Consider the following 72,089-nt stretch of genomic DNA (forward strand, 5'->3'; position numbering starts at 1 on the left):
ACCTGCTGTTGCCTTGCATAGCAAGTGTGACATAAGCCTTAATTTGCATTTATGCACATAAATGCAAAAAAACATTTGATAAGTATTTTAATGTGAATCTAGATTTATTTTCAGCATCACTATACTAATTGCCAATCAGGACCGCCCCCCCCCCCCCCCATAGAACCTAAGGCATTCTTTGTGCAAGTTCATGTCCATCCTAATGTAAAGGTAATAGGACTTCCATGTCGAAACCTTTATTGAAGACTCCTCCTTTGTGCACCGATTTTATTTGGATACATTTCCTTGGTTTTATTTTATTGCCTGGAAATAGTGTCAGTTTAAGGGTAGAGCAAACTGACAACCCCTTTTCCGTTTTAAAGAATGGCAGGGACCTGGATTGCTGCACATTTGGGGCCCCTCTTTATATTTTCTCAAGGCTAATGTGGTTCAAACTAAACCCTGCATTGATCTAGGTGTACTAGGCAATCAGAAGAGATTATCCCATTCCTGAATCCTCATTGCTCCTCTCCATAGTCATAGTTCTGAGTCATATTGATGACTTGGGACAACAGACAACTGTGTTTGCCCTACAAAATCTGACATGTGTGATGAATAACAAAAAAACAAACAAGGGTCACTAATAAATGCGTGTATACGTGTGTGTGTGTGTAATCTGCAATTACAGTTATCATTTATGTGTTCTCCAGTGCATTCATTCTTTATTTTAATGAAAGACGTCTCGCTTTAAAGGGTTGATCATAAATAGAAAATGAATTGCCTTGTATTGATAGAACACTAATTGACGATCCTGTATACAGAAACAATTCTATTGTAATGTGTTTTATATGTCATTGTGTTATTGCCATTTCTTCCTTTCTTCCAATAGCTGCGTCTGTAGCGCCACCTAGTGCCCCCCAGCGTACGTGCAGGCTGATGACTTCTCCAGTGATTGGCTTGTGGCGAGCACACAAAACACGTACACACATTGCGCTCTCTTGAGCAGAGTCATCCTATTCAATGCACACAGTCAGAACATCCAGCTATAGGGATAAGAAGGGCTCCTTCTTGCCTACGAGCTAAAGGAATGCAAGCTTTTCTAGAGATGCAGATACAACCAGAATGCCTGTAGGGCGGACAGAAGGCTAAATAAACTTTTCAGTGCTCACAGCTAGATTGACTTTAAAAAAATAATGTCTGCTTTGAGAAGGAAATATGGGGAAGAGTACCATGTTGTCACCACCACTGTAGGAGGTGGATTTTTCCCTTCTGTTAAAAGGAAACGACAGAGGTTTGTAGACAAGAATGGACGGTGCAATGTTCAGCATGGGAACCTTGGAGGGGAGACCAGCAGATACTTGTCTGACCTGTTCACCACGTTGGTGGACCTGAAATGGAGATGGAACCTGCTGATATTTGTTCTCACCTATACAGTGGCTTGGCTGGTTATGGCATCAATGTGGTGGATTATTGCCTATATCAGAGGTGACTTAAATAGGGCTCATGATGACAACTACACTCCTTGTGTGGCCAATGTCTACAACTTCCCATCTGCCTTTCTGTTCTTCATAGAGACAGAAGCTACTATTGGGTATGGCTTCAGGTATATCACTGAGAAATGCCCTGAAGGTATCATACTCTTTTTGTTCCAGTCTCTGCTGGGATCTATTGTGGATGCTTTTCTCATAGGTTGCATGTTTATAAAGATGTCCCAACCCAAGAAGAGAGCAGAGACTTTGATGTTTAGCCAGAATGCTGTCATCTCCCAACGTGATGGAAAATTGTGCTTGATGTTCAGAGTGGGCAACTTGAGGAACAGTCATATGGTTTCTGCACAGATAAGGTGCAAGCTCATTAAGGTAAGAAATTACCCCATCAATATAATACCTGCTGGGCAACTCTCTAAATACCTGATAATACCAAAATACCTTCCCAAGCTTCTAAAGCAAGCAACCATTATCAGCTAAATGGCTGGTTATTCTAGTAGGGAGTTCTGTGTGATTGTTTTGTGTTTTGAGGTGCAATAGTAATGTATCAATGTCTGAAAGTATTTTGTTGAAAAGGTTATTAGATACATAAAACAAACTCAGAACCAGTGGAGCTGAAAGTGCACATTAGGTAAACTTTAAAGGCCTATTCACACTGGCAGTGAGGTTGAGGTGTGTTTAACACTTCTTTGACTCAGGACACGCTGCCGCATAGGGAGATGCTACATTTAGCGTCTTCCTGCAGCAGCGCCTGTAGGGAATTACTAGTGGCTGCAGTGTGCAGAGACCGGTTCTTTTTGAACATTTCCTGCCATGCTAGACCTCAAGTGACTGTTAAAGTGCCAGCCCTAGGGAGCCACACAAAATCAGCAATCAAGTGGCAGGTGTGAACCTGCCCCGACACTCCTTGGGTGAATTAAAATGCAAGGTCCTTGCTTGCACCAAACACGTAACTTAGAAGGCTAAGATTTGTTGATAAGTGGCAGATTTTCAGCGTATCTAGGTTAAATTCTCTTGAATAAAGATCCTAATCTTTGTGTTAAAGCTTTGTAAATTTACCCTGATGCCTGCTGTATGGATGGCTGTTAATGTTTTTTTTTTAATGCACTGAGATTTTTTTAAACACTTGAAAGGTACGTTATAGTGCCTCAAAAATGCAGCATGCAGTACTTTTTCCTTCTTTTATTTTGCTGCCTTGTGGTTTTCCATAACAGAAGATTCCCACACCATATACATGTTAATAGTTAACTGGTCCTATATTAGTTAAAGGTATTGGAGAAGGGGTTGACGAATTTGTGTTTGAAGACTTTGATAGGAAAAAAGGCCAGTGTTCCTGTACAGTCAGCATTTTGTTTCTGATCCATGGCATTTTGATATGTGTTAATAACTTAGCATATTTGTGCCTAATAAACAAAATAATTACAATTAAAGTCTTAGTATTACATGACTCCTACAAATGACATTTGAAAAGCTGTATGAAGCACAAACATTGGCCAGTTTTCTGGCCACATTTACATTTCTGCCTTGTTTGGTTAAGTCAAGCTATGTTGTTTTTCACACTTGATGTGAAGTGTGTGGTGCATTTCACTTGTCATCTTCACATTTACACCTTCCTGCTGCAGTGAATTACATTAAGGCACATGATCAAAGCAAGCATTGGCATGCGTTGCATTAAGAAGTCTATTATTGGGGAAGGCAGTGCACCAAAAATGTCCTAAAAATTATACATGCATCATTTTTTCCAACACGGCGCACTACAATAGGGTAATGCATACTATGTGTTATGGTTCGCTGCAGCGCATGTGCCTTGGAGCCATGGTGCCTTGGGGTGCCATTCCAAATGAGTGACTATGAAGCAAGCTTTAACGCATATTTCCCATTGTAGTAACTCCTGTATTACTCTGTGTTACTTTAAGACACCCCAGCAGAGAGATCTGTTTGGACCCCTACCCTAAGCTATATACACATGCTAGATTTTTGTCACATGAGATGAATATCATGATCATCTTGGGTGAAAATCTAGCATGTGTACTGTGGCCCCCCAAAGCTGTCTGGTCCTGGCAGATGAATGAATGACAGAATGGAGTCAACTGATGTACTCACCCATAGAGGCGGGTGCAGCGAGATGCCACTCATTATTCCTCCTCCCTCCCCTCTCCATTGAACAGATGTGCACAGTGTGCATAGCACTGTTTTCCTGTCACTGGAAACCATCAGCAACAGAAGGCTAACATTTGTCTGACGCCTGTACAAGGAATTAAAATGCCTTTTTTATTGTGATAAACCTAGCTTTTCTAATTTGTCATGTCAGTCTGTATTAAACAAGATGTTTGCTGAGCAGACCTAAAGAGGTGCCGGGGGTGGGGGGCAGGAGCTGATCCCTATCCAACACTACTCTCTATCAACTCCTCCCAGCAGCAGAGAAGCAAATAGATGCTTGTTGACATTATTATACAGGTTCCAGGGTCAAAAATGGTGACTTTCTTCCACTAATGGACTAGGGTTAATGGCTAACATTAGTGCATTGCTCATTTAGAAATGTTAAAATGAATAAACATGAATATGTATCATATATTAATAAATATTGATGACATAATATTAAATATTCACATTTCCATAATTTGTTCAAAATATATTTTAAAACAATTCATATAGGATGATTAGGAGAGCACACTCTTCTATTGATTTTCTGCCCCTAGGTCCAGTAGCAAAGCCTAATGTTAAACTGTCCTATAAAATAACTGCACTGCAAATGGGTTCATAAGGAGAAGTTTTCATCTTATTTTGCCCCTTTGTGTAGCAACTAAGCATGCCATAAATAAATAGGTCTGAATAGGAAAAAGAAGCTTATCTGCTAAGATGAAGGCAAAGTTTCTGTGGTTTGTAAATCCCGAAGCAAATCAGCCTGGTGTAATAAAATGGTTATGTAATTATTTAGTAAAAGTTAGTCACATTCAGCTGGACTTCTTCTTGTAATGAAGAGGACAATTTGCAGCTCTTCAAGCTGCTTTATAAATTCAGAACTGATGAAGCAGCTTTGAGAGCTGCAAAACAGATTAATGTGGGATCTTGCTACTTTTCTGTAGCTTTTTGCTATAGTGACTAACTGGTATGCTGTGAATAGACTTAAACTGCAGTAAATCATATTATACCCTCAGGGCTGAATAATGCAAAACAAGTAAACTATCCCTTCTTCAGTTGTAGCAAATTTGGACTAATATGTTTTCTGATAGCAGTGAGAAGTGAGCAGGTTTTATGTTAGAAAACCCAAGTCATACTTTGAAGGACAACTGCACGTTTACAATTATAAATAATACAATAATATACTATTTTATTTGTATCCCCCTACATGGTATGCAAAAGATCAGACCTCAGGTGTAGTGTGACCCCCTGTTACCTCGAATTGATTTTGGCTGGGTTTACAGTCAATTTTGTTCTCAAGGTCTGTGCTCTACTGGTCAGGATAAATGTCAGACAGATGTGAAAATACCATTAAATGTTATATGCTTATAAAAAAATACATAGATTTTAGATGCAACTAAAAAAGTTTACTGTGTTTGTCTTATAACACGGCCTGGGCTCCCAGAAAGGGAGTTGGTCAGGCTCTGATACCGCGCATATGTGCTATAGAATGACACAGAGGTGAATAGTCACTCCTTCATTGTCCATTCACTGCCTGGTGCAGAAAGGTAACCACATTTTTGCTTATCTGCAGTAGGAAAAAGTATGGTTATGTATCTTGTAGGGTTGCATAATTTTAATGACTGCTTGGTAGACAAAACAGATTACTTAAACCTATACCTTTATATTTAGCTGCTTGTCTGGAGTTAGTTACTAAAATTTAGAAAAAAAAAATGTTAACAAGCAATCACATAATCTGTACCATCATGTGTGGTGCTGTAGTAATGGCATGCATTACATGTATTGTGTTTATACTGTAGTAATGGCATATATACCTATCTAATGTACAGCGCTGCGTAATATGTTGGCGCTATATAAATCCTGTTTATTAATAATAATAATAATACAAAATACAAAAAAAGAACTTCTTTCTTTTATTTGTATTTTATCTCTAACACTGCATCGCTTTTAAATCTTTTATTTACTGTACATCTGTTTGTACACCCTCTTTTTTCTACCTCAATACACCCTCTTTTCACATCTCACCTCCTTAACCCTTCTGCAGTCCTTCATCACCACTCTGTAATGCCTTATTTCTATGCACTCATAGACTTCTATTCCATAATGCCCATTTTGTGCTATTCCTCTTGAAAACTTTCCATCTGTAACCCCTTATTGCCCGCTGTTACTTGAGTGGGCCCTGGTCCTTATCTTGACACCTGATGTTTGAATTTGGTGTGCCATCTAACCCCTCCGTGGCTCAGATCGACTCAGATGATCAGAGTTTTGGTCTGCTAACCTCTCTTATGCCTAGAAATAGATAGGCGGTGAATTTATCAATCACTATTTTTTACAAGTTTGTGTCTCACCTGTTCTCTTCTTCCTCCATTCCAGGGGTCAGTGCAAGAACCTGTTCAACAAATATGATTTAAAATTTTAACCAATATGCAGTTTATCAGGGAACTGGTATACAGCACAGTGATCCTGAAATCAAACCACAAAGAGTTGTCTTCCACATCCCAAAAAACAGGCAGCATAGCTGACCTTCAACTTGCTCACTGAATTGCCCCAAGGTGAGCATTTATTTTTTAATCTGTGAGCATCCATATGTTAACCATTAAAGTCACTGAATAATGCAGATGTTGCAAATGCATTATTAGATAACTATAAAAAGGTAAGAAATAAAGCAGCCAATATAAAAGGTTCCAGCTATAATTAAATTAAAAGATATAAATGTGAACAAAAGAATATGTTTACCCTTACTGATACTTACATTTTTTTGTGAGCCACCCCTTGGTTTAAGTTAAATATTCAAAAAGCAGAAAAAAAGAAGAAGAGGTTTGCGGCTCTTGAGTTTGTGGAAAACAATTTTTTTATATATTTATATACATGTAGTGGGACAAACATAAAAACAAGACCATACCCACTGCCTGTTTATAGATGCACAGGGTTGGGGTAATTTGGTAACTATACATATGTGTTCCTAATATTATAATATTGTTAGGGGAAACTGTGCTTAAGCATAATATTATCCGGCGGGTTTCGCCACAGGTTGGCTTCCTCAGGGATGTGATGTTTGACAAGCTTAACAGTCTGTATGTATACATTAGATATTGAAACATAAAATCAATACAAAAACAGTGTCAGTGGCATTAAAGCTCCAAAAAACATATATATAAAGATAGTCAATAAAGTATACATAAATGAATTTAAATCAATACTTCAATGCATTAATATTGACCTAGTAGCTTACAAATAATGTACATCAGTATACATCAAATAACCACATCCATATGTAACAATAGAAAAATTTAAATGTTACTTACGTATTGGTGTGAAAAGATCAAAGTAAAGGAGTGCGATAGAGAGAACTAGTGACATGTGAACAGAAGTTTGGTTGAAATTAGTTATAATTCTCCAAATACGGTAATTAAAAACCTCTACACTATATATACTTAAATACTCATATACACTCATACGTTGACATTAGGATTTATACCACATAGACATCTTCTTCATGCAACTAATAATGTAATAATCATCCTCTGCTATATGACACCTTACGATAATATATGTATATATATCTGTAATGTATCAATAAATTATGTTCTGTTCTATCATTATATTCTTTTGATGGCATATTGTACCCTGTTATTTTCCTGTATATGTATATTTACATATGTATCAGCGTTGGTATAATTTTCACCCTAAATGGTTCCTTCCTTGTCACTCATTTCATCCTACCCTGCCCTAAATGATCCCCCCTGATGTATACTCTGCCTTGCGGGGGACAGGAGGCTGCCCATTGACAGCCACATAGGCCTTTATGCAGTCTATTTGCATCAGCCTCTATCCCTCCCCCGCATATATACATGCATAAATCTTCTGTATTTAATACCTTATACTGACCGATAAACTCATCTTTATTTAGATACAGCTTTTACTTCAACCAAACTCCTGTTCACATGTTACTAGTTCTCTCTTTCGCACTCCTTTACTTTGATCTTTTCACACCAATACGTGAGTACCGTTTAAATTGTTATATTGTTACATATGGACGAACCCCCTAGTTATTTAATGTATACTGATGTACATTATTTGTAAGCTACTAGGTCAATATTGATGTATTGAAGTAATGATTTAATTTTGTTTATGTATACTTTATTGACTATCGTTATATATTTTTTTGCTGTTTTTTGTATTGTTTTTTTCAATATCTAATGTATACATACAGACCGTTAAGCTTGTCAAACATCACATCCCTGAGGAAGCCAACCTGTGGCGAAACACGTCGGATAATATTAAGCTTGTGCATCTGTAAACAGGCAGCAGGTATGGTTGTCTTATTTATATCTTGTTTATATGTTTGTCTACACTACATGTAAATAAATATATAAACAATTGTTTTCAACAAACTCAAGAACCGCAAACTTCTGCTTTTTGAATATTTAAAAGATATAAATAATACAATAAATGCAAATTATAATAGCCTCTGTCATATTTGATTTGAAAAAGCATATTGCATGTTACATTAGTTTCTCAGATTGAATGCAGTCTGGAATAAAGCATAGCATTATATTAAGACTATTATGATATTAAGAGCGGAGCTGTTCAAATCGCTCTTGATCAGATCAACTGCAGTAGAAAACATGTAAATCTGTCAGTCTTTTCTTGTGTGCGCTCAGCTATTTAGCTTTTTTTCTCACTACTGCAGAGACGGCATGTAGAGTCAGCCTGAGACACTTAAAGTAACCCCACACTGTTGAAGGTGATGGGATGTTCCTAATTACAGTTATAATATGGAATTTTACAGCAGCATTGTGGCGTGTGTCCTTACATCTTACCCCACTGAAGCACCACTATTATTTCAATCCAAAGTGAACCAATGATTGACCTTCTTTTTATATCTAAAAAGTTTTACACTTCTGCACTCTGTACTTACTGCCTCCTTGTTAAACCTGTCTATTTAATTTTGGTTGACCCAAGGGTTGACAAAAAAAAAAAATGGGCACATTAGCAAAAACTATTTCAATTCAATTCAAAATGCCAGTAGATGTAGGTCTGCTCTTTCTCTCTCGTTTCTCCACTCAGCAAGGAGAGAGGTAAAAGAATAGAAAAGATAGCAATGATGTGCAACAATATGGGGGTGACAGAATGGAGAAGGTAGGAACACAGAGGGAAGGGGTGAAGAAAGAGAGATATGGTGATATGATGTAAGGTAAGGGGGAGGAAAAGGGGAGCCTTCCTTCCATCCACTTTTATCCAGGTAACAGTATTCTGACTAAACTTTTGAGGTGATGGGATCATTTTTGAGTGGTTATTCCCATCTATGGAACTTTGTACTAGTGTCACATGGAGCTCTATGATGTCTGCTATATATTGGCCCTGATTTATCAAGCAAGCTTGCCGCGCATATTTACGTGAGCCAGAGTCGAGTGCTAGGACACTCGCCTTCACTTGCCAGCTGGATTCCAACTTTGATAAATGAGCAATGGGGTCGAGAATACGCCAATTAGGCGATTAGTTTTTAGCTGCGCGATTCAGAAGGATCTGTTAAGCTCTGTCAATGGTGAAGTCAGAGCAATTAATTAGCGCACACCTGCTCCCTTTTCTGTGCGCATCCACAGTCTATTAGAGGTCAGTTTGAATCTTTAATGCTTCATCTCTTTTTGGGTAAGTGCTAATTTTTTTGGTACATTGTACTCATTTTCAAAATTTCTTAATTTATTGTAATATTTATTGCACATGTTGTTTTGATACTTTTTTGTTTGGTTGCAACACTGCAAACTATTTATGATCAAGCTGTATACATACGAATTAGCACTTTAAAATATGCCATCACACAATAATATGACTGTAAAAAACATGACCAATCATTTTGGATCTGATTAAAATTCATTCTAGTTTGGCTTTAGAGAAATCAAATATTTGCAAAAAGGATTGTTGCCAAAGATGGTATAATACATGTATCAAGGAACATTCACTTGATTTCACTTGTGTGTATGTCAAAATAAATTTAAATGTAGAGAAATACATATTCATTTTCATTATTACTATTTTACCTGGACTAGTTAGGGGGGGATAATTCTAGTAAGTATGCTTGGATGGTATGCATTGATGTAACTTTTTGTAATCTTCATTATTGTTAGCTTTGCCTGGTTTCTTAATTATGGTTTCTGTTCTATAGCAATACTTCAGCAATGTTTTGTCATTTTTTCCACAAATTTTCAGTACAAATATATGCATGGTTTCCACTACATACTGCTACTTGAACCCCTGGTTGCCTTTGTTCCATTCTCAAAGTCACATTGTCACATATTGGTATTTGAATGTCTAATGCACTCTAAAGAATACAAAGGCGAAAGGATATGGGACTTTAACGGCAGTAGATATTATAAAAAATTATCATAAATCTTTTATTTCCTTGCCTCTTCCCCTACACCAAGTTTCCAATAGATATTTTAACATACATGGGCTAGATACATTGTACACATTACATATGTTGAGATCATCCGACGCGTTTCGCAGACTATGTCCACTTCCCCAGGGATGAAGTTGGTTCAGCTAGTAGATGTACCAGCACTACAATATGATACAAAAAACAATAAATACAATTTCATTGTATACATCATTTCTTCAACATCAATTTGTTCTATACATACCAAAGGTTGTTACAGTTACCAGTATGCTTATTGCCTTAGTACGAAGGCAGGCAGAGGGCAGGACTAAAAACATAACATACAGAGATGGCGGTATCCCATATATATTCTCCACAGTAACATTCAGTGCTTCTCCAATTATTATTGGCAATGTTTATTTCATTGTGGAGTGTTCATAAACAGTTATCTTCAAAAAACTAGATTCAATCACTGTGTATAAAGTACCAATAAGTACATAAGTGAGATGTCCAAAGTTATCTATATACATGTATGTATCTTTACACATATATTCTCATAAAAACATATGTTTATCCATATATCAATACACTGGATCCATATCCACACCACTTCTAGTCTATATGACTAAATCATCCTATATATATCTTGTCCCAAAATCTAAGGAACAAACCCGTATTTCAGTATATATTGTTTCCATATTTACTATCTTATTTATCATTAATATCCAAGACGATAACTAGTCCTGTCCTAAGGTCCCCCAAGCATTAGAATTCCCCAAAGGTATCAAAAACTAGTGGTGCTGTGCCAAAAATTCATTAGTGTTATAACATAATATTACTACCAAGAATAAAGGCCCTGATTCATCAATGAAATCCATGCTTCCTGCGAGCCGGTTTCCCGCGGTACGGAGTCGAGTGCACTCGTACACTCGCCTCCTCACTGCCAGCCGGATTCCTGCCTTGATAATAATGAGCAATAGGGGTCGCGAATCTGCCAATTAAGGCGATCAGGCATCGGAAGCTTTTATATAGGCGCCTATGTAGAGGAGTTGAACTCGGTTAACTCTTGCCTAACAGAAAAAAAAAAAGTGATTTAAAAATATGCTGTTTTCTTAGCGCACATAAATGTTTAAAACATTTAAACAGCACAAACATTTTTTTTTAGGGCTAAGGGTAATTAATATGTGTGCCATTAGAAAGAATGATTTTTTAGGGGAACAGTGACTTTTAATGCAAGCTCGCCAGTGTAAAGCTGCCGAAGGATGCGCGGCTACGGCCGCAAGCTTTTTCAGTTGCTGAATTGCGCGACGGCGTACGATTTCGGATCGCGAATACGAATGCGCGAGTGAGCGTCCGATTCTGCTTGATGAATTAGGGCCATTGTCTTTGCATAACAGAGGAAAAAGATGCACAGTATTATCGGTGAATCAACTGTGCATGCCCAGGAAAGCCTTTTGGTTGAAGCTGCATTTTAACGGTCATAATAAAAGAAATGGGTGTCGTTTTCATGGGTTGAAATAAACTTTAATGCAAATTGTACATATCTATTTGATACCTATTGGTGTGTTAAATATACCATTAAAATTGTTTAGGTATATCTGTTCAAAAATATACCTGTCGATCAAGTCAGAAATTTTGAACTGATCCTCAGCATCTTACAGTCTGACAGCATGGTGGGTCCTAGGCGTGCTCGAGGTCTCTTTCACTTTGGGTATTTAATACATCCATGCTCCCGTCAGCTTCTAACATTTTCAGATCTCCAGGGGAAATATGAATTCCCCATGTGATATTGGGGATAACATTAATTCCTGATCTCCCCCTTAAATATAAAATTGCTTTTAAAATGTTTTTGTTTGAAATATAACAGACAAGGGTCATAAATTTCCCTTTATCAGATATTTCTTGATCTGACAACCAGCATCCTTCTAGACCCTCTAGTTTACAACACCAATTGTAAAAGTTGGAGTTTTGTGTCTCCAGGTGTCATAAAACTCAGAAAATGCTAAAAGAGTGGCCCCTGAATGAACTCTGACCTGTATTCTGAAACCCATTTATTAATCTTTATATTTCCAATATACGATTCTGTATAAGGTAGTAGTTGGCTGATTTGTAGCTGGATCATTATGGTGAGCATTTTGAGACCAATACCTAGGCCTCAGGAAACCCTGGAAACCATATTTGGCCTGTTCTGGTGAACAATAAGTCCCAGACATGCCTAGTTTGGTCTCTGTGAACTGTTTATTTTGTGGTGATTAATATTCTGGGAGTTGGCATTTCATAAAACCTGTGCTTATGAAATTAATAATAATGGCACTGACACATTAAGCACTGCAGGGAGCCCACTGACTCTGACTAATAACTTGGACTTTACACAGCAACCTGGACCAAGACAAACCAACTGTACTTAAACATTATTTCACAGTTTTTCCCTTTTATTTTACACTGTTACTATAGTTATGTTATTGTGTTGTGATTAGTGTTTTTTTTTCCTGTATTTGTTTATGCACTGTTTTGTATGTTTTTACAACTCCCGGGGGAACGTCAGCGCCTTCACCGGGCAACGGATCGAGGAAGAGGATGCGGCCAGAGAATGGCAGGACACTGGAGGACGCCAATGGGACCAGGTGAGTGTTTTTTTTTTATTTCACTTTTTTAACTACCCCGAGTGTTACTAGGTGTTACCGCTTTCAGCTTGTTTTCTTTACCCTCCGAGTCAAACTCAGAGTTACCCCTGGTGAGGTTAAAGAAGCGGAATCTTAGCTGCGTTTGTCAAAGGTAACAGTGCGTGCTTCTGTCTAAGCATGTGGTGGCAGTCTACCTTTGATGGTGTGTTTCGCAGGGGGTAACAGAGTGGGTAACCCTGCTCCATGATGGCCCTTCTCAGCCTGCTGGTGTGTGAAATGTTGCTGAGTGTGCTGGAAAGTCTATGCGCAGAGGGGTGGGCTGAGAGGGCATTCGTCACACCCCATTTTAGCTTTTACGGTTATCTTCAAAAAAGACCAACTTAATTTTTTTTGAATATTACCTGCTTTGTACGGTTTTGTGCAGATGGCCCTGCCCAAAAAGATCTTATGTCCATAATGTATCTGATGTAAATGCGGATTCAGCGATGCCCTGATTCCTATATGAGGAAATGGGAACGGGCCCTGGGTAGAGAGCTGCCCCTGGAGATCTGGAGGCTTATATGAAACAGTGCTCGGAAGAGTTTTTTTTTACACTCTAAATAAAATGCACATAAGATATTGATGCATTGGTGCCTTACACCCAAACAGACTCCATACTATTTTTCACACCACCACAAATGTTGAAGATGCCAGGCGGAGATTGGTACATTGTACCACATATTTTGGACATGCCCAATCTTAGTACCTTATAGAAAAATGGTCAATGACTCGCTCGAGGGACTTCTCGAGATTCTTTTAACCCTGGATGTGGTTACACTCTCACTGGGCCTGCCCATACATAATTTCTCTAAAATTGGTAAAAAGTTGGCCTTTTATTTTTTGACAGTGCCTAGATGCCTCATTTCAAGACACTGGAAAGTGACGTCCCCCCGCACGCCTTTCTGCTCTATATGCCCAAATTAAGGATGTTCAGCTTATGAAACATCTCACGGCCTTGTTAAATGACCACATTGATAAATTTACAACAATATAGGCACCATGGGACTCTTACCTACTATCCGTCACCATATTATTTCGACAATTTGCTGGCTCCTTCCCTTAGGGAGGACCTATCATCTGACTGATACATACCTGTACCACACAGGCAATGCAATACCGAGCTTCTGCTCCCTTGTTCCCCATATCCACCCTAATCCCCTATTGTCTTTTCTCTCATCACTCTATGTTTACATTTAGTAATTCATTGTAAGCTGTAGCCCTAATTTTCACTATGGTATCTCGTGAAAAGACTTGGTAACGCTACGACTAGATGTCATTTTTTTTTTCTTCCCTCTGTTTCCTATACTTCATTTTGTTATTGTTGTCATATTTGTTGGTATTATTTGTATGTAAAAATCAATAAAAACACAATTTAATAAGAAAAAAAATACAACTGCCCTGTGCACACTTACTGTGTCCCAAAGTGTCTCATTAGCCCCCCCCCCCAGTTTTTATGCCAAGGTGTTCGATTAGTGTCTACATTGTGGAGTCAGAATAGTGGGAGGGTTTGAGTAGTTTAGCAAGAGACACCTGTGAAGGGCTGACACCTCTTAGTGAATAGAGATAGTCCATGTAACCATTAGTAATTACTGGACACCAATGTGCTCTCATGGGATAGCAAAGAAATGAAGAAGGGGAAGACACAGATTCCAGAAGAAGCTCACATTAGGATCATAGTGATATTTGTGCACCCTAGGCTGTAGATAGATGTAAATTTTGACCTCAGTTTATCAGTAGCAATTGTTAAAAACAAAAAACTGCACTGGAAGTGTCATGTAGAATGTTGACCTATTTTGGGATTTGTTGTATGTTTGTCTTATCATACCTTGGTTATTACTTCCCCAATATTCTGACTCCAATTGTTGAAATAGTAGTTGATCCACTCCTGAGACCCTATATGCCTGGCCTGAACGAAACAGAGACAACCAGTGCTGACAATCTTCCTCAGATAGCTTGAAACTCACCAAACACCTTGAATCCATACATCTTTATTGTGCATGTACAGATGAACAAGAATTCACAAACGTTCAGGTATTTGCAGGACAAAAGGAATATTCTTTTCCTAGCCTCAGCACATGGGACTAGTAACAATATGGGGAATCACACAATGAAGAAGAAGGAAGTGACATCAACAAGAAGGGATGACGCATAGAGAAAATAGGTGCAATAAAATCATAGACCACAAGATGGCAGTAGAACAATGCACTAAACATAAAGTATAACTATAACAAAACACATTGCATAGAAAATATAACTGCTGAAGGCAGCACACTCCCTGACTGGTATTGTAAGATACCACTATATACCAATAACAACATGACAAAAGTTATGGAAAAGCAAATAAATGGTAGTGCAATTTGCTATAAATGTCTTATAACCAGAAAAACAAAGAAAACAAACATATAATGCAAACAGTAAACCTTACAGTACTAGTACAGTCTTTTCTTCAAGTGCAGATGAATAAAGGGTCAATTCTTAAAGGGCAAGAGTAATACGAGTTCAGTGTTGGACCTAATGAAAGTCTTAACAAGACCTTGTCTTGCAACCTTCTCCTCTACTTTGGGCACCTTGCCATCATCACTAGAAATGCTCTTTTTGATGAGTCCCATGGGCCAGTCAATTCTTTCAGCTTGCTGGTCTTTCATGAGGACGAGGTCTTCACAACAAATGCTTTAGAGGTAGTTTCTTAATTTAAGATTCAGTAAAAATTTAGGACCTGTTAACCAAGAGGATTTTGCAAAGACACTTGTGGACACTGGTCTGGTGGCATGATCTGCAGAATTCCTTTTGGTTGGAACATAATGCCATTGTTCGGGCTTGGAGGATTTCCTAATTCTTTCTACTCTATTGCTGACATAGACATAGAAGCGTTTTGTCTGATAATATATGTAGCCCAGAACTACATTGCTGTCCGTGTAGAACTTAATGTCATCTATTTGAATGTCCAGTTCACAAAGTAGAAAGTCTACACATTCCACAGCTAAGACAGCCCAGCACAGTTCCAGTCTAGGAATGACTCGATTACCTTCAGGTAGGCAACAGCGGCTATAGCCCCAGTGGAAGCATCAAAAAATGTGTTTTTTTTTATAAAGGCAATATGTTCATTATGTTGATGAATTCTCTGTCCTCAACCAATAAAGCTATTTTATTGTCTTCACATGTGGTGCAAAACACTGTGCTGCCTAAGTTATCATCCTGGAGGATAGGAGTGACTTGGGTACTTGGATATTGTCAGTAGTCTTCTCCTTTACTTCATGATCATCAGGGCATGGTCTGAAATGAGTTGTACGTACATTTTTCAGCACATAAGTTTTGAATTAGTTGACCTCAGATGGTTTACGCATCTTGTCCAGACACACATCACCCACTATTACCCAACCTAGATCAACTTTTTGTGCAAATGGGGCATTATCAAAACCGATGCACTGCTAACGTGTCTTATGTACACTGAGAATGTCTCTTCCCAGCAACACTAAGATCTCTAAGATAGGAGGAATCTTATCAACCAGGTGCCTTAAGTGGGGATGGGTTTATAGGCGCCTACAGTACTACAGTTATATAGAAAATAATAATCAAAAATTTGAAAAGTTACACCAAACACACACATTTAATAAAATACTTTAACGTAAAAGCCTCCTCCTTTACTTTGTAATAAAAAAAAATTATTACCTAGCTGTGTACTGGTGTACAAATGTAAAGGATAATATCGATAAATGATTATGGAATGTGCAACTGAAAAAAAAAAAAACAGCCTAATTCCTATGACTGCGCACGCCCCACTTACAGGCGAAGCTTGATCAGCTGTGCGCATAGAGATGAGCAAATATAAGCCTGTTGGGGGGGATATTGTTGGCTGTGTTATCCTAATCGACGTTGCTACATTTCATACTTTGCCTACCATTTAGCACAATAGTTGCTTGTGCTTTTTAAACTTTGAAAGTTTTAATGTTCATTTTGCGATTAGGAAGTTAATGTTCATGCTATGTTATTGCGCCATGTTCTTTAACCACCTGTTAACCACCGTTAAGCCCGAGCATGCTCGGGGTAAAAACTTTTGCAATTTTCGTTAACCCCGAGTTTTTCTCACCAGGTGGTTAAATGTAAACAAATGTTATATTGCAATCCGATTGTCATACATTGTATGGCAATCGGATTACAACTGAAAGGAAATACTCACCCAGTGTCCGCAGCTCCTCTAGCAGAAATAAAAGATTTGCTATTGCTGCAGGCATCTGCAGTGCGATGTCAAGCACAATGCAGAAATCCTGCATTGTGCTGTGCATCTCTCCGGAGATGCCAGCAGCTTCCAGCGTCCATTGTCTCTGTCCGTCTCACCACACATGAAATAAAAATAAAAGTACATTTTTAATTTTATATTTAGATTACATTGTTGTCTATTATTTCATTATTGTTTTAAATTATTATTTATATTTATGTATTATCTTATAATTTATGATTTTAATATAATAAATAAATATAATTATCATACCCGGGAGTTAATCCTAAGAATTACAAGCCCACAATATAAACAAAAATTTCTATGCAAAAAAAAATAGGATAGGATTTTATTAAAAGTACATTTTTTTTTTTACATGATTGTGTGTTTCAAACATTTTTTTTATTCATGATATCTACTAGACCCTTGTTCGGACATATTTCTGTAACTTACAGGTCTAAAATGTAAAAAAAAAATTTCATGCAAAACAGTGTAACGCTTTTGGTACAGAAATCTAGACATCAGTGTAACGCCCAGGAGGTTAATTGCAATATTATGTCTTTAATACCACCTTTAAATGTTTGTTCTGAATAACAACTTTCTAATCCAGTTTTCCCCCTTGATAGGTTCAAATTTCATATTGGTTTGGTAAGTATTTTTTGAAGGCAACATTTCTTGGCCCATTTGTGAACTATTTTGGCTTTATATGGAAATGTGTCATGTCAATTTAGTGGTGTCTGTGTAGTTTCTATATTTTACTGTCACGTTTTTGAAACTTATTTTATAATAAAATATTTTTGGAATAAACTTGTTTGAAAAATGTTGTGGTTGTTTTTTGTCCATTTTTGGGGGGTTTTATGTGATCTCCTTTACTATCTTCCAGGATCTTTTAACTTTGTCCTCTGGATAGATGAGACCACCATTCAGATTTTTGGAAAGGCACATTATTCACATTATTCAATAAACACAGTGTGTTTATTATTTCTCGCTATTCGTTGTTTTTCCAGTGTCCCAAAAATACATAAATGAACATGTGCTGCATTTTCAGACATTTTTGTCCTATATTGTTGGAAGGTATGTCTGGCACTTTGTGCTTCACTCAAACTGACACAGGATAAAGGAAGTTTAGATCTAGGTGACCAATTCTTGTTTTCCAATGATCTAGCTATGATTTTGCTTAGTGAGGTGGAATAATGAAGATTCTCAGTAACAGTATACACATACATATCTATACTTATGTCTCTGTCTGTATATACACACATTATTACCACTTCACAATTGCCAACAAACTATGTCAATTTGCACCAGAAAGGTCATCTGTTAGCTATATTTTTTAAGGTCTAGGAGGTGTTTGAAAAATACCTAATATTTGCTTTATGTTTTTCTTTAGACAATGCTTCTGCAGCGGTACAATCAGCAGCCATCCATTTATGCCAAGGGCCGGATTGTGGAGAGGCTGGCAGACAGGCTCTGGACCCCTGCAGGTACTCGCCCAACTGTAAGCCAGATCTATCACATTTGGAGTGACCTAAAGCAGTGGAGACCAAGTTTCCTTAGCGAAGTGGGGGACCACATCCTGTCTGGTAAGTATTGCATTTTGGGTGGGTTTTTTAAAGCTTTTTGGATTCAGGATGGTAGTATTGTCTGTCCGTTTATTACTTCCTCGATTTTAGGACCTTTATTAATTTAGGGGGTTTGTGTGTTTCTTTTTTTTTTTACAGCCAACTCTCCATCACCCCAAAGGCTGTTGATCATACAGCGGCCATCCAGGCGTTTGGCCGTGCTAAAGGAGGAGTCCGCTGCTGAGGGCTAGCCACCCCGGAGAGGTCGTCTGCCACTGAGGGCTTGCTCGACGTGGAGGGGTCGTCCGCCGCGAAGGAGGGGCCCGTCGCAGAAGAGGAGCCCGCCGCAGAGGGTGAACCTCAGTCCAAAGATGAGGGAGAGGAGACAGCTGAGGATGAGGACATTGCCTGTAAGCTAACTTTACAATCACCTTTTGGTGAAAATGTTAAAGAAAACACATTCTCGCACTACTTTCACCATTTTCAGTTACAAATACAAAGATCAAGCATGATTTCATGTAGCTTGTAGTCATTATTCAGGCGTCAAATGAAGGTTCTTTCTAGGTTGTTGGCTAGCATGAATAAAAATAGACATGATTTGTTCAGTTGTAGCTTACTGGCAAATATTTAAGCCCAATTTTTGGACATAGCAAAAAAGTGTGTGTTAGCATTATTCAGTTATCCTTGACTAAACGTCCAAAAACCTAATTTTTTCCGGCCCACCCACTTTTACTTATGGTGTTTATTTTAAATCTACAGCTATTGGAGCGGCCTTGCCACCATCTCCTCCAGAGGACAGAAGGTCTTTATCTGAATGTAAGTATTTCAACCTTTTTGATATTGCGAACATTCCTTTAGGACCATGAATACAAACTAGGAGATAGTTTGGTAGGCCAAATAAGTATCATTATGAGTGTATGACTAGCGTCATGTCTAGGCAGCTTTTACCAGAAGCCAAAGGTTAAATGTCACTTATCCAAGTTTGTCCCTTGTGAAAACCAACAACCTTCATTGACGCCAAACTGCATCACTTTAGTTCCATTGCCATAATTAGCTTGGCCCCAGCAATCAGCTTTCTTTCTTGTTTTGCTCGGTGTAAACAGCAAAACAGTCATAACTTGATGAGTTATAACTTTCATTCTTTAGCACTGTGCAGTTTAGGAACTAGCTGTTTATTATTCTATTACATTCGCTCAGTACTTACACCTATAATTTTTTTTGTCCCTTTTCCCAAACACAGCCAGTTCAAGATCGATGAAGGTAGCCAGCCCTGAGGAGGTTCCATCCCCACCCCAGTGACATCGCAGATATGGCCCTACCTATATAATTCAAAAAATTATTTTGCCAACCCCATGATAATTCAAATATCAAGGAAGAAGAAAACATACAGGTTTTTTGGCAAAAAGGAGTTAATTATATTTTTTCAAAATTCAGTGAATACAGTGATAACAACAATCAATTCATAAGTCACAATGGTGAGAGTGTGCAATCAAATAGCAGTCCTAGGTAAGGCAGCCCTAGGTGTTACAGTGACCAACCATGGTTCTCCTTTAGAGAAGAAAAAAAATATATTTTTTACACAATGGTTGTTTGAACAGTAAATATCTATGATGCTCTTATTCTACACCAACCTGTTTGGAAGCTTGGCAGAGTTTCCACCATTCTGCATTCCTCTCTGGTCACCTCTGCGGGCAGAAGTGGGTGGGCAGGGACAGGAGGTGGGTGGGCAGGAGCTGGAGTTGGTCGGGTTTGAGCCGGGGAGCAGGATGGAGCCAGTGTCCAGTAAAGAGCTGGGGAGCCTGCAGAAGCTGGTGGCCAAGAAGGAGCCGGGGGGCCTGCAGGAGCCGGTGGCCATGAAGGAGCCAGGTAGCCTGCAGGAGCCAGTGGCAAAGAAGGAGCCGGGGGGCCTGCAGGACCGTGTGGCCATGATGGATCCAAGGGGCCTGGAGAAGCGAGTGGCCATGATGGGGCCGGGGAGCTGCAGGAGCAGGTGGCCATGATGGAGCCAGGGGGACCGCAGGAGCGGGTGTCCATAATGGTGCCAGGGGCCCTGCAGGAGCATGGTGGCCATGATGGAGCCGAGAGCCTGCAGAAGCGGGTGACCATGATGGAGCCGGGGGTCCTGCAGGAGTGGGTGGCCATGATGGAGCCGGGGGGCCTGCAGGAGCTGGAGCTCTTGGGATTCGCCAACATAGCATGTGAAGTACTGCCTGATTTACTTGAGATTGTTGGCCCAGGGGTTCACTTAACATATTATAGAGATGGTCAACTAGGAACATGTAGGCACTCAAAGTGGTCGATTGTTGTTGGACTGATTCAATCAGATAATGCATGTCTGCCAGATGTTGTTGTGGAACTAGGGGCAGACATCCTTGACTAAGCTACTCTATCCTAATGGCCAACCAGCCTCTGAGTGAGGCTTAGAAGCTGGTTGGCCACACTGGGTTCACCAAATCCATCTGCATCCACTGGGTGCTAAAAAGAGAAGAAAACAAAAAAATACAGATTGAAATAACATAATTTGGGGGTTCACTATGACATTATGCAGACATCATCCTGACTTTGAAACACCGACAAATGTTACACAAAACGTTATACAATCTATACACATTTCTTCAGAATCCAAAACATTCAACATGGATTGCTTACAGAAACCTCAGGCATTTCCTCTTCTAGTGGGAAATGGCCACAAAAAAAAAAAAAACAAATGGAACACATTGGGAAATGTTCATTCCCCCAACCCATCCCAAATTGGACCAGTTCTTGTCTACCTCCACAGTGGATGCAGCCCGTGCAAATTCTCTAGAACCACAAACCCGCCGACACTGATGTTCTACAAAGGCACATGATATATGATATCAAAATGAATGAATGTGTAGACAAATCTTCACATATCTAAAGTCCCCAATATTTAGCTAAGGCAAACCAAAATTTTACAATCAGGCAGAAATTGGAGTCTATTTTAAATATTTACCCCAATAAGCAGGCAGACATTCCCAAAGTATGACAGCAACAGAAACACCTTAACCACCTGGCCGTTAAGCCGGAGCATGTTCAGGGTAAAAACTTTTGCAATTTTTGTTAACCCCGAGTTTTTCTCACCAGGTGGTTAAATGTAAACAAATGTTATATTGCAATCCGATTGTCATACATTGTATGACAATTGTGTGTTTCAAACTTTTTTTTATATTCATGATATCTACTAGACCCTTGTTCGGACATATTTCTGTAACTTACAGGTCTAAAATGTAAAAAAAAAAATTTCATGAAAAACAGTGTAACGCTTTTGGTACAGAAATCTAGACATCAGTGTAATGCTCAGGAGGTTAAAATAAAATAAAAACAAAAAACAAACAGAGAGAAGGTTATTATTTAGCTTAGGGAAGGCTGAACACACACACAAACCAAATTACCTGGATTCCCCTCCAGGCCTCTCTGCAGTGACTCAACAACCTCCTCCTGTAAATGTGGATCTGTTAAATAAACCACAAATAAAATCGGGTGAGCTTGACTATAAAAGATCATTTGTATTGATCAGTTGCCCACAAAAATAACCAAAAAACATAACACTTCCAGACAAACAAATGTGTGGAATTAACCATTTGGGGGAGCTGAAATATTACACATATGACTGTGGTTTTAAACATTAGAGACAGCTGCATGATGTCAAACAAGATATACCATAAGGGTTCATCTTACCAGGAGGAAGACCAGTGTTATCTTCTACATGCAAAGTAACATCCTAGTCATCCTCATCACTCTGAGCAGAGAGGGCAGGAGGGGACTGCTGCATCTCAGGGCATACTATTGACAAAAATTAGAAATACATACATTGTTGATGCAAGTAAAAAGAATGCAAAAAGACACTAAACAGGTCATCTTACAAAAATGAAACAAAACTAAGACCAAAACTAAGTAAAAAGACAATACATTGTTGGCCTAAATTCAAATTATTAAACTGTTGCAATCCCCAAAAAAATAGCCAACAAAAAATAAACATTGGTAATTAGGAAATTAGTCCACCCCTAGCATTGTTTCTGGCCCAATGAATGGCAACGCTTATCTTTCATACTCCGTGGGACGCTGCACAAGGTGTTGAGGATGTGTCCCACTCCTTACAGACTCTTTGCCCAGGACCCTTTTGACATGTCTGAAGATGTCACTCACACGCTTTGGACACTGGTTAATGGTCCATTGTGTACTGCCCACTGCATTACCCCTCCTGGCAATTTCTTCCCAGAGTCCCTGCCTTACAGCATGGAGTTGCAGAAAATGTTCTATGTAGGACTCATGAGGGCTGCATTTTGCTCAGGGGGTGCCAGTTTGAGGGCCCATGGGGCCTAGATGTTGATGCACCTGCTTCTCTAGGAAACCTAGCTTGCCTGAAGGAGCTGCCTGCTGGTCTATGGACTGAAGAATGCTCTGGGGTGGCTAGTGTTGTTGTGGCTACAACTGCAACTATTTGGGTTGCTGCACAAGAGGAGCAGCAACAACCTGAGGCGCAGCCTTCAACTTCGCTACGGGTCCTGGAGCCACCGGTTTTGGAGGAGCAACCTGGATGACATGCAGGACCAGGATATCAAAAGGCAATTCCACTTGTCCCATCATGTCATCCAGAACCTGTACAGTCTGCTTGAAGATAAAATTCCTCCCAAAACAGAGTGGCTCCTGGCCACTCTGTATATATTAGGCTGGAGCTCGTTCCAAACAACCTTGGCCTTAATTTGTGGACTGAGCCAGCCTACAGTTTCCTGGGTGTTTATGAAGGTCAAAAATGCCTTTGTGGAGCTTGTCCCACTTCATATTAATTTCCATCACACAGCTCAGGAGTGGAGGAATGTAAAGGTGGATTTTTTCAGGTGAGCGGGATTCCCAATGTTTTGGGGGCCATTGATTGTACCCATGTGGCAATTCGGGCCCCTAAACGACAGGAAAACTCATTTTGCAACCGGAAGCAGTATTATTCGCGAATGTACAAGTAGCCTAGGATGCCAACAGCTTCCATGGTTTATGACAGCTGTGCGTCACCCCCAGACAGAAGGAGAGCATAATTACAACAAGGCTGTGCATAAAATCCGCAGGGTTGTGGAGCACACAATCAAGCTGCTAAAAGCACGGTTTCTGTGCTTGGAGCGGCCTGGTGGTGAACTTCTCTACACACCCTGGAAAGCTGGCGGAGTCATCACGGCATGCTGCCTCCTGCACAACCCGTGCGTAAACCATGGGGATACCTGGGATATTCCAGAGGAACTAGCTCTTGAACCACAGCAGAGAGTCAGGGTTGAACTGATTGCAAACATCTTTGCGCGTTAGTATTTACATATGTTTACAATGTATGCATTACATATTTCAGCACATCATGTTTGGCTTACAAACAAACCTGGGAGTTTAAGTCATAGCAAGCACACTTTAATCCTTTGGGAAATGAAAGAGCAGACATATTTGTGTAAGAGATAGGCCTTTATGTGAAACTTTACAAAAACACATTGACAAACTGGGGCAGAGTGCAATTTAGTGCAGACTTGGGCAAGCATTGCTTATGCAGCCAGAAAAGCATCATAAATACAATCCAACACCATCTAGTTGCCAACAAAACATGATTTAACATGCTGTTTAACACATCCTAATATTGTAATCTATTTTTTAAAAGGACGATAACATCCCTCTGCTGGGAATCTCTGCCAAGCCTCTGGAATGTCACATCATAAACTACTGTACATTCATGGATGATCTTGCTTCCAGTTAAAGGAGGTATCCATCTTTATGTGCTTCTACTACCAAGCTGATGTGAGGAAGTAAATATATAGTGGGTCAAGGTCTAAAATGGCATTTAAACCTTTATAAACACCCTGGAAAGCTGTCAAAGCAATAAAATCTGCAAGTAAATTTCTGGAAGTTTTCTATACTATTACTATTAGAATTATGTAAACACCTAAATAATACATACAATCTTGTATTTAAGAGTGCTTGACCCTGCTTGTGAGTTTGTCTATCAATGTGGTTTGATGTTGTGCTTTGCAACCTGGACCTCCTTCCATCACCATCAGGTGTGTTAGAATGAGTATGCAACTGAGCTGGACAGCTAATTGACAACCTGTTTGACCAGGAAGTGAAAGTGTGCTTGTATGCAATAGGGCTAAGATCAGGCAGCACAGCACAATGAGAACAAAACTATAACAATACTACAAATGAACAGAGGAGTTGTGTAGAACAGTGGCAGTAGCAACGTGAGTGAAGTATATTAAAGTAAAACCACAGCTTATTACCACACATCAGACAATGAAAAAAAGAGCAAATAAATAAAAACCAGTTAAGAAACTAACAGGTAAAACTAGTTATAAAAGGAATATGTACATAATACATTCAAATAACAATATATGACAATGTGACTTTCAGAATTAGACAAAGGCAACGAGGGGGGTTAAATAGCAGTTTGTAGTATAAACCATGCATAAAACTTACTAAAAGTCACATCAACTCATACTGGACAAGCTGGGGTCATTTCTTATCCAGGCTTGCTCACTGATGAACCTGCAAAAATATGAAAATGGGGGAAATTTTTATTCCTCCATTTTCATATTTTTGCAGGTTCATCAGTGAGCAAGCCTGGATAAGAAATGACCCAGCTTCAGCTTCAGTGAGCCCAACCTGCCAACTTCATGGTCTCCTTTGTATTTTGAGTCCTGTGCCACCCATTTATCTTGCAGGCCATATAGTAACTTTGACACCAAAGGGTTACCGCAATGAGCAGTTTCCAGATAAGGGTCTGCCTTAGCTAGGTCTAGTTCTGTCAGCAAGTCGCTCAGTTCTTGGAGCTTATGATGGAGGAATGAAGTCTTTTGAATAAGGCACTTTCTATGGCTTCTGAGCTACCATAGGTTTGCTCTAGTCTCGCCCATGCGGCAACAAGACCTGCCTCTGGGAAGTCCACATGTACTGCTCTCAGTCTCTGTATACGACCTGTAGACTCTGGCCCTAGCCACTTAAGAAGTAAATTAAGTTCCTCCTTGCAGTCAGGTGGATATCTGTGATTGCAGCCCTGAAGGTGGATCTCCAGGCCCTGTAGTTCTCAGGATAGTCATCGAACCTTGAGAGGGTACTATTAATAGGTTCACGACCTATCATATATCTGGCGAAGTCAGATCTTATCTCTCACTCTTTGATGCTGGAGTAACTTGTGGGCTCCCTTGGGCGTGTAAGCTCCCTGGCGCATAACGGTGAGGTATACAAGGATAAAGTGATGTAGCAAAGGCGTTGAGCTGTGGTTTTGTCTCTAAGGCATTCAGCAGGATCATCCTGTTCTGCTGGAATAAAACAAACTGGATCATTGCTTTCTCCCATTGCATGTTCGAGGACTATTAGCCTTGCTAGGGCTGTTGCTTCTTCCCTTTCCATTTGAAGCATTTTTATTAGAGTTTCCATCTCTACCTCTTGTATTTTTCTTTGTGTTCTTATCACTGCCTCCTTCTTAGCAAAGGAGTTTCCCACTTTGATTGTCCCTGCATTTGCTCGGGCCTCTATTAGTTTGTCACTCAATGTTGATCTCCCAGAGTGAGAAGTTCTGGAAAATCATGATGTGAGCATAGTTGATGTAGATCTGTGAGATCTGTTCTCTTGCAGATGGGCAATGCAGAGTTCTGCTTTATCCTTTAGCATCTTGTACAAAGAGATCCCTTTGCTGGTTTAGGGTTTCAATCCTAGTTAATTCTGTTAGGAAGTTCTTTATATTGGTGTCTCTTAAAAAGACAGTATACTTTACAGACAGCCGCTGGTAACGCGCACAGACGGCAGATAGGCAAACTATACAGTCTCTCAATTCTGCTGCTCGATCATTAAATTGTGAAAAAAATGACATGCAGTGTGTAGTTCTGTCCCATAGATTTGATAAATTGCTGGAGAACTCATCTGTGGTGGTTTCATAGTTTTCTAACTTCTGTGTTGGTTTTACTGGGCGCTTAGGTCTTATATTCTGCTCTGCAATATCAGTAGTATCTGCTTGATGGACATCTATATGTTCAGAAGCATAATGTATTTGCTCTGATTCAGTAACAGAGGAATGCACAGAGCCTGGTTTAGACATTTGTACGTTCTGCTAGAAACGGGTACTGTCTCTTAAGAAGGTGAACAGCAGCTTAGCAGGCATGGTGCCACACTTCAATGAGGATATAACACAGTCCAAACAGTTCTAAACACTCTAAGATGAAACGCTGAAAGCTTGTATGACCATGTACTCTCTCTAAGATGGCTGATGGCACAAAGCTTGATTGCAGATAATACATAAAAGCACACATGAGGCTGCTGGAATTATATTCTTTTTGACTATTCTGACTCCAGTTGTTGAAATGGTTATATGATACTGAAAATAATAGGTGAGAGACTTACTTGCTTATGTTATGAGGAAGTTTGACTCAAAGATTCATTGTATATTGGAAAAAATGGAAACAGGACTAATCAACCAGTGATATATTAGGGGGTTGCTGGAAAGGATGAAGGTAAGTAAATTAATACAAAATAAAATAAATTTATCATAATATAATTAAGGATCATTTCCAGTATACAATAAATGCCACATCCCATACATCAAACTGGAAAAATACAAAAGGTGAGGTCACAGACCCAGGATTTTAAAGGCATTTAAATATACATAGACACGTTGCATAAAAACAGTATTTTTTATTTTTACAACATCAATACTAAAAATATCATAAAATCATTTTACAAATATAGGTATTAAAACACATAGATATGATCAGGCTGAGAGATTTCTACGCGTTTCTGAAACAGTCTGCTTCTTCAGGAAAATATCAGCCTATAATTACAAACTGTCAAAGATTCATGCAGAATCAGGGGATCTGTAACCCCTTCAGTGTCACCCACCTTGCAGTCCCCTGCTGCCAGCACCTTCTCTGCTTCTGGATCCAACTCTCGACACACTTCCTGGTCCAGGTCATGTGATTCCCAGTCAGCTGCTCCCTTGCCTCAGAGGATTAGGGTATTCTGCAGATGCACTCCCTCTGCTAGCAAGCATGTGAACAACACCTGAGGCTATCCCAGCACCAGCACTCCCCCTGCATGACCTACACTCATCACATGACAATCCCCTTTTAAGGAGGTGACCTGAGAACAGGAAGTTGCCTGGACAAGGAGTTTTTTGCAGTTCTACTCCCAGGTTTCTACTGCTTCAGTTCCTGCGTGTTATTCCTGTATTATCTGTGTACTGACCTTTGGCTTGTTTCCTTACTACTTTTGATTGCTGCCTGCCCCGACCTTTGGCTTGTTTTACTACGCTTTTGGATTTCCCTCTGGCACTGCATTTTGGTTCCTGGTAGTGAGCAGTCACCTGCCTTGGCGGGTATGGGGGGTGACACAGTGGGTCCACCACTTGGCGCTGTGGAGCCGTGACAGTTTGTCCAGTTCATGGACCCTGCTGACAATCAGCTTCCTGACTTCATGCAAGATTTGCTGCAACGGATGCGGCAGCAAAAGACATTGCAAGTAAGGCTAGTGGACTTTCTTCAAAGGTATGAAGAATGCCCTAACACACTCCAGTCAGGCATTACCCATCTCCTACTTTAGTGCAACTCCAGCTTCTGTTCCTATGACTCCAGATCCAACTACAGTCCAAGGCCTCCATGCCACCCGACACCGTGCTCCGGATCCCCACTCCTCCTCGCTACTATGATGACCCCAAGCTCTGTCGGGGATCCAGTTCAAGCTGCAACCCTGGAACTTTCCCACAGAACGAACCAAGGTGGTCTATTTCGTTTCCCCACTGACAGAGGAGGCCCTGGCATGGGCATCGACTCTTAAGGAGAAGGGGGATCCTGTTCTTAATGACTTCAACATCTTCCTGCAGAACTTTCATATGGTATTCGATGAACCTAGTCGATCCTTAGCAGCATCTGAAATCCTGCACCTACGTCAGGCCTCCCCCTCTGTTGGCCAGTATGCAGTCAAATTTAGATCACTGGCAACAGAGTTAAACTAGAATAATGAAGCTTTTGTGGCAGTGTTCTGGCAGGGCCTTGCAAGCCATATCAAGGATGAACTTGCCGGTCGAGACCTCCCACCTACACTCCATGACCTGGTATCCCTCTGCATTCAGGTGGATATTCATTTCCTGGAACGAGCGTGGGAGACTCCGAAAGCCCGGTGTCCTATTTAATTGGCTCATAATTTCCAGAATCATCCCCCCCTGTGATAGAACCCATGCAAATAGATCAAGGTCGACTGTCTCCAGAAGAACATGCTCGCCGCAGGGATCAGAATCTTTGCATGTATTGCGCCAGAGAGGGCCACTACAAATTTAGTTGTCCACAAATGGCCCCAAACCCCAGTGCCTAGGAAGATTGGGAGAGGGTCCCCTAAGCAAATATATTTCCTCTCCACCTACCAGGACTATGTTTCCCATACAAATGTCATGCAAGGGTCACAGTTTCTGTTCCCAGGCCTTTCTGGACTCCAGCGCTGCTTTAAAAACCAACAACTGGTGTCACAGTATGGGATTCCGGTGCTCCTCCTATCCAACCCTTTATTGGTATTTGTGGTGAATGGAACAGTCTTGCCTAGCACTATTCAGCATGTCACCGTGCCACTTAATATGAAGCTCAGGGCTTTAGACAGTGAAACCATCTCCTTTCTTGTCATCCTCAGAGCAATTCATCCTGTCCTGCTCGGGTTGCCCTGGCTCAGCAATCATGCTCCGGTTATTGAATGGAGTTCTCGAGGCATTCTTTCTTGGAGTGCCACCTGCTTCCAGTAGTGTCTTCTCAGGCTGCTCCCCATCCAGCAAATCAGCTCTGTTGCTGCTTGCCCACTGACTGGTTTACCGAAACCATACTGGGGATTTGCAGACGTTTCTAGCAAGAAACAGGTGGAGACGCTACCACTGCACCGTCCTTATGATTGCGCCATTGATTTAGTCCCTGGCTTATCTCCTCGGGGCAAAGTGTACCCTCTTTCAATCCCTGCAACGGTTGCCATGTCTGAATATATTCACGAGAATTTGGAGAGGGGCTTTATTAGCAAATCGTCATCCCCAGCAGGTGCAGGTTTCTTCTTCGTGCAAAAGAAGGATGGTTCCCTACGTCCCTGCATCAATTATAGAGGTTTAAATAAGATTACCATCAAGAATAAGTATCCACTGTTCCTTTCATTTCTGAAAACTTTGACCGACTTCAAGGGGCATAGGTGTTCACAAAGTTGGACCTGCCTGGTGCCTACAATCTGATGAGAAGGCGATGAATGGAAAACTGCCTTCAACACTCGGGATGGCCATTACGAATATCTGGTAATGCCATTTGGGCTCTGTAATGCACCAATAGTTTTTCTGGACTTTGTCAGCGATATTTTCCGTGACCTTCTCTTTATCTGTGTGGTTGTTTATCTGGACGACATCCTGGTCTACTCCAAGGATCTCCCTACTCACCATGACCATTTCAAGACTGGCTTGCATCGGCTTTGGGAGAATAGACTTTATGCCAAGTTGGAGAAAAGCCAGTTTGAGCTCTCTGAGATCCCATTTTTAGGCTACATCGTCTCAGCAGAGGCTTTACGTATGGATCCCGATAAACTTTCGGCGGTGCTTGAGTGGCAACAACCACTAGGGCTAAAACCAATTCAGAGATTTCTTGGCTTCACAAATTATTATCGTCAATTTATTAAGCATTATTCTACAATAATTGCCCCAATTACTTCAATGACCAAGAAGGGGAGCTATTGTAAAGTCTGGTCCCTGAAAGCACTCCAGGCCTTTCAATCACTGAAGAAAGCCTTTGCATAAGCTCCTGCTTTGGTCCACCCAGACACCTCTCAGCCCTTCTTTTTGGAAGAAGAGGCTTCCTCTATCGGAGTTGGCGCAATCTTATCACAGAAGAATGATTCAGGCAAGCTGAGATCACGCGGTTTCTTCTCGAAGAAGTTCTCTACCGCAGAAAAGAACTACTCCATTGGAGACCACGAGTTACTCGCAGTTAAGCTTGCCGTAGGGGAATGGTGTCACTTGCTAGAAGGAGCTCAGCACCCAGTGACCATCCTCACTGATCACAAGAATCTGCAGTATTTATAGTCTGCTCAACGCTTGAACCCCGCCAAGCCCGATGGGCAATCTTCTTCTCCAGATTTGATTTCATGCTCACCTATCACCCAGACTCAAAAAATGTTAAAGCAGATGCCTTGGCCCGTTTCTTTGAAAAGGAGGACCCAGAACCAGAACCAACTTTCTTCATTGACCCTGCACGAATCATGCCCCTGGCCCCAGTTCGGCAGGACCAGATCCCTCCAGGGAAGTAATTTATTAAAAATGTCCTGCACCCCCTGATGCTTCAATTGGGACATGCCTCCAGGGTTGCTGGTCATCATGGTCAAAACAAAACCTTGGAGCTAATCAGTCACAAATACTGGTGGCCAAATCTGAGACAGGAGGTGAATGAGTTTGTGGCTGCTTGCACTGAGTGTGCCCGGCACAAAGTGCCTCGCAGATCCCCAAGCCACTCCCAATTCCTCAGCAACTGTGGACCCACATTTCTATGGACTTCATAATGGATCTTCCATCCTCTAATGGGTTTAACACAATTTGGGTAGTAGTGTATAGGTTCGCAAAAATGGCCCATTTTATTGCTCTACCTTTGCCCCTTGGCAAAGATATTTCTTAAAGAAGTCATTTGTCTGAAGGGATTGCCATTGCACAGTGTGTCAGATCGGGGAGTTCAATTCACTTCCCGCTTCTGGAGAGCCCCCTGTCGACTATTGGAGATCAAATTGGACTTTTCGTCTTCCTACCATCCTCAGTCTAATGGACAGAGCAAATAAATCAGTCCCTAGAGCAGTATCTCCGCATATACGTCAGCTCCCAGCAAGATAACTGGCCTGACCTTCTATCTTGGGCTGAACTGGCCCACAACAACCGCTCCAATGAATCCACGAGCAAGAGACCCTTCTTCATAATCTCTGGTCGCCATCCCAGGCTCCCTTCTCCAGTCCCATCTTCTTCTGACGTACCTGCTGCAGCTGCTACGGCTGACAGCATTTAGAAAGTTTGGAGACTTTACAACACTTTGAAGAGGAACCGTGCAACAAGCCTGTTCCGCCCGCACCCATAATTTAGAATCAACATCCGCACCCCAATTGATTGCTCTTACCAGATGTGCGGCCACATAGTAGAGATTAAGATTAGGAACACCCAGGCCCCCCACGAGCTTGCTCCCGAAGAGGAGTTGTCTATTTAGGCTCTTATTACCCCAGATGAATTTAAACATTTTTGCATGTGATTGTTTAAAAAAGATTTGGGGTAGCGTTATGGGCAAAGCCTGAAACAAATATAACAACCTAGGGAGTGGGTTCAATTTTACTACCTTTTACTACCTGTATTCTTTCAAACCAGGAAAAGGAGCGAGGAATCCATTGCTCCAGCTCTTTGGTCATGGTCTTAAAGAAAGGTGTGCAGTTGAGACGGAAGATGGAGCTAAGATCCTTGAGAATTTTAACTCCCAAATATTTAATGGAGGAGTTCTCCCACTTAAACTGGAAATTCTCTAGTAGTATGGGGGGGGGGGGGGGGAGAGACATCCAGGGGTGCACACTTTTAATGGTTTACTTTGAAGCTTGATAAGCCACCATATACCGTATTTTTCGCCCTATAAGACGCTCTGGAATATAAGACGCACCCAATTTTAAAAATCTAGAAAAAAAGATTCTGAAAGATTATTCCCCTTCTGATCACTCATGTGCCATTCATACCGGTATTCCCCTTCTGATCACTCATGTGCCATTCAAATTCCCTTTCTGATCACCCTATGCCTTTCAAATTCCCTTTCTGATCACTCTGTGTCATTCAAAATTCCTTTCTGATCACTCTGTCATTCAAACTCCCCTTCTGATCATTCTGTGCTTTTTTTCCACTGTACGGCAGTTAGGACAGGGAACAGCAGGTGGCGCTGTGCCGGCTTCTTTCGCTCTGCTTTACAGACAGGAGAAGACACGTGCTGCTGCCAGAGAGAAGGGGAGACAGACGCTGCTGCAGCCAGAGACACACGCAGGATCGGGTATCGGGTGAGTATATTATTTTAGTTATTTTATCACACCTTTGTCGTATAGGACGCACTAACTCCCCCCCCCCCCCAGTTTTGGGGAAGAAAAAGTGCGTCTTATACTGCAAAAAATACGGTACATGTAATTCTTTGAGTAAATTTGGGAGGGTCACCATCAGGTTAGTTATCAGAAAAGGAAGATCGTCCGCAAAGGCAGCCACTTTGTGCTCCTTTTCTGAGAACAATAACCCCCTAACAAAGGGACTAGAGAGGAAACCATTGATCCTTACTGAGGCCGATGGAGTGCTATACACAGCCTGAATCCACCGCATCATCTTTTCCCCCAGACCTATAAGATGAAGCGTATGAGACATAAATTTCCAGTCTACCCTGTCAAAAGCCTTTTCTGCGTCAGTTGACAACAGAAAGTCCAGGCTTTTTATTTCTGGGCTAAATAAATCCAATTTAGTACTTTCGTAGTGTTGTCCCTAGCCTCCCGAGTTGGTACAAACCCTACATGGTCAGGGTGGGCGATTTTAGTCATACGGTTTGGAGTCTGACCGCAAGTATCTTTTTAAATAACTTCAGATCCTGGTTTAAGAGGGAAATGGGTCTATAACTTGCGTAAACAGCTGGGTCTTTTCCTTCTTTAGGGATAATGGAAATGTGGGCTAATAAGGATTCTCTCGAAAATTTAAACGCTTCTAGGAAATGAGGGGATAATTGATCTTTAAAAGTCTTGTAGTAGATGAGGGAATACCCATCTGGGGCCAGTGATTTACCCAAGGAATTGTTTTAATCGCCCTGAAAAATTCCTCTTCTGTGATAGGGGATTCCAGGCTATCTATGTCCTTCTGAGAGAGTTGGGGGAGCCCCGATCGGGCTAAATACCCCAAAATTTTATCAGATCTAGTTTTCTCACATCTAGGGCTTTGCATGTTAGGGTGAAGGTTGTACAATGAATGATAATTTTCTTGGAAGCTTTCTGCAATATCTCGGACCAAGTATTCCTTCTGCCCTTGCTTGTTCAGTATATGTGGTACATGTGAACGCAACCTTTGCAATCTCAGAGCGTTGGAAAGTGTTTGACTACATTTGTTACCAAATTCGTAAAATACCCTTCTACATTTAGATAGCTTAGCCTTTGCTTTACCCAAACATAGGGCCTCCAATTTGTCCCTAAGTATAAGTAATTCCTTCCCAATTTGGGCATCTAGTGTCCTTTTGTGGATATTTTCTAAGTCTTGGATCCTCAGGATTAGGTCCTGCGTCTCTTTAGTAGCTGCCTTTTCAAGCCGTGCTTGACGTAAATCCCCCTAATAACAGCTTTATGAGTATCCCATACTATCATGGGACTTACATCTGGTGTTTTATTAATGGAGGAGTAATTCTTTATCTCCTTCAGGATATCGGCTTTAAAAGCCTCATCTTTTAGTAGGGACTTGTTAAGCTTTCAGCTTCACACCTTAGGGCAGGGGTAAGTAAGAGAGACGTCCAAGAACACTGGGGCATGGTCAGCAAAAGTGGTGGTTCCTATTGACCACCACTTTTGCATTTCCTAATCTGTGTGAGGTCAGAATGACGTATCCAGAAATTATCAATGCAGGAGTACGGCTGGTGAGGCCTGGAGAAAAAAGTGTAGTCCTTTTCCATTGGATGAAGGACTCTCCATATGTCCACTAGTTGGTATGTTTGCAGGCACTTCCTAATATGTCCCTCTCCTGGGAGACCCCTCTTTGGGGTACTGGATGTATCCAGCTCTTTATCAGGTGCATAGTTTAGGTCTCCTCCAAGTATCTAGAGGCCCTCTCTAAAGTCCTCTAACTGGGAGAGCAAAGTAGAAATAAAGGCTGCTTGAGATATATTTGGGGCATAGCCAGTGGCCAGAGTGAGAAGTTGATTGTTTACAGTGCCTTAAAAGAAAAGGAATCAACCTCCCTTGTGATACTGGATTGCCTTTGGCCTCCAGGATAGGGAGGAGCGAATTAATATTCTTACTCCTTTGGATCGGGAGTTGGGAAAGCAGCAGTGGTAGCCTACAGGATATCTGCAATCTCAGAGTTTGGGAAGGGTTATCTCTTTTGAAATGCGTTTCTTGCATGAACGCAATCTGAGCCCAGCTGGTTCTTTGAAGGACAGATAAGAGGTTTGTACACTTTTCGGGTACATTTAAATCTTTTACATTAAGGGTGACAATCTTTATAGATTCCAATTCAGTGATCAGCAACATTGAACTTTAAAAAATTGAAACAGGTAAGCAATAGAAGTAAAAGCAGGATTCTATTCATAAAACAAAAATAGTGAGGACAAACTTCATCAGTTGTGGGGCGGAAGAGTGGGTCTTCAGGAAAAATTTAAAAAAAAAATCCACTCACCCAGCCTGTAACACTATCCAATAATGATGGGGGCAGATAGCCCTAGTAACCTTTGCTGGATGAGACGAGGACCCTAAAACGGAGATTGTGAGGGCACCAACACAGAGGTGGGACCCCCCAGCACCGCCGCAGAGTGTGTAATATAACAGGATTAAAACACAAAACCAAGCCGCTTTTACGTCTGAGAACAATAATAATAATAGTACTTTTGCACAATTGAAACAAACAAAAACTCACCATAAGAGGAAAAAAGGACGGAGCTGATATGTACATACATTACAAATCAACACCATTACATCAGACAATGTTCCTGAGACCAGCAGTATCCACTGAGGGCAACGTGGTCTAGGGAATCTTGCTTTTACATATCTGTAGAAAATACAAGCAATGCTCTTCGGAAAAGAGGCCACTAGGTATCAGTAACACTGCAAGGCTTTCAGACAGAGCATATAGTCACATTGCTATAGTAAACAAATCCAACATTTTATCCAGAAAGGCCACAATATGGCAGCAAACTATTAAACATCAGAACAGAACATACATTCTCATCTCTATAAAAGCTCCCAGCAAATGTAATCATTATGAAAGCCACTAAATGGCAGCCAACTTAAAAAAATTAAGGCAAAATATGTATAAGAAATAGTGCAAAAGATAACCGTGTAAAGTCAGGAACCACTGAGTAAATCCAAAGGAAAAATGTGAGGAAATAGAGGAACCAATCTCCCTTCCAGGAGAAATAGGTTATGATAGAAAATCCTGTATCAGGCCTCCGGTTGGTCAGCCAAGTCCTTCTCAGGATGTTTCCGATAGCGCTTTCTGCGCTGGGTTTTCCACTCTGAGCCTTCTGGGGCTTCCAAAAAGCCTGGGCCAGATGGCCAATCTGGCAGGGAAACTGGTAGCAGTGAGAAGGTAGACAGGAAGGATGGCAGGTCCACTATGCTGCAGAAGACTGCCGTAACCCCATCTTTCAATGCGGTGAGATGGAATGGAAAGCCTTCCTAGAAGGTGCGTATGCACAGTTTCCTCCACCATGTTTCTTTTTGTAATAGTACCCTGTCCATATCACCTCCTCTCACATTAGGAGACACACATTCCAGAGCCAAAAATGTCATCCTATTTTCATTAAAGTTTTGATATGTACCCATGTGGTGACTCAATAGTGTCATACTCCTTCCACTTCTTACATTATAGACATGCTCATAGATGCGTTTGTTGAATTGCCTCTTTGTTTTGCTGATATAGTATCGGCCACAATCACAAAACGCCAGATATACAATACACATAGTTTTGCATGTAACTCTTTTTTAATTTAGGTTTTACTTTAACTGGAACTGTCATAGAATCTGTTTGAGAATAAATCCAATCGCACTGTCCACAGTGTCCGCAGGCAAGAGTCCCAGTAGTCAATTTCCATTTAGATGATTCAATTCCTTCACTTAAATGGCTATGAACCAAGCTGTCTTTAAGTGATGTCGATTTCCTTGCTTGTAAAATTGGCCAGACTCTTTGACATGTGTCTAATTTCCTGATGTTGTGTAGAAAATTTTGTGATAATCCAAATTTTATCCTTTTTATGTGGGCATAATCATTTTCCTTTAAAAATTAAATCTGTGTGTTCCTGAGCTTTCGCATTAATATACGCTTTCTTCAAGGTGGTCTTACTGTATCGCCTAACTAACAATCTTTGTCCTAGATCCTCAGCTGCATTCTGAAAATTCTCATCTTTCGAACAATTTCGTTTCAATCTAAGATATTGGGAGTAGGGGATAGTTATTTTAAAAAATTTTGGGTGCGCACTGTTGGTCTTAAATATGGTATTTCCTGATGTTGGTTTTCTGTAGAGATTAGAGGTCACAGTATGTTACGAATTAATACCTAGTTTTAGGTCTAAAAATTGAATCGATACACTACTACATTGCATTGAATTTTTTAGGAAAAACTCATCCAGTACCTGTCGAGATTCCCGCCAAATCAACAAAATATCATTAATGTATCTGTGCCACACCAAAATGTGGCGCACATACTGAGGTAACGATTCGTCTGAAAAAATCTTGTTTTCCCATCCCCCAGGTACAGGTTAGCGTACAGGTTCGGGGCACAAGAGGTCCCCATCGCTACCCCCTGTACCTGGAGGTAGACCTTCTCGTCAAATAGAAACATATTGCGGGTGAGTAGGTAGTTGAGTAAAGATAACACAAATTCATTCTTCCGCTGTAAATTTCTGCTTGTCTCTGACAGAAATCTTCTCATAATGTTCAGGCCCAAATCATGCGGTATACTAGAATATAATGTTTCGACATCTATAGTTACCAAAATTGCGTCATCAGGTAAATTTATGCCATCAATTATCTTTAATACATCTAAGGTGTCCTTTAAATATGACAGTAATCCTAAGACAAAGGGTCTTAAATAGTCATCCACCAGGCAGCTAGCCTCGGATGGAATACTGCCCACTCCCTAGACAATCGGGCGGTCTGGGGGATGTACTAAATTCCTATGCACTTTAGGTAAAACATAAAAAGTTGACAACTTAGGATGTTTATTGTTCAGAGCATCACAAATGTTTTTATTAATCACATTATTATTCCTAGTAATCAGAGAATAATATTCATTATAAAACTTTTCTACCTGATGTTTGGAGATGATAGTATACCACTCTGTGTTATTTAGAATATCTAAACACATTGATTTATAATCCTCTTTATCTTGAATTACAACATTACCCCCTTTGTCCGATAACTTAATAATAATATTGTTGTTCATTTGCAAGGAACTAATTGATTTTTGATGTCTCCGTCAATCACGAGTCTAATTTTCTTACAGCCTCTGAAACCTGCTGGACAAAGGCATAGAGAAAGGGATTTTTTTCTCAAATCAGGATACCTTTCCAATTTAATTTCCACAATAAAGATGGATTGTGTCTGTAATGATTCATTCTGTGTGTCACTATGAATTTCCAATTCTTCAGGGATATCATCTGTATTGCCCTCCTCCCATAACTGCATCAGATCTTTGAGGGCCTCTAGTGTCCTCCTCTAGTGTCTGATCCCTGAATAACCTTTCTGCCACCTTATTTGACTGTCCCACCCCCCTCTGTCCTAGTTTAATTATCTCTCCACCATTCCCCTAAATCTTTCCCCTAGCACAGCAGACCCCATTTCATTTAGGTTAAACAGCTATTGAAGAAAAAACAAAAAAAGGAGTGAGGATTTTTCAATTATATGTTTCTAATTAATTAATGAATATAAATATATATGTATATATACGTATATATGTATGTATATATATATATATATATATATATTTATATGTGTGTGTATATATATATTTATACACATATATACATATATTTATATATATATATACACACACACACACATACACATACATACATGTTAATTTACATATATATCTATGGAAGCAAGCAACAACTTGCGTGTGTGCTTTGGACTGGTGGAAAAAATCTAATTCGCTGGCAAAAGCGAGGTTTTGCCCGCCATTGCCTGCTGGAATTTCTTACCAGGCGGATCCCCAGATCCGGCATTGGATGCATTTAGGTAGGCACCTGTGTAAAGAGCTGAAATCAGTTAACTCTTTCTAAACCTATAAATATTAGGTCATGCAAAAATATGCCTATTTCTCAGCTAATATAAATGTTTAAAACATTTGAACAGCAACGTTTTTATTTAGGTCTAAGTGAAAGATGTGTGCCATCAGATTTATTTTTTAGGGGAACAGTGACTTTTAATGCAAGCTCGCCAGTGTTAAACTGCTGGGGATGCGCATCTTAAGCAGCGAAATCATTTCGGTTAATAACTTCTGCACGAATACGCCAGCACCTGAAATTTGGTTAATAAATCGATCGAAGGCTTTTGTTTATGAATCGGGAATAGGAATGCGCGAGCGAGCTTCCGATTTTGCTTGATTAATCAGGCTGCCCATGTAGTTGTACCCGTTCAAAGGCATAATAAGTGCATGATCACATGACTACAGACAACTAGCAGACATGACAGATGTCCTTGTGGTTTTCTTAGAACAAGATTTTTTTGTCAAGGGAACAGATAAATGGACAAAGGGAGGAAAGGGAGAGTTTCAAGGCAAAAAGGGGGGAGCAGGCGTTAGTTTTACTGATAAAAAGTGTACAAAATTCCTCAGCTCCTGACATTTCCCTCTTTTTATCCTTCAATAAAGGATAACTACTTTGCCTCATACATTTGTTCCTGTACAAAGAAATAGATGACTTCAGGTTCTTGGGCATACATACCTTGAGAAAGCTGAGTGATTTTTCGTAGTACTGTTTTCCTACAGTGGGATATTTCAGAGGGGTTACAAGTCATACGGTAACATACGTCTCCCTGGGCAATATTTTAAAATATGTGTAAATATCATACATTTTTTCCAGGGAATCATAGGTTTTACAGTTGTTGCAAAAGTTATACAATGTATAAGTTATATGAAATAAACATTTTTCACTTTCAGTAACATCAGTGTCATTGTAGATATTGCTAAAGACTCTAAGCAGTATGTTGATTGGAGTGGAGACAGCAATCAAACAAGATGTTAACATATCTTGAGTAGTATGCATATCAGATAAGCAAAAACTAGAGCTATTATATATTTCTTTGGCAAGACGTTCCCATATGTTACCACGGAAGTCAGTTCAGTCACTATACTCAAATCCTCACCAGTGGATTAAGACGGTAAAGTCATTCTTTAGGCTATAACTTGATTGGAGACAATTGAAGGGCAGATCTTGATGATGATAGCGGCAAATTGTTCTGACTCAAACAAGGCAGAATATAACCATCAGGGCTCCAAAACTGCAGGCAAGCATCTGGGCTGGAACTTGTGGATCAAGAAACATCATCCTGGCTCTTGATCGGCGGTGCCTTTTTCACTCTAGAAGCGTGTATCCAGGTGGGTGCTCCACAGGTTATTATTAGTGATGGTTTGCATGGTGACCAGGGGTCCAAAGGGCAGATCCAAGGATTTGTGCTTTTGCAGAGCTTTAACCGACACTACGTCTCTGGGCTTGAATGAGTGCGTCCGTTCATCTGTAGGGAGAGGAAAAGAGAGAGAGATATCTCCGTAGTTGCTGTTCAATTTTTCAATTTACTTAGTTACATATTGATCAAGAATTTGTTGTAAGTCTCCCATTAGTAAGATAAGGGTTTTTTTGGCCCAAGGGGTGGGGAATGGGCATCCCATTAAAATTTCAAAGGGGGATAGCTTATAGACTGGATTGGGTGTCATTCTTATTTCTGCTAGCACGGCTGGTAGGTATTGGTCCTACTTGTGAAATGTCCCTCCAGTTGCTTTCCTAGGTTTGTTTTTCAATGTCCTAGTCATCCTATCTACTACTGGGGGTGATATGGGATGTGGAACTTCCATTCTATGTTCATTATTTTTGAAATCTCCTGCGTGACTTTAGAAGTAAATGGAGTGCCCTTGTCTGAGCTTATTCTCACTGGGCATCTAAACCTGGGGATGATGTCCTTGCATATAGGCCCTAATTCATCAATGAAATCCGCGCTCGCTGGTCGCGCTTGCAGCAAACCGGTTTCCCGCGGTCCGGAGTCGAGTGCGCTCGTACACTCGCCCCCTCACTGCCAGCCGGATTCCTGCCTTGATAATAATGAGCAATAGGGGTCGCGAATCTGCCAATTAAGGCGATTAGATTTCAGCAGCTAAGGAGGATCTGTTAAGCTGTCACTGGTGAGATCATAGCAATTTATTAGCGCACACCTGCTCTCTGTTCTGTGCGTATCTACAGTCCTTTACAGGTCAATTAGAATCTTTAATGCTTCATCTTCTTTTGGGTAAGTGCTACTTTTTTAGGTTAAGTGATTTAAAAATATGCTGTTTTCTTAGCGCACATAAATGTTTAAAACATTTAAACAGCGCAAACATTTTTTTTTAGGGCTAAGGGTAATATGTGTGCTATTAGAAAGAATGATTTTTTAGGGGAACAGTGACTTTTAATGCAAGCTCGCCAATGTAAAGCTGCCAGAGATGCGCAGCTCGGGCCGCAAGCTTTTTTAGTTGCTGAATTGCGCGACGGCGTACGATTTTGGATCGCGAATACGAATGCGCGAGCGAGCGTCCGATTCTGCTTGATGAATTAGGGCCAATGTCTCCATTTTCACTAGAATATGGTAGGAGTGTCACCTTTCTTACCTATAAACTCCTATAAACTGTTATTTTAACTTCCGGTCTCAGACAGTTCTTTTCTTTTAGCCTGGATGCTAAAAGTTCAGATGCTTGTTTTGACAGACTTAGGTCACATAATAAATAATTGAGCTCTTCTTGGGAGATCAGCTGGGTTGGAATATGGAATTTTATTGGCTGGAATATTCACCACAAATGTAGCAAAATACATTAGGGTCATTTAAACAACTTCTTCTTGAAGAACTTATATTTCTGTAAAAAAAAGAAAATGTATGGAAAAAAAGAAGGCAAATGGAGGGGGGGCGCATGCGTGCAGCGGACCTCTATGGACATGCAGTGATCCGGCTCCGCACATCTCGGGCACACTGACCGCCTTTCTGTGGGGATCCCATGAGCTACAGCATACTCACCTCTCCTTGCTCCTGACTAGCCCCAGACTCATTTGTGGCTATAGGTCCGACGGGCAAATCAGCTAAAAAAGTGATTCAAGCTCAAAGGTACCGTGGGCTGCAATCCAAGATGGCGCTCAAGACTCCTGGTACAGATGACTCAGCTTGAGATCCCTTTGATGATCCACCCTCATCTGACAGCAGCCTGCAGCAGTTTCCCTCAGACCTCTCCCCTGCAGATCCTGAACCAGGTGAGCGATGGCTTACTAAAATGAGGGAGATTATGAGAGATGAAATCTTTCTGGCAACTGCATTGCAGTATTAGAAGATCGGTTAGATGATGTAGCCACAGTTTTGGAGGGGCATGAAAAAGATTTGGATACTGTACAAATAGAATTGCAAAATCTGCAGGATCAGCTAGAAGATGCTGAGAACGGAGCCAGAAGAGATAATTTGAGGATCAGAGGTATTCCTGAAAGTGTTGTAGATCTTCAAAGTTTTGTTTCTGCATTATTGAGCAGTTAATTACCTGATGTGCCCTCTGATCGTCTCGAAATGGACAGGGTCCATAGGGCCCTATCTCGTAAACCTATAGATTGTCCTCTTCGGGACGTTGTTTTAAAATTCCACTACCACCGTACAAAGGAATTGATCCTGCAGGCATCTCTTGCAAAGGATTCTCTTGTTTTTCAAGATTTTTTTTACCAGATTTTTGCAGATCTCTCACAGTCCACTATACAAAAGCGCAGAGTTTTGAAACCCTATCTCAAGATCTCTCAGGATAATAACGTGCGGTACAGATGGAGCTTTCCATTTAAATCGCTCTTTACTTACCGCAATCAACCCTACTCGGTGGTCACTGCAGTGGAATTACAAAAATGTCTGATGGCTGCTGGATCCCTCATGGGTCACAGGGGTTACCTCTACATGAAGTTTCCTTGGATCACTCCATGGGGAGTGTTAGCACTGCAGGTCGTGCCGGCGCCGCTGCCTAATTGCAGGCACGGGCGCCGGGTCCTATCTTTCAGGTAACCCCACTACCTGTGTTCCATGCCTGTGTTTCCTTCATGCTGAGACTTGCTCTGGTGTTTGAGCTGGCGTGGGTGTGTCTCTCTTAATCTTTGAGGTAACACATACACGCCTTCTGTTTTCTACAGCCTATGGCTGGTTTCCTGCAGGTATTTAAAGGCACCTCCTACTACAGGAAGTTGCCTGAGCAATCTCTAGGTTTACCTTGTGTAACTCTCAGTGCTAGGGTGTTTTCTCTGTTTTGCCTTGCTGTGTACTGGACCTTGCTTATGTTTTTGGACTTTGCCTGTTTGCCGCCTGACCCTGACCTTGGATCTTTGTTTCTAGATTTCTTGGCCACGCAAGCCCCTCGGTGCTTGCACCGGGTTTCCTGACTCCTGTGGTCAGCTGCCACTGGCCTGGGGATTGCTCTGGAGTGGCACCTGGCAGCTACCCTGCAGCCCAAGCCTATCCTCACCATCAGAGGCTCTAGTGAAGACCAGGTAGCGGCTTAGTCACGCCCCTCTGGAGCATACTCAGTCAGTGGCACAGTGGGTCCACACCCGCTTGCATAACAGGGAGAAAATATGATTCCTCAGAATTGGCATGCTCCAAGGCCTTGGGGCGTCTCCAATCACAATCTTTCCGCAAGACTGCTGATGGATGACTTAACTTTGTTATTTTTTTAGGCTAACATAGCTTGGTAATTTTTTTTCCTTTTTCTTACCACTGGGCCTGATTACAGACATAGTTCTTTTTCCGGCATCCTTTGACGTATATTTATTTCATTATGCTGTAATGTTTAATGTTATACCTTGAACGTATGCTTTTTATTAACATGTTATCTCAGTTGGTGTTACATATATGTAAGTTTTTTTAACTCCCCATGGTAGGATAGTCGGTGCCTTGTTACCTTTGCCCGAGGTGACACCTATTCCCCCTTGTTTTTGTTGACCTCATGAGGTTGGTCCCCCCTTTTTTTGGGTACCAAGGGTCAACTGTGATGCACTGCGGTGCTTTTCCTTTCATAGTTCTTTTGCAACTTGAGCTGTATTGTAGATTGAAACTTCTGATTTTAAATGTACAAGGCATGAACTCTCCACATAAAAGGTCTACTATCTTCCGGTACCTCAAATCTCAAAAAAATTAATATTGCATGCTTACAGGAGACACATATCTCTCTGCCTCCTCTCCACTGAAATATTTACACGCTACTTATTCCCAATTCTACCAGGCTAACGCCCCAGTCAAGAAATGTGGTGTTTTTTTCGCAATACACAAAAAGACGCCTTTTATTTGTCACAAACAAATTTCTGACCCGCAAGGCGGTTATTTATTATTGGTGGGCTCCATTCTTGATACTAAGGTGTCAAAATTTGTATTTATTATGCCCCCAAGACTAAACAACTGCCTTTCTTTTCTCATCTGAGTGCTATAATAAAAGAACATGCTCAAGGTAGTGTTTTCTTATGTCCGGTGACTCTAATATGGTTTTAAATCCCAAACTGGACAAATCTGAACCAGATGGTTCCTTTTTCAAACAGGATCTGTCCAGTTTCACCTTGCTCTTAAATAATCTGGGTGTATCGGATGTATGGAGGGAATGTCATCCTTTGGTGAAAGATTTCACATTTTTTTTCACATCCCCATAACTCTCATTCACGAATATATCACATAGTTATTTCCAAATAAATATTGACACAATTTGGAGATTCATGTATTCTGACGGTAGCTTGGTCTGACCATGATCCAGTTCTAGTGACTTGCGACTTTTTCCTAAACAATCATCTAATAATTGGTGTTTGAATGATTCTTTACTGTCCTACTCTCCAGTTATGGCTGACTTAATAGCTAAGACTACTGAGTACTTTCGGATAAACACCGGCACAGTTTCTTCACCTATGGTTCTGTGGGATGCCTATAAAACAGTGGTACGAGGAGTCCTTATCCACTATGCATCCAGACGCAAACGGAGGCGTACTAAGCAACTAGCTAAGTTAACGGAGGAATTAGAGGCAATCTCAGAAAGTTTTCAACGACGTCCCACAGAACGTAATAGGAAACTCTTCCTCCAAGCCAAAACAAACCTAAATCTATGTTTGGCAGATGCCGCAGAGCGTACCATTCGATGGACACAACAAAAATTTTACGCTATCAATATAAGGTTGGTATGATGTTGGCCAATATTCTGAGACAAATTCCCAAGCATAGATCAGCATTCACTTTACGTACTAGGAATCATGTTCAGACCTCTAACCTGATTATTATAATTGAGGAATTCAGTTCTCAACTAGCCAAATTATAGAGAGCGCCCTCTTAGAATCACTGTTCGAAGATACAACAATTCTTGTCTAAAGTTTCTCTTCTTGTCCTAACAGCCGACCAAGCCACTGGTTTGGGTGCAGATATTTCTACTTTGGAAGTTTTAACAGTGATTAAATCTCTCAAAATGGGCAAGAAAGTAGGCCCAGACGGGTTTTCAGCACTTGTTCATAAAAAGATGGCAGACTGTGAACTATTATGGATATACTTCCAAATCTTTTAATATTGCTCGGGGTACTAGGCAGGGGTGTCCCCTACCCCCTTGCTTTTTGTGTTGGCATTAGAACCTCTCGCAGCTTTTATCAGACAAAGTGATGAAATCTGTGGATTTCACACTCCTGGATATACACATAAAATCTCATTATTCGCAGGTGATATTTTGCTATATATAACATCTCCTCATGCGACTTTGCCGTCTCTGGTAAAGTTACTAACAGAGTTTGAACAGTTGTTGGTGCTTAAGGTAAACCCATCAAAATCTTTTTTTTTTTATTTACATCTATTGTTCAAACATGGTTCAACAAACCGTTATCTTACTTGTCAACATGGAAAAAGGAACTTTCCATTACATTTTCGGAAGAGGATACCTCTTGTTCTTTGGCTAGCCATACCAAAATCTTCTAGAAATGTATTTGCATTGGAAAATTCTTGCATTGGAAAGGTCCTCATGAGATGGTACCTAACCCCGGCAAGGGTAGCCCATGCCTTACGTAACAGATCTCCAAATTGTTTTAGGGGATGTAATGTAAAGGGTACTATGGGTCATATTTGGTGGCTTTGCCCCAAAGTTTCCAGAATATGGATAAGAGTGTACCACATGATTTGTTCTGTTCTAGGGATTAACTTAATCAAAGACCCGCAACAAGCCTGATTCCATGTTCCTTTGTCGGATGTTAATAGGAAAACTTCAGTCCTTATCTCTCACATTTTTATGGCTACCAAGCAGACTATTGCCCATGCCTGGAAAACCCCTACTTTGAATTTTATGGAAATTAAAAATCAAATGCAGGGGACAATGGTTAATGAAAAGATTGCGGATATTAATAATGATACTCATGATACATTTTTTGATATCTGGCAGCCCTGGCTGGATTACTACTTACCGTCCCCAAGGACGCTTTCCCTCCCTCATATTGGATGTGTTTCTGTAAATGTTTTATATTAGGACATGCTTACCCCTTCTCTTCTTCCTTTTCCTTCACTTTTCGTTTTTTTTCTTTTTTTTTTTTTCCTTTGTTCCCTTTTTTTTTTTTTTTTTTTTTTTTGTACAATTTAGAAGCCGAGGGAATGACATTTGTGTGGATACTTCTCTAACCATGAGTATTTCATTTGAGTTTTATTACTTTTATTTGACATTTTGTCTCACGGAGCAATTGTACAAATGTGTTATGATGATCTTTGTACACAAATATGTAAACTTTGAACAACTGGTTATGTTCCTATATTTTTTGTCCTATAACCGATTTTGATGTTCTCAGAATTTATACATGTGATTTTGTAATCTGCTCCTTGTTAATTGTATTTGTTTATGCATTTCAATAAACTATTTTGTACCAGAAAAAGAAGGTAAATTAAAGTTTCATGAAAATAATGGTACATTTAATATATAAAATGCAAAACATGGGCGTAAATAAAGATCGACAATAATATGCTGTTAACATTTGTTGTTGGTAAAATCGTCTATTCTGATTCCTGTATCACAAGAACTCGAGCCAACTCAATGAAACTTATAAACTGATGTCATTAATGAGCTGTGTAATCATTAATGTATTCAAATTTTCCTGTAATCTGTACAGGAAGACGGACCATTTTTAGAAAAATGTACCCTTGTGTATTGAATTAATTAGAAAACCTAAATCTCAACACAACTGTAAAAATCTTAGATTTACGATAAAAAATGGTGTCAGAATGTGTTTATTGATATAAAACGGCCCGCCAAATGGTAAAAGCAGTATTTTTTCTTGGGTGTTGTAGTGAAACTAGTGGTAGAATTACAATGGATATCAAAGCTAAACTTCAAGAGCATCTTGTTCTTTACCTTCATGCTCTAACAGAACTACTGCTTGTCCCTGACACCATCACTCCTAAATGCTGATTACCAACCTACCTACCTACCCCATTTAAATCTAAGTGCTGCCATGCTGTCTATGAGCTAATAAGCTGTGGTTTAAAAATCTTTTTAATTATGTTTTCAAATTGACCACAAATTCTCTGTTTGTATTGTTTTCTAGTCAAGGCAAACTCCAGAAGGTGAATTCCTGCCACTCGACCAACGTGAGCTAAATGTTGGATTTGGCACCGGAGCTGACCAGCTGTTCCTAGTTTCTCCACTAACTATCTGTCATGAAATCAACCGTAGAAGTCCATTCTTTGATCTTTCACAGAAATCACTGAGGAGTGAGCAGTTTGAGATTGTTGTAATTCTAGAAGGAATTGTTGAAACTACAGGTGAGCACCTGAATATTCAGATATTTCCATTAAAAAAAATAAAACTCTTATACAAGGAAAGAAACAAAGCAATCATCAGATCTCTGATTATAGAATACATGTACAGTATAATTGTATATATCAGTATTAGCATTGTGTGTTGATATTAGGTGTATAAATAGGCATAAATAAAAATATGTATTTTAACCTAAATGTTTTATATAGAAGATGATTGATATTTCCCTATTTCACAGTACAGTTAAACCAGCAGCAGTCATTATATATGGGTATGGCATATATTTAGGGATATGAAAGAACTACACACATGAAAAAAAAAAGTGTTTTTGCCTATATCATCCTATACTTACCCAAGTAAAAGATAATAACAGGTGTTAAGATCCAAGCCAATAATCTTAAGTCATCATCAAATTCACATTAATTTGTATCGCAGGAACTTTATAGATCAATTGTTTTGTAACTGCTGGAGTTTAGGAATTTCTAGAAATAAAAGAAAAACTAGTTGTTATTATGCATTTTTAGTTTTAAAATATAAGATACTGTATTTCAAAGTTTGTCTTGAAGTGTTAGGAGATGCTTATCTGGACGGCGATTCCATGCTGTGCACCATCGCAGTAGCAAACCACTTTTATTCTCTACAGCAATGTCACTTGCACCAGCAAGAAGAACAAAGAAATAGCAGCAGCCCCTACTTCCCTTAAGCCAAGCAGCCTGAAATATATTTTATTGGCATCCCCGCACACTCTGAGGCTGTGCACAGCTGAAGGTAGTTTTAGGGGCAGAATAGTTCCTGACTGAATCATGTGCTGTCATTGGCTGCTAGAGCTTTATCGACTTTCTGTTCACAGTCCCCAGTGCCTGTTGTAGCGTTAAGCTAGGCTAAATTGGTGCTGGTGTATAAGTTTGTCTGATTTACTATTGCTGACCTTGCCTGTTTCTGACCCTGCGAGTGTATGCTGCTGGATTGACTATTAGCCTGTGCTTTTGTCTTGCCCTTGTATGCCTCATCCGGTAGACTGATCACCAGTGATTGACCTGGCTCTGTATTTTGGACTTGTCTCTGCTGGAATCTTGCTACTGCATTATCTGTGGGCTCCTTCGCCAGACACCATTCCTTGCACTGAGGGCAGCTGTGTGCTGGGGCGGCGCAACTAGCCTCCCAAAGCTGAGTGGGGTCTTGCTAGAGACGAAGAGTGCGACATTAGATTGGGGGACTGGTGTCTGGCGAGTGTCTGCACTATATGAAATGCATGTGTACTACGTAATACATTAGTGATGTGGGGGTTGGCAGAACGACCCAATTGGTGCCAAAAATCTATAATTAGAATAAAATACAAAACAAAAATGGCTATATTGTTATTGTTCCTAAAAATAGCTTACAGTTCTGTTTAGGAAGAAATATTGTTTTCAGTTACTTTTAGATTTTATTGAATGTGAATAGGGGTTGTTTATCAAGTGATCACCACTGGCCAACTTACTTAACCCAATATATTTTTAATGTATAAAATGTATGATTCTTCTTTAAACTATAGCAGTACATACTGCTATGATAAAACATAAAGCAAATCCTGACCATCCCTATATAAAAATTGGTTTGCACTACACAAGGACTTTTTATTTTATATTTTACTATTACAACTGGAAATTGATATTGATTTGAAGTAAACTTTTACAAGAAATCATAAAGGCTGCCAGAGGAAGACCAGAGGAACTTAGACCTGAAAATCATATCTCACCAGTGAAAGGTGACATAAGTGCAATGTGTCCATGGCCCTGCAGCACTCTTTCTGGCAAGGTGCACCTGACAATCGACGGTCGAGCAAGCATGGAGTGGGAAGATATATTTCCTATACAGCTCACTGGGTAACTTTGGTGGCAGCAGGGGAAGATGCAGCTGCAGCAAGGCCTGCATACCTACCTCCGCCCAGAGCACATTGCCATGTAATCTCCTCCTCGATCTCCACTTCCACCTCCTCCTTTGTCTCTTGTGCCTCAACCTCTTCCTCCAGGGACACTTTGTCGTGGAGACCCTCCCATTCGGCAGCATCTGTTCACTGCCAGCAACAACCTGCAGTTTGCTATTTCGGTGCACAATACAGACGTTGCCACGCAGTCTAGAGGTTGCGAAGCTTGGGTTTCCTCAGCCACACAGGCACAACCATCCTAAGTGCCCTGCGGGAGCAGGAGAACATATGCCTAACTCCCAACAGACTCCAGCTAGGCAAGGTCAGGTGTGACAACGGGGCCAATCTGCTGGCAGCCCTGCATTGTGGGAAACTCACACACGTACCTTGCCTGGCTCACGTTATGAACCTGATAGTACAGCGCTTCCTCAGTAATTACCCAGGTCTCCAGCCGCTGTTGCTGAAGGCCAGAAAGTTGTCGGCGCATTTCTGTTGCTTGTACACAGTCAGTGCCAGATTGGTGGATTTACAGCAAAATCTTAATCTGCCAGTGCACCGGTTAATTTGTGATGTGGCCACTTGTTGGAATTCCACCTTTTATATGCTGCAGCAGCTGGCTGAACAACAGAAAGCGGTGGTGGATTATGTGTTCGTTCCCTGTGGAGTTGCTGCAAATTGAGGACTTGTGCACTGTATTGTCACCTTTTGAAGAGGCCACCAGGATGATCAGCAGGGATCAGGCCTGTGTCAGTGACACCATCCCCATCATATGCCTGCTGGAACAGATGATGGTGGATCTTGGACACGACACAGAGCGGACTCTGCATCAAAAGATGATGTTTCAAACATCATCTCGGACATGCGTGCCTACTAGGCATAGTGCACGACAAATCCAGGAAGAGGAGGGGGTGGAAGAGGATGAGGAGGACATTGCAGGAATGGGAGAAGGGGAGGAAGGGGCTGAGGAGGATATTGAGGGTACTGTGTTTCCCCGATGATAAGCCATCCCCATCAAATAAGGCACCCCCCCCGATTTTGCCCAAAACAATAAAATAAAGCACCCCCCGCAAATAAGACACCCCCTATACCTGCGCCTGAAAGAATCTCCCATTCGGGTGGTACGGTGGGTAACTGTGTGCCTCTGTGTGACTGCATGGAAATTATGACTACATTGAAAATAGAATGGGGAGAAATCAGCGCGGAAACATTGTGAAGCCTAAACTGCAAGAGGTTGTGACTTGGGTGAAGAATTCATGGGAGAAAATCACTGATAGTTTCATTGAACATGCACTACGAGCAGGCTACCTTGATAAAAAGTACTCATTTAAGGACAGTGCTATTGCTAAACATGAGAGATTTGGTCCACTGATTCTAAAAGAAATGGAGTCAGAAGTAATTGACCTGGAAATTCAGAGTGTGGATTGTTATGATGATGTTCCAGAAGATGATTGTCATTGAATAAATGTGTAAATGTACCGTACCATACCGTAGATTGTTGTACATGGAAAGAATGACACTGTAGTAACAAGAAATTGGATGCACAGTTTGTCTGGCTATGCTGGTTTGTGATGACAACTACCGTTATTACTGTACCATATACAGGTAATACATTTTCTTTTTTTTCAACAATAAATGTGTACTGTAGTCTTCTTCATGGAAAAATAAGACATCCCCCTGAAAATAGGACCTAGGGCATATTTTGGCATTTCAAAAAATTTAAGACAGTGCCTTATCATAGGGGAAACAGGGTACATGGCATCCATCCACCCAAACACAAGGCTGCATGTTCCGTGGATGGCAAGACCAGGCAGAGAAAGAGGAGGACGACAACCCTGTCCTGCTGTTCGACCCACAGGAGTCTGGGTCCTGAATTACCTCAGCTGTGGGAACTTTGAGCCACATGACAGCCTTCATGCAGGAGTGCATAGCCAAAGATCCGCGCATACAACACATAAAAACAAGGACTGACGACTATTGTATTGCTACATTACTGGATCCACGTTACAAGCCTGAGATACAACAAATCATCTTGCCCCAATACAGGGCACCTAAAATGCAGCACTACCAAGAAGTGTTTGTAAGGGACTTGTGCTCAGCCTCTCCGGCTGCCAGCAGCGGCAGCAGGGATTCCTATGGCAGTTCCCCCAGCTATGGGAGCCAAACAACTCCCTCAAGCGGGTGGCAGCAGCAGTAAAGGTCGTCTAAGCCAAACTATGCAGGCTTTTTTTTCAGTGGAAGCAAGCCCCCAGTCGTGCAGCAATTGCCAATGACACTCAGCAGCGCTACTTAGTCATGGTGCAGGCATACTTGAGCTCTACATGGGACATCTGCAACCTGCAAAGCCAGGACCCACTGGGCTACAGGGTATCCAAGCTTGATCAGTGGCCAGAGCTGGAAGAACCTGCCATTCAGATCCCTGCCTGCCCAGCTGCAGATGTGTTATCTGAAAGAGCGTCAAGTGCAGCTGGGGATGTAGTGAGTGACAAACGGATTTGGCTCTCTGCAGAAAATGTCGACCGAATCACTTTTATTAAAAAATGAATAAGGCTTGGATCGGCAATGACTTCTGCATCTCCTTCTACTCCTCCCCCTCGTAGCCCTTTACCTCTACTCTGTCTCTGAGGCCTATAAGTTGCATTGTAGCTGTGTAACTGTCTAATTTTTATATTTACATAGCACCTCCCTCCGGGCCCTCTGCCTCTATCTACTTTGAGGCCTATATCACTTGTAACAGAGCTGTGATTCATAATTAAATATTTGTATTTTTTGTAGAAAAATACAGAAATTTCTTTTTGGATAGATAGCAAGTGGTATCAGAATTAAATATCTGTATTTTTTTTTTTTTACAGAAATACAGAAATTGTTATGGCTTTTGTGACAAGATTGGAAGAGGTATCATATTTAAATATTTGTATTTTTTGGAGAGAAATACAGAATTTTTTCTGGCTTTTTTGATAGCAACTGGGATCAGAATTAAATATTTGTAGTTTTTTTTTACAGAAATACCGACATTTTTTCTGGATTTTTTGATAGATAGCAAGTGCTATTAGAAGTAAATATCTGTAATTTTTTATAGATACATAGAGAATTTTTTCTGGTTTTTGTGATAGATTGCAAGAGGTATCATATTTAAATATCTGTATTTGTTTGAGACAATTTTTTTTTTTACAGAAAATGTTATGGATTTTTTTTATAGCAAGTGTTATCAGAATGAAATATTTGTATTTTGTTAATAGATAAATACAGATTTTTTTCTGGCTTTTGTGATAGATTACAAAAGGTATCATAATTAAATATCTGTATTTTTTGGTGAGAAAATACTGAAATTTTTATGTCTATTTTGATAGCAACTGGGATTAGAGTTAAATATCTGTATTTTTTTATTACAAATACAGAAAATTTTATGGGTTTTTGGATAGATACTAAGTGCTATCAGAATGAAATATCTGTATTTTTTTTAAAGATATATAATTTTTTCTGGCTTTTGTGATGGATTGCAAGAGGTATCATAATTTAAGTTACCTCTTGCAATCTATCACAAAAACCATAAAAATGTCTGTATTTATTGATAAAAATACAGATATATAATTATGATAGCACTTGGTATCTATCCTCAAATCCAAAAAAATTTCTGTATCTATCTATAAAAAATACAGATATTTAATTCTGATAGCACTTGATAGCTATCCAAAAGGCCATAAAAATTTCTATATTTCTCTCCAAAAAATACAGATATTTTATTCTGATCCCACTTTGCTATATATCCCCAAAGCCATAAAAATGTATGTATTTTTCTCCAAAAAATACGAATTTTTAATTCTGATAGCACTTGGTATCTATCCTAAAACCTCTAAAAATGTAATCTAAAACAAATACAGATATTTATCTGTGATAGCACTTGCTAGATATCCACAAATGATAAAATAATTTCTGTATTTCCCCACTGATTCCGCCAAGCCCGTTCCCTTATGTGGTTTCACTAGATAGTAGGTATGGACAGTGTGAATTTCGTTCATCCCTTCATGTCTCCAATAGCTACAGCTTCTACACTGTCCATAGAGATGATGGCCTCAACCTCTAATGCAGTCTGATGCCGCCTGCCCAGTACCCAACTCTAGATGACTAATGCCGTCCATACTTTGTCTCAGAGCCCACCGGCTGCTCCTCCTGTTGTTACTGATGCTGCTGCCTGCCCAGTACCCAACTCTAGATGCAAGATACTAATGTCAACCGCACTCCATCCCAGGGCCTAACGCCTCCTCCTCCTGCTGTTACTGATGTGGCCGCCTGCCCAGTACCCAAATCTAGATGCCAGATAATAATGCCGCCCACACTTGGTCTCAGAGCCCACCGCCTCCTCCTCCTGCTGTTACTGATGCTGCTGCCTACCCAGTACCCAACTCTAGATGCAAGATACTAATGCCGTCCACGCTCCATCTCAGAGCCCACCGGCTCCTCCTCCTGCTGTTACTGATGCTTTCGCCTGCCTGGTACCCAACTCTAGATGCAAGATACTAATGCCGTCCATGCTCCGTCTCAAAGCCCACCGCCTCCTCCTCCTGCTGTTACTGATGTTGCCGCCTGCCCAGTACCCAACTCTAGATGGCAGATCCTAATGTCGTCCACACTCCATCTCAAGGTGTAACGCCTCCTCCTTATGCTGTTACTGCTGCTGTCTGCCCAGTACCCAACTGTAGATGCAAGATACTAATGTCATTCCACACTTGGTCTCAGAGCCCACCGCCTCCTCCTCCTGCTGTTACTGATGTTGCCGCCTGCCCAGTACCCAACTCTGGATAGCTGATACTAAAGCGGTCCACGCTCCGTCTTAAGGCCTAACACTTCCAGTTACTGCCAGATACTAATGCCGTCCACACTGGGTCTCAGAGCCCACCGCCTCCTACCCCTGCTGTAACTGATGCTGCTTGCCCAGTACCCAACTCTAGATGCAAGATACCAATGCCATCCACACTGGGTCTCAGAGCCCACCGCCTCCGCCTCCTGCTGTTACTGATGCTGCCGCCTGCCCAGTACCCAACTGTAGATGCCAGATACTAGTGCCGTCCACACTTTCTCGGAGCCCACCGGCTGCTCCTCCTGCTAATACTGATGCTGCTGCCTACCCAGTACCCAACTCTAGATGCCATATAATAACGCAGTCCAAGCTACATCTCAGAGACTACCACCTCCTCCTCCTGCTATTACTGATTCTGCCGCCTGCCCAGTACCTATTTCTAGACACCAATGACTAATGTCGTCCACACTCCGTCTCAGAGTGTAATGCCTCCTCCTCATACTGTTACTGCTGCTGTCTGCCTGTAGATGCAAGATACTAATGTCATCCACACTTGGTCTCAGAGCCCACCGCCTCCTCCTCCTCCTTCTGCTGTTACTGCTGCCTGCCCAGTACCCAACTGTTGATGAAAGATACGAATGCCGTGGATGCTCCGTCTCAGAGCCCACTGCCTCCTCCTTCTGCTGTAACTGATGCTGCCAGCCCAGTACCCAACTCTAAATGCAAAATACTAATGAAGTTCACGCTCTGTCTCACCATCCTCCTGCTGTAACTGATGCTGCCTGCCCGCCCAGTACCCAACTCTAGATGCCAGTTACTAGCGCCATCCTTACTTGGTCTCAGAGCCCACCGCCTCCTCCTCATGCTGTTACTGCTGCTGCCTGCCCAGTACCCAGCTCTAGATGCCAGTTACAAATGCTGTCAACACTCCGTCTCAGGGCCCATCACTTTTTCCCCCTGCTGTTACTGCTGCCGCCTGTCCAATTCCCAGCTGTAGATGCCAGTTACCAATGCTGTCCATGCCGCATTTTACCAAATACAGCTAGCAGATAGGAAAAGTCAGTCCCCTACACAGCAATGTCTCCAGTAGCTACGTCTTCTATGCTGTCCATGTAGGTGATGTCCTCAATCTTTAATGCCTTCCTTTATCCCTCTCAGGGCTTACCTCCTCCTCCTTATGCTGTTACTGATGCTGCCTGCCCAGTACCCATCTCTAGATGCCAATTACTAATGTCATCCACACTCCATCCAAGGGCCTAACGCCACCCCTCATGCTGTTACTAATGCTGCCTGCCCAGTACTCAACTGTGGATGCCAGTTACTAATGCCATCCACACTTGGTCTCAGAGCCTACTGCCTCCTCCTCCTGCTGTTACTGCTGCTGCCTACCTAATAACAAAATCTGGATGCCAGTTACTAATGTCCTCCTCACTTCGTCTCAGGGCCCACCGCCTTCTACTCATGCTGTTACTGCTGCTGCCTGCCCGGTACCCAACTCTAGATGCCAATTACTAATGTCGTCCACACTTGGTCTCAGAGCTCACCGCCTCCTCATGTTACTGATCCTGCCGCCTGCCTAGTACCCAACTCTAGATGCAAGATACTAATGAAGTCCACGCTCTGTCCCACCATCCTCCTGCTGTAACTGATGCTGCCTGCCCAGTACCCAACTCTAGATGCCAGTTACTAGCGCCATCCACACTTGGTCTCAGAGCCCACCGCCTCCTCCTCCTGCTGTTACTGCTGCTGCCTGCCCAGTACCCAGCTCTAGATGCCACTTTCAAATGCTGTTGACACTCCCTTTTAGGGCCGACCACCTCCTCCTCCTGCTGTTACTGCTGCCGCCTGCCCAGTACCCAGCTCTAGATTCCAGTTACACATGCTGTCCTCACTCCGTCTCAGGGGCCACCACCTCTTTCTCCTTCTGTTACTGCTGAGGCGGCCCAGTACCCAGCTGTAGATGCCAGGTAACTTTGCTGTCCATGCTGCATTTTACAAAGTTTTAGCTAGCAAATAGGAAAAAGGCAGTCCCCTACACAGCAATGTGTCCAGTAGCTACAGCTTCTACACTGTCCATGTAGGTGATGGCCTCAATCTTTAATGCCATCCTTGATCCGTTTCATGGCTTACCACCTCCTCCTCATGCTGCCTGCCCAGTACCCAACTCTAGATGCCAGTTACTTATGCCGTCCACACTTTGTCTCAGAGCCCACCGCTTGTCCTACTGCTGCCGCCTGCCCAGTACCCAACACTAGCTGCAAGATACTAATGTCGTCCACACTCCGTCTATGGGCCTCTTGAGCCTCCGCGTGGTAGCTCCCTTCCCTATTTACCGTGGCCGGCGTTAACACTTCTGCTGAACATTTCCCTTCAGGGGGTGTTCCATTAGGGTGGGACTCGAGAGAGAGTCCGACCTAGTGTGCTACTGCCTACCCCTGAAATGGCCTAGTGGCCAAAAAAATTTGCTGACCTCTGAGCTAGGATATCATTACATTTAGTGTAATAGTGACTTGAAAAGCCATCTGGTACTGTTTTTTTTCTGTAAATTAGGAGATTTTATAGCTGCCTTGATCTCTGGCTCCTCCAAGGAAGAATGTAAAGTTTGAGGTTTGTTAGGTTACTGAATTGTGGAGAAAAATGTCTCGGCTTCAGATGATTCAAATGAATTGGTATGTTTGTAAAGTTGGACCAAATGTTTACAAAATTCTTCTACAACTGTTTGGGGGTTGCTTGTCAATGCTGGCATAACATGATTATTAGGGTCTATTTTAGGTTTATTTGGTTGGAACGAGGGGTTTACTGTTTTGAGCCTATTAGCTAATAAGGAGTTAGGTTTATTGCCTTTAATATAAAATTTGCCTATCTTTATTGTTTTTCTGCTCTCTGAGTTAAGCATAAATCCAATTGACTTCTTTTGTTTTCTAATTTTTTTATTAAGTTTTGGTGTTAGATTTTATTTATATGAATCCGACAGCATTTCATGTTCTTGTTCTAGTTGTCTAATCATAACATTACAATTTCTTTTGTTGACCTCTTATTACAGCTTTATGTCCATTCCAAAGTATATCTGGGTTGATTTCAGGTGTGTCATTCAACGTAAAGTACTCTTGTAGTGATGATTGGAGTTTTTGAAAGATATCTGAGTCGCTCAAAAGAGAGGCATTTGGGGACCAATATTAGGTAGAGGGTTTTTGGTATATAAAAAAGGAGATGTTACTATTGCATCATTGGCAGACCATGGTATTGGTACTATTTTGCAGGATGTGATTAGAGGGAGAGAGGATGCAGTGACTAAAATGTGATCTATTTTTAAATAAAGATGATGTGGATGAGGAAAAGATGTATAGTCACGTTTAGTTGGATGAAGTTCATGCCAGCAATCAATTAAAGAGTGTTGAGATAGTAAGGTCTGTATTTGTGATGCAGACTTGTCCCTAAGGAGGGTGTGGGGATATGGAAGAAAAACCTCTCTTATCTAATGATGTGATAAATGTGACATTAGAGTCACCACATAGTATAAGAGTACCTTCGCTATGTGTCTCAACCTCCTGTAATAAATGTTTAAGGAATTCTATTTGTTTGGAGTTTGATGCATAGTATGAAATTAAAGTGATTAGGCCATCGTTTAGATGTCCAGTTATAGGGAGGAATCTACCTTAAGGTCAGGGATCATATTTTTAGGGCGGCATGGAGCTTGTATTTTAGAATTCTATTAAAACACCCCTTGTTTTAGTATTACACTTAGCCATATTTACGGTAGGATAGGAAAAATGAAAATATTTGGGGAAGAAGGCGTTTCCATGATCTGAGAAAACCGAAACTGACATTTTTTTGAAACATTGTTGTAGAAAATAGAAGCAGAAGGAAGCAATAGTATTTCTGTTTACTTACATAGATGATTTGAATGTTTTATGAAGAAAAGACTACCGTGTTTCCCCGATTTTAGGACATCCCCATTAAGTAAGCCACCCCCGATTTTTAAAAAAATAACATGAGTGATCATGAGTGACTTTCAACAATAAATGTGTACTGTAGTCTTCTTCATGGAAAAATAAGACATCCCCTGAAAATAAGACCCAGGGCATATTTTGGCATTTCAAAAATATAAGAGAGTGCCTTATAATCGGGGAAACAGGGTAATACTAATACTAATACTAAATATGCATGAGCAGTCTAACATCAAATCACTGGAAAAAGTAATTACAAGAAATGTTCAAATAAAATTAGAAATGTATTACTTCAGCACAAAACACTGTAGTATCAATGGACAAAAACTTAACATGTGGCGTTTTCTTCTCTGTTTGATATTTCCAACTTTTTTTTTTCATTTAGAAATTACAATGCACACATTGCGCTGAGAAATTGTGTTGTACATTACATGTGAAAGTAATTGAATGAACTTCACCTTTTCAATCAGCTTTGATTCTATCAATGTAAAATATGAAAAGGTTTATGGGGTTGCATACTTTGCAAAGCACTGTAAACAATAAAGTTTAATCTTTACACATTTTTATATTTAAAGGAAGCAAGAAGGTTATCATGGAGAGATTGGTTGGCTATAAGGCCATAGTAATTAATTATTTTTTTTAAATTAGGTATTAGGTTTTCAACTAAATATTAATCTTTTTGAATATTTTCTCTTTCAAGTCAGGTGAGTAGGAAGTTTCATATTAAAAATGTCATGGGTATTACCTGCAAGTGTTAGGTGTGGGGCTACTTTTAGAAAGATGGTAAGGTGAGAGATAGGAAACAGCATTTTCTATAACTCTGGATATCTGGATCTTCTTCAGGAGCGATCAATAAGTGCGATGATAGAACTTGATTTTCTACCAGAATGCCCACGATGCAGTGCAAATAAAAGCACACGGTATTGCAATGTTTTGTAGCTACTTCTCTATCTGTTACTAAAACATTATTTGAAGCTATAAAAGCATATGTGTGACCATTAGGCTCCTAAGTTTAAACTGCACTGAAAACTGCTTGTTTAAACAAATAATCAACAACTGATGACAGCCAATCACGACGATCATGTAAAGTTTGTTTTTAAACAAAACGGCAGCTGTCATTGACAACAGGTAGTAAGCAGTTGTCACGTTGCAAGACAGTGTGCAAAAATTATTTTAAATTTGATAAAATGCTTTAAAAAAAAATAGATTAAAAACCTTATATGTAAGTAATCACAGATCTGTGTTTTAAAGTTTATCCATTTAGTCTGTTTATATTAAAAAGTCCAGTAAAACAATGTCCTGAATAAAAGATGCATATATTCCTAAAGAAACAAAATAGGCAAACTAGTAATAGGGGTTAAGTTATAAGAGAGCGTAGCTAGCAATATGCTTTGCAAGATTACATACTACAGCCTACATTTTACAGCTCAAATGGTATAATCAAATCACAATGTCAAACCTCTCATGTCCAATGGATATGCTTAATAAAGATGTGGAAACGCCATGATTTTAGGAGAGGCAGTCGTGTGACTTTGTCAGGTCACGTAAACAGACATTGCTTACTGACACTACAAAATGTGACTTTGACATCTAGGTTTCATTGGCCTCTGAAAGTGAAATTTTGAGGTAGTTGGTACAATTAGTTTTTGCATATTATCTCTAATACTGCTTGCCTGTTGATGCATGCAATATGTATGGTTATTGTCTTGTGTCTTTAATACATTTAATGAGATATTATTTATTTTACAGGAATGACCTGCCAGGCAAGAACATCTTACACTGAAGATGAAGTACTGTGGGGACACAGATTTCTTCCTGTCATGTCCTTAGAAGAAGGCTTCTTTGGAGTGGACTACTCACAGTTCCATGCTACATTTGAAGTACCTACCCCATATTATAGTGTTAAGGAACAGGAAGCTAAATTACCCCAACGTTCACCTCTAAATTCCCTTTGTAGGGAAAAGTACAACAGGGACAGGGTCTGTTCTTTAGACTACCTTAATGTGTTTGAATTAGGAAGTAGTATACTTCCTACCAAACTTCAGAAACTGAATCGGGGAAATGACAATGTCCAGGTGAAACTATTACGAATGTGTGGCAATAGTGTAGAAAGAGCTTGCAGTACTGGAGACCTTCCTATGAAGATCCAAAGGATAACAGTCTCTACCTGTGAGGAAAGCGAAGAGATTACACCACTAAAATACTTCAAGGTTAAACCAGAGAGCATGACCCAGTCCACTGGTAACCTTCAGCTCCAGAAGAAAGCACAAGGCATGATGACATTGGGAACAATGCTTGATGCCAATCTACCTGCAAAGCTGCGTAAAATGAATTCTGGCTGTATCAGCTAAATTAATAAAAGAATTTTAAATAAAAACAGAACATAAAATTCTATATGGAATAATAAATGGCCTTAAATTTGTGACAGTGAGACATTCACTGTTCTACATTTTTGTCATAAATAAAAAAACATTACCCATTAAACATACATTTAAAAGCCGGTGTCTTTTCATTAATATACATGAAATGCACATTGTGCACAATGTGAAAATTAGGGCATAGAATCTGCTTTTGGAACCATTACAGTATGTTCCGGATCAGAAAATAAGATGAACATAATAGAGAGTGTCAATTTTCACTGTGAAATAATTCTTCCTGAATGTAATCAAACTTAAATTTGATGCTTATTTTATGTTACTTTGCAAAGCAAAGGTTTATATTTTTGGTGTATGCAGAATGGAGAGAACACTATTGTAATTTAACTGCAAACCTGCCAGGCCATGAAAGTTTATAAATACAGAGGGATTTATAAAAGTAAACTGGATATATCTTTTGACAGTTTAAGTACTTCACTGGTGATTTAGTCGCAATGAGATATTTGTGAATAAAAAGTTAACATATTGAGATGATATGCTCTTTCATGAGACTTGATAGTAGTATGACAATTTAAGTAATCTTTTAGTGCCTATCATGTGCTACATGTTAACACCATCTACAGTTTCAATACATTTGGCCAACAGTCAAGCAGTGGATGTGATAAAAAAAAAGTAGCTTCAAAAGACAAAAACAAAAAACTACACTTAGTTTTTGAAATATAATTTTTAAATTAATTGTTCACTTTTGCTTGGTTTTGGATTGTTTGCAATTTTAGGTTTGAGTTTTAATGAACTCAATATTTACTCTATAATTGTAGAATAATGTAACACTTTTTTCCCAAAAAAACACAAGTGGGTCTATGTTTAGATTACGTTAGCAAAGCATTATTGCAATTGAGGCCCAATTAATGGCAATGAATTTGGCCGTGTGCAACTTCCTGGGCATGTTCCTTGTGGAAAATAAATTTATTATACAAAGATAAAATAATTAAATAATGTGGGAATTTAATGTGGGGCAGTAGAGACACTGTGGCAAGCGGAAAATAAGTACCTAGATAATACAAAATACAGAAAATACCTAGAGAGGAGAGGCAGCCTATTGTGGATCCATACTGAGACTATATGGCCATTGCAGAACTCTTTCTAAAGAATGCTAATTGCCTGGAAATGAAAGCCCACATGACAGCTTACATAATCTCTCATTTAATGTCCCACTTTATGGTCACCTATGAAGCGAATATGGGATCAACCATTCCCTATCATTTGATAAAGTGTGAATGTGGTGCTATAGTTGGAACCCAACGGCTGTGGAAGAAAAAATCCAATATTTATTTCAAAATTGCTTAGACATTTAGGAATGTCTTTACTATTCTATCTAGACATACTTCAGAAAATTTAAATTCAGAATTTCCAGACAGACATGATTAAAGTTTGACTTATTTACAGACATTTTTGGAGGCATTTAAAGTGAAACTACAAATCTAGAATGAAAAATCGTGATTGGGTAGGATTTTTATTTCAGAAAGGGCAGGTCTGACGATTGGACACGCAGGAGATGAAGATGTCCGACGATTGGACACGCAAAAGTTGACCAGATTAAGATGATGGCATGTACATTTTTTTTATTGCAGAATGGACATCACCTGCCTTGTAGCAGTTTTTTATTTGTAAAGTTAAGTACTGCTTAGCAGGAAACTAAAAAAAATATGATTCCAACAATTGCTGGGGGACAAAGATGAGAACTTTAGAGTATGCACCTCAAAAATTTTAGTTATTTTTTTAGCTTTTAGTAACCTAATACCTGGGAAACTCATCATAAGTGTGCTTTTTTAAGAATTTTCTGTTATGGGGTGACTGTTTCCGCCTGGACTTCTGCATTGTAACCCTGATATATTCCCTCCAGATGATGTCTACAAGTGGGCATGCCATGAAATAGGCTTCGTTAAACTTTAATACTAATCTGCTCTAAACAATTGTGCAGTCATTGCTAAAACATGTAGACATTAAATGGCTAAGAAAGGTTACAGGAGATGCACAAAAGGTAAAAGAAAAGATAAAAACTATTTTACAGAGGACCTGGCCTCAACTTGGCAGTGTGACCACGCTCTCGAAAAGCTCCCACCACTTCCCCTTAACTGACAAAAAGAGACTACATCTTAAACTGTGAAGATTAAATGGGTGATCTGGCAGTATATGCTCCCTACTGAGCTGTTACTCCTATGCATAGACTGTGAAGCCTGTGCTTGTGTTCCCAAAACAGGCCAATCCATCTGCAGATCTCACCAGAGTATGGAATTCCCTCTGTGTAATGTATTCTCAACCTCTTTTGTGGATCCTAGCATGCTTTCAGACATATTTGTGGGCCCCATGGAGTCACATAGCACATGAGTCAACCCAGCTGCACCTTTTCTGATATGCAAGCCTGGCCATCTCTGAGCACAGTGTGGCCCTACAAACCCTGCTTCTACTCTCCCAATGGTTTTACTACATATTGGTATAAATGTGTAGATTGGGCCCTTATAAAGGCCTTGATTATATGGAAGACTACTTAATAAGTTATTCTATATGAGGTTAGGCTGGACATAGCATAGCAAAGGTTGCTGAGAAAGCTGATGGTCCAGAAATGGAAACATCTGGTTTGGAGTTTGGAGTTTTGCAACTGAAAATTTATAGGAACTTTCACAGCTGGTGTACCCACTTTTAAAACACGTCAAGAAAAAATATTATTTACATAATATTCCCACACACTTCCCATAGTTACAAGATTCAGAAAGGCACCGGGATGTATTTTGCGAGTACACTTTTATAATAATCCCTATTATTATTATTATTATTATTATTAATAATAATAATAATAATAATAATAATATTAATAAATAATCTATCACAAGGGCTGCTTGAGAGAAGGACTCTGGGGATCTTGATGGTTTTTGAGTTACTCTAATACCTGATATTTCCTGGAAATCCCTCTAGATGAGGCACTACCTCAAACTTATGCATGATATATGGGTGGCTGGTGCCACTTATCCCTGGGGTTTCCCCTTTTATTTATTCATATACAAATCAGGGACTACTTACTTTCTGATCCATTGCAAGGCTAGCTGGTCTTTTTGAGTTTTTGGCTATTGAAAAACTGTGTGTCTCTAGCCTCAATACCCCCCTCTTTATTCCCTGTGGGACCATCCCTACTTACTAAAAGAAGGCATGGGGTTGTAGGCCCCAAGAAAGCAACTGGTATTCAGGTTCAAAGTGTAGCAGACCCTGCTGCTTTTGGAGTCTGACCATCAATTTGCTCTTGGCCTGATCACTGGTTATGAATGTACTGGTATCACAGACAGAGGGCTACAGACTTTGTTAACCATGTGAAACTGCACATGCACAATTATGTGAACATACTCACAGGGTTTATTTATAAAGCAGTGAATCTCACGAACACTGAAATATCCCATTGTGGAGAATCTTCCAGCTACATGTGTTCCAATTACAGTAATTGATTACTTCTTCCATCTGCCATTTCTCCAAACAGTTATAATATACCTGCCCCTGTACAAAGCATTGCTCAGACCACATCTGGAATATGGAGTCCAGTTTTGGTCACCAGTTCACAAAAAAGACATTGTGGAATTGGAGAGAATGCAGAGAAGGGCAACTAAATTAATAAAAGGAGGAGAGATTAGCTGAACTGAATCTATTCTCCCTTGAGAAGAGACATTTAAGGGGGGATATGATCACCCTGTATAAATATATGAATGGTCCATATAGATAACTCTCTTCCTCATTATTCACTTTGAGATCATTACAAAGAACAAGAGGGAACTCTTTGCGTCTGGAGAAAAAGAAGTTTAAGCTCCGGATAAGGAAGGGATTCTTCACTGTAAGGTCTGTGAAAATGTGGAATCGGCTCCCTCAGAAAGTAGTTTCAGCAACTACTATAGATTGCTTTAGGAAAAAGCTGGATGTGTTTCTAGAAGCCCAGAATATAACTGGGTATTAAGGCTTTAAAGTAAAAATAACAGTGACTGTTGATCCAATTGCCTCATGGAATCAGGAAGGAATGTTTTTTCCCCTGTTGAACCAAGTTGTACCTGGGGTTTTTTTTTTCCTTCCTCTGGACCAACTATGTCTTATAGGGTTTTATATCCTGGGATATTTATTTCCCTAGTGGTTGAACTTGATGGACTTCCCTGGCTTGCTGGGTGAATTAATTATTTACCCCTATGGTAAAAAAAACATTAAAGTCAATGGGCCGAGTTTAAACATTATTAGCAAAGCCTCTTTACAAAGGGTTAGAAACACCAAATTTGCTAGCTAAGTGTAGGAGAACAGTGGCAACAAGGAAAAATTACAAGTTAAAAAACACCTTGTTGTTTTCCAGAAAATGGCAGGCAAAATGACAGCAGGCAAATAGGATTTTTGCGTGATGGACAGCATCCAGAATGCAGCACAAACATTAGGACATTGAGAAAGGGTGAACTCAACCCACTAGCAACAGTCTCTGCTATCAAAACAGCAGGGGGCCCTGAGATGGAGAGTGGACCGCTTTGGGATTTAGAGCTGGGTGTAGTGCATCGTCAATGACACCCAGAAGTGTGTAAATCAATTATAGTGAATGGAATACGGACAGGCAGTGCAGCAACAGCATCAGGAGGAGGGGGTGGGCCCTGAGACAGAGCGTGGACCGAACTTGTAACTGGCATCTCGAGCTGGGTATAATATTATAGTGAATGGAAAACTGACAGGCAGTGCAGCAACAGCATCAGGAGGAGGCGGTGGGCCCTGAGACAGAGCGTGGACCGAATTTGTAACTGGCATCCAGAGCTGGGAATAATAATTGCATCATGAATGACATCCAAAAGTGTGTAATACAATTATAGTAAATGGAGTACTGACAGGCGGCAGCAGCACCAGCAGGAGGAGGAATAGGTAGGCCCTGAGATGGAGCGTGGACCGCATTGGTAACTGCCATCTAGAGCTGGGTGTAGTGCATAATCAATGCCACCCAAAAGGGTACAATTTTAGTGAACGGAGTACTGGCAGGTGGCAGCTACTGCAGCAGGAGGAGATGGTGGGCCCTGAGACGGTGTCAGTGCCACCCAGAAGCGTGTAATTCAATTTTTGAGAATGGAGTACTGACACGCGGCAGCAGCAGCAGCAGGAGGGGGAATCGGTGGGCCCTGGGACGGAGCGTGGAGCGCATTGGTAATTGGCATTACTGGCAGGTGGCAGCAGCCACAGCAGGAGGAGGAGGCGGTGGACCCTGAGACGCAGCGTGGACAGCATTGGTAATAGTCATCTAGAGCTGGGTGTTGTGCATCCTCAATGCCAACCCAAAATGTGTAATGCAAGTATTGGAAATTTGTGATTAAACGTAGAAGGGCCAGACCAAGATGTTTTGTGCGCCAGCACTGTTGCTGTGGTCTGTGGTGCCGGAAGAGTCAGGAAGGTAGACGATATTGCTAGTTTGCATCATGAAGTGGATGACATGATGCCAACCCTCAATCTTACAATACTTAGCTGAAAAATTAGGCAAAGGCCTACCTATCATTGTGGCAGTACTGGGGGTTTTCATCTGCAGTTTGTAGGCCTCCCGGAAGCAGCAGAAATGTAATGTAAATTGCTAGCTGGCACAATGGTATGCATGACACTGGCGAAAAAATTAAACTGAGGCAGGCTCAGATGACAGGGTGTTTAGTGATAGGCAGCTAGAGACTCAGCACAGGAGCAGTGTGGGTTCACAGAGGCATCTTGGGTGGCCTAGTGAGTCCTTGTGTCAGTTAATCAGTGACATCTCCAGTGGGAATATGATAGTTGTAACCCACCTTTTCGTTCATTAAGGTGAGGCGATTGACATTTTCCGGTGACAGTCGTGATCGGTTGTCCGTTACCACTCCACCAGTGGCACTAAAGGTTCTTTCGGACAGAACACTGGATGTCGGGCATGAAAGAAGCTTGATGGCATACTGTGCCAACTGCTAGCAGATTTCAAGCCTGTTGACCCAAAAATTAATGGCGTCACTATTGTCAGGACAGGCATCCTCCACATAACTGCTGACGGCAACACCACCAACAACAGCTAGAAAAGAGCCAACATAATCATGCACAATGCACTTCAGCCGTTCTCCATGGTTATGCCCCTACACTTCACTTGTTTGAGGTGGCCGCATCAGGTTTCGCCAGGCATCCAGAAAATCCCCCTTGCCTTGACCTACACTTGCTGATGCTGATGCTGCTGCTGGTGCCACCGCTACAGGAGGATATGTTGGAGGCGGTGTCCGCCTGAGCTCCCTGTGTGGAATGTGCTGCGCGGAACTCCTCACACAGCCGGTCGCAAGGTATTCTGCTCAGGCGAGTCACCTTTTCTTTCTCTTGCGCCCGGTTTGGGTAGAAACTGTGACATTTTGTCTTTGTAGCGGTGATCCAGAAGGATGGCCAGCCAGTTAACATTCCGGTTTTTGATGCTGCAAACGCGGGAGTCCCTTCGTAGGCATCCCAACATGTGGACACACATATGAAAGAGGGGTTCCCTGGGCTCTTCTCTATCCTGTCCCTCAGTAGGCACCAAAAACATCTTTTTCCTCATCAGCCACCGCCTTCTCTTCAAGCTGCAGCAGTTCCCGTTGTTCCATCGCCCGCAAATTGCCTGGGGCATGACAGCACAAATGCGGGTTTGACGGGTCCTGTCCAGCATCCCAACATGGTCTCCCTCCTCCTCCTCTTGAACCTCCTTATGCTGGCCAGTGTCCCTTCTTGCTCCTCCTGATGCTGGCTGTGCGCTATGGAGTGTAATGTCATCCCATCCCATCGCCACTTTCCATCAGGCCACACAGGGTATTATCGAGCAGAAAGATGATGGGAATGACATTGTTCCAGCCTAACCACTCCCCACTCACAACATTTATGGTCTGTTCAAAGGGGGCCAGTACCTTGCTGCAGCCACTGGTCCTTGGTAAAATAGCTCAGTTGTGTGGCTGTACCAAGGGCTCTGCTGCCTCCATGCCCCACGCTGACCAAGTAATGGTGGCTTTTGGTCACACGGACGCTGGAGCATGTGCAGGGTGAAGTTCCATCTAGTCACAGTGTCCCAAATCAGTCTATGCGGTGGAAGCCTCTGTTAGCGCTGGATCTTGCTAAAGCGCGGCGGCGGCAGTGGGGGATCGGTGTACATGTCTTCATGTCTTCAGATGGAGCAAGCCTGTCCCAGTAAGTCCTGCAGTCCTGGGTATATGCGGAGGAATTTCTGCACCACCAGGTTCAGTACGTGCGCAAAGCAGGGCACATGTGTTATGTGGTCCATGCGCAGGGCGGCCTTAAGGTTGGCCCCGTTGAAACCTGCGGCTAGAAGCTGATAGTTCCTCGCAGCTTGAAGTCTGGCTGTCACCAACCTCCTGAGACGTAGTGGCAATGACAGTTGGAGGTGTAGAAAGAGTCAATGGATGTGGAAGAAGAGATGATGACATGGTTGCACCTTCTTCATGAGAACACAAGTACTGCTCCCACTTTGGTTTGTGGTTCTTGTGCATGTGGGAAAGCAGAGATGTTGTTCCCAAATGAGATCCTGCCTGTCCTTTGCGAATCTTCCTGTGGCACAGGATGCAGATTGCTACCCACCCCTCATTGACTTTCCACGTGAAAAAGGACCACACTGAAGAGGTGCGTGCAACCACTCTGCTGCTCTTTTTCTTCTTTCTTTGCCTGCCTCTGCGTTTGCTGGGTGCCCTGCGTCTGCTCCAGCTTAATCTCCCCCACAGTCACATCGTATCTGACTGTTCCCCTGCTTGTGCACACTCGTCTGTGTGTTCTTTGGAACTCACATGAGGCAGATTTGCAGCCCCTTTAATCCTCAGTCTGTTGCTGCTGCCTTTCCTCTACATCTGTTTCGGAACTGCTGCTAGCCCTTACATGCACTAGTGGTTCCCAGGTGACATATCACGGTCATCATCATCATCATCATCCTCATTTTTATTTAAGCCAACCTCTGCAAATGCAGCCACTGATGCAGAACCCTCACCTACCAAGTGCTGACCACACTCTCCAAGGGGCTCAAAGTCTGCCTCCTGCTCTGAAATTTGCAATGATAGATGGTCAAGCTGTCGTCAAACAACAAGGCAGAGTCATCGGGAGGTACAGGCACATTACCCACACTAACTCCTGTCTTTGCTGCTGTCACAGCTGTGCTAGTTGCAGCTGATGCTGCTTTTGCTGCAGAAGAGCCTGCTGCAGAAGAAGAGCCTTCTGCACTTGAGGCCAATGAGACCCAGTCCACAATACTTTGAACATGACCTGGCTGTATTATTGTAGTACGCCCTCTCAATAAATCTACCAGCGTACTGTTGCTCCGCACACATCTCAGACCTGTTTCACAACTTGTGCTGCTGGGCAAACAGATGCGGCAGGTTGCCCAATGCCGTGCCTTCCCCTGCATCTACTGCTCATATTTACTTATTAAGGAAAAAATGCACCGGTAGCAAGTGGTATCAGAATTAAATATTTGTATTTTTTTGAGAAAAATACAGAAATGTTTCAGGATTTTTGATAGCAAGTGGGATCAGAATAAACTATCTGTATTTTTTGAGAGAAATACAGACATTTTTCTGGCTGTTTTGATAGATAGCAAGTGGTATCAGAATTAGTTATCTGTACATTTTCCAGAGAAATACAGAAATTTTTCTGGCTTTTTTGATAGATTGCAAGAGGTGTCACACTGAAATATTTTTTGGAGTGTAGGACAGAGATGTTTCTGTTTTTTGAAAGATAGCAAGTGACACCAGAATAAAATATCTGTATTTTTTGGAGAGAAATACAGACATTTTTCTGGATTTTTTGATAGCAAGTGGGATCAGAATAAAATATCTGTATTTTTTTAAAAGAAATACAGAATGTTTTGGCTTTTTGATAGCAAGTGGGATCAGAAAAAAATATCTGTATTTTTTGGAGAGAAATACAGAAAATGTTCTGGATTTTTTGATACATAGCAAGTGGGATCAGAATAAAATCTCTATTTTTTTGAAAAGAAATACAGAATTTGTTCTGGCTTTTTTGATAGCAAGTGGGATCAGAATAAAATATCTGTATTTTTTTGAGGGAAATACATAAATTTTTCTGCCTTTTTTGATAGCAAGTAGGATCAGAATAAAATATCCGTATTTTTTTTAGAGAAATACAGAATTTTTTGTTGGCTTTTTTTTGATAGATAGCAAGTGGAATCAGAATAAAATATCTGTATTTTTTGAGAGAAATACAGAAATTTTTCTGGCTGTTTAGATAGCAAGTGGTATTAGAATTAAATATCTGTATGTTAGCCCTGCGGGTCGTGCCAGCGCCGCTGCTCCTAATTGCAGGCATGGACGCCGAGTCCTATCTTTCAGGTAGAGTAACCCCAGTACCTGTGTTCCATGCCAGAGTTTCCTTCCTGCTGGAGACTTGCACTGATGTTTGAGCTGGCGTGGGTGTGTCTCTCTTCATCTATGAGGCAACACATATACGTCCTCTGTTTCTACAGCCTATGGCTGGATCTCTGCTAGTATTTAAAGGCAGTTCCTACTACAGGAAGTTGCCTGAGCAATCTCAATGTCTAAACTCCTAGTGCAAAGGTGCTTCCTCTGTTTGCTTTGCTGTGTACCGAACCTTGTTTACTTACCCTTGGACTTTGCCTGTTTGCCGCCTGACCCTGACCTCGGATTATGTTCATGGACTTTTGTCTTATTGCCGCCTGACCCTGACCTCGGATCTTGTTTTTGGACTTTGTCTGATTGCCACCGCCCTGTTGGCCACGCAGGCCCCCTCGGTGCTTACACCGAGTACCCTGACCCCTCTGGTCAGCTGCCACTGACCCGGGGGTTGCTCTGGAGTGGCACCTGGCAGCTACCCTGCTGCCCAAGCCTATCCTCACCATCAGGGGCTCTAGTACCCAGTCAGTGGCACAGTGGGTCCACACCCGCATGCATTACACTGTATTTTTTGATAGATAGCAAGTGGGATCAGAATAAAATATTTGTATTTTTTTTTTAAGAGAAATACAGAATTTTTTCTGGATTTTTTGATAGATAGCAAGTGCTATCAGAATAAAAGATTAGTATTTTTTGGAGAGACAAGTCCCCATTCATCACCTGTAGTGCCCGGAGATCGTAATGGAACTGCAGAGGTAATCTGAAGTTGAGTTTCCCACATCACGTCACGTGGGAAACTGAACTGCAGACCTATGCAGTTCTACTGCAATGTCCGGGCAATACAGGTGATGAATGAGGACTTGTCCCCATTCATCACCTGTAGTGCCCTGTGTTGATGGATAGAGTTTCTCTATTCAACAACACATAGTACAGCTATGCAGCAGCGATTGCTGTTGCCACGCTGTGCTACTACTATGTATTCTTAGATAGAGTCTCTCTATCCAAGAATACAGGGCACTAAGGGTGATGAATGGGGGGGGGGTTACATCCCGTTGGAACTGAACTGCAGATTACCTTTGCAGTCCCACTACGATCTCCGGGCACTACAGGTGATGAATGGGGACTTGTCGCCTGTATTCTTGGATAGAGAAACTCCATCCAAGAATACATAGTAGTAGCACAGTGCAGCAACAGCAATCGCTGCTGCAGGGCTGTACTATGTGTTGTTGGATAGAGAAACTCCCACATTTCCCACGTGACCTCACAATGGAACTGAACTGCAGATTACCTCTGCAGTTCCACTACGATCCCTGGGCACTACAGGTGATGAATGGGGACAAGTCCCCATTCATCACCTATAGTGTCCGCGGAGATTCCGCAAAAACAGGAGGATTCCCAAGGCTGCACAGCCGGGGGAATCATAATATCATTGTGGGAAAACCTGTAAAAAAAAAAAAGTTAGTTGAAAAAAACACAAACATTCAATAAATTACTTTAAAATACATTTTTATTTTTTTTAAACACATTTTTACCGTTGAATCCCGTTTTTCGGGTCGGGTCTATCTGAATTCGAGCAGCCATATTCGGCCGATTTCGAACACCAACACTAATAAACACGTCCTAGTTAGCACAAAGTGACATTTGATCAGCACACATTTGATCAGGAAATTTTCAAAAATACGAGGGACTTAATATTAAATACTGAGAACCAAACAACCCAAAAATAAAACAAAACAAAATCAACATCTTTAATTCAATCCATATACAATTAGAAAAGAAAAAAAACATCAACACAAGACTATAGTACATATTAAAAAACATCAATCATTTGGTAGTCTCAATTTCTCAGAATTGTAGTTCAATTTTCATTAGACAAAGTGTATTTGTTTACGTCTTGCTAACATACAGTAATAACCACCAGAAGTTTGCTAGATACTGTATATTGTCCATGTCCAGCAATAACAATAGCTAGATCCCCTTTGAGGTTACAGTCCTTTACCACTTTTATCAATTGGCATAGTTTGTTATTCAGTGCTATTTTGACCTGCAGTTTATGCTTTGGTTTTATACACTAGGTTTATACATCATCCTATTGAGATGTAAGTGTATATCTTGCAAAACTTTTGTATTTTTACTTTGACACCAGTGCTGACTTGCATAATTTATATGATTGTTTGTGCTATTATTCTATTCTGTTAAAGAATCTCTCTTCTGAAGAAGAAACCACAAAACCATATACACCCAGATTGATATACATTTCCAGGAGCGTTTTCAGGAGAAATCTCGCTCCCGCAAGGTTTTTTCAACGCAACTAGCTCCTTCCAGCGGCCTCTGGAAACTCCAGTCCCCCGTTTCTCCTTCATCAGAAGTACCCATGCAACTGGGCCGCTCACGTCTATCTCCAGAGGAGAGACCATGGCTCCTATCTGCAGGTCTCTGCATGTACTATGGATTGAAAGGTCACTTTATTAAACTCTGTCCACAGAGGCTGGGAAACTTCAGTGTGTATGCTGTATACATGCT

General features: G+C 41.0%; 1 protein-coding gene and 1 long non-coding RNA gene across 2 annotated transcripts; both read left to right on the forward strand.

The window, feature by feature from the left end:
* The first annotated feature begins 1,010 nt into the window (after positions 1–1,010).
* Positions 1,011–60,302, forward strand: LOC140333343 (G protein-activated inward rectifier potassium channel 1-like). The gene is made up of 3 exons (XM_072414938.1): positions 1,011–1,838; positions 46,946–47,162; positions 59,555–60,302. Exons 1-3 carry the CDS (start codon positions 1,173–1,175, stop codon positions 60,154–60,156), a joined length of 1,485 nt encoding a protein of 494 aa, XP_072271039.1. The 5' UTR covers positions 1,011–1,172; the 3' UTR covers positions 60,157–60,302.
* Positions 17,994–20,068, forward strand: LOC140333344 (uncharacterized). Its single transcript, XR_011921321.1, has 4 exons — positions 17,994–18,446; positions 18,585–18,835; positions 19,185–19,241; positions 19,666–20,068. It is a non-coding gene; the product is annotated as an uncharacterized lncRNA (long non-coding RNA).
* Positions 60,303–72,089: the final 11,787 nt, after the last annotated feature.

This window comes from Pyxicephalus adspersus, chromosome 6 (genome assembly GCF_032062135.1).
Source record: "Pyxicephalus adspersus chromosome 6, UCB_Pads_2.0, whole genome shotgun sequence".
Classification (NCBI taxonomy): domain Eukaryota; kingdom Metazoa; phylum Chordata; class Amphibia; order Anura; family Pyxicephalidae; genus Pyxicephalus; species Pyxicephalus adspersus.

Bases quoted from the DNA above. Each gene is read 5' to 3' on its own strand.
- LOC140333343 (XM_072414938.1), top strand. From the start codon at position 1,173: ATGTCTGCTTTGAGAAGGAAATATGGGGAAGAGTACCATGTTGTCACC. The intron at 1,839-46,945 runs GTAAGAAATTAC...ATTGTTTTCTAG, and splicing joins TAAGGTGCAAGCTCATTAAG to TCAAGGCAAACTCCAGAAGG. The intron at 47,163-59,554 runs GTGAGCACCTGA...TTTATTTTACAG, and splicing joins AGGAATTGTTGAAACTACAG to GAATGACCTGCCAGGCAAGA.